This window comes from Phocoena phocoena, chromosome 3 (genome assembly GCF_963924675.1).
Source record: "Phocoena phocoena chromosome 3, mPhoPho1.1, whole genome shotgun sequence".
Classification (NCBI taxonomy): Eukaryota; Metazoa; Chordata; class Mammalia; order Artiodactyla; family Phocoenidae; genus Phocoena; species Phocoena phocoena.
In genome coordinates this window covers 79,031,631-79,103,719 of record NC_089221.1, presented here as the reverse complement: position 1 = coordinate 79,103,719, position 72,089 = coordinate 79,031,631, and the positions used below count along the sequence as shown (strand labels likewise).

At 39.1% G+C, this 72,089-nt stretch overlaps 2 protein-coding genes across 2 annotated transcripts in view; both read left to right on the top strand.

Annotated features, from left to right (window-relative positions):
- RIOK2 (RIO kinase 2) overlaps positions 1-3,662 on the top strand; it is a 20,581-nt gene extending 16,919 nt beyond the window's left edge. Inside the window, exon 10 of the mRNA XM_065874561.1 lies at positions 3,377-3,662. Coding sequence (XP_065730633.1) covers positions 3,377-3,541 — 165 coding nt within the window. The 3' untranslated portion in view covers positions 3,542-3,662. The remainder of the gene's footprint in view (positions 1-3,376) is intronic.
- Positions 3,663-13,972: 10,310 nt separating this feature from the next.
- Positions 13,973-61,862, top strand: LIX1 (limb and CNS expressed 1). Its single transcript, XM_065875091.1, has 6 exons — positions 13,973-14,168; positions 33,139-33,302; positions 47,732-47,872; positions 51,414-51,509; positions 59,133-59,210; positions 60,954-61,862. The coding sequence occupies exons 1-6, from the start codon at positions 14,057-14,059 to the stop codon at positions 61,239-61,241; spliced, it is 879 nt and encodes a 292-aa protein (XP_065731163.1). The 5' UTR covers positions 13,973-14,056; the 3' UTR covers positions 61,242-61,862.
- Positions 61,863-72,089: the final 10,227 nt, after the last annotated feature.

Here is a 72,089-nt window from a genome sequence, read left to right as displayed (position 1 = left end):
TGGAGGGTAATACGGGACATTTACAAAATTAAATCAGTTATCAAAAAATAAGCTAAAAATAACAGTACTCTGTTTTATTAATATGGTGCACTTTTAGTAGTACTGGTATCTTTACTCAATAATAGAAACATTTGGAACTTGTGAGACCAAAATAAAAGAATAAAATTCTGTAAGTGCACTGATTTTATATACTCTTCTGATGGCCTCATAATTTACCTGATTTTCTGAAAAAATTTAAGTCAGTGAAATCTTTGAAACATCTTTTAATTATGATGGAAGATAATATCTCCCTTTAAGTATTATCACCTGTCTTGGTTAAGAATTTCTCTCACTTTATGGTTGCCTGTCCATTCTTGGCTTTGATATTTTTCTGTACTTATTGAGATGTATTCACCCTCCTTTCTTTGATTTTATCAGATTCAAAACATAAGTGCATTTATATCTAATTGTTGGATTGGCCAAAAAGTTCATTAGGGTTTTCCTGTAAGATGTTACAGAAAAACCCGAATGAACTTTTTGGCCAGCCCAATACAGTGTTGTAAAATTGGCAATTGCATATAAAGAAAAGTTAGATTACTCCTGCTACTTTCTTAAATTCTAAGTTATGCTCTTTCCTGTATATAAAGATGATGACACTAACATTGTCTTTTGGTCTTGTCTTTATGCCATTTAACTTACAGCTAACAGAAGGAACTTATATTTCAAATGGGGTCGAGCCTATAATAAACTGCATTATAAAATACAGATTTGCCTTTAGTCTAAGGGGGGAAAAGATCTCTCTGGCCAGCTTAATCAAAAAGGTTTCCCTCTAATCATTGGAAATAAATTGACTGTGTTAACTTCTAATTCTTTTGGGAATTTGGTCATACTATTTTCCTTGAGGTTGTATTCCATTTTTTTTAAAGGGTCAGGAGAAAACACACTTTTATTACCTTCGTTAATTTGATGATTGTTGTTTTCGTGTCTGCAAAACTAAAAGATTTGCTCTGTGTTCTTTGAAATTGTAAAATCTGTTTTCCTCTTTAAAATACTTTTATAGTTCCCTATTTATTGGCAAAGTTGCTATTTATGAATGCTGTTCTTTCTCATACGTAACAGAATTAAATTCCAGCTAAACATTAAGGTATATTGATTTAAAAAAAATACATACATGGCCACCATCAGTAGCAACAAACAACAAAACAATAACAAAGTACATGATTTTCATTCATTTTTTTCATGTACTCCTCGAAATAATACAGAAGTACAGTTGACCCTTGAACAACACTGGTTTGAATATGTGGGGTTTTTTAATAGTAAATGCTACAGTACTATATGATCTGTGGTTGGTTGAATCCGCAGGTGCAGAGCAACCTCTGATACAGATGGCTGACTCTAAGTTATACTCAGATTTTTGACTGCTCAGTGGGTCAATGCCCCAACACCCTCATTGTTCAAGGATCAACTGTATTTTATTTCGCATTTCATCATCTTTTTTAAAAAATATACTAGTGTGGATTTTTCTCCCACTTTTTTTTAACATGAAAATTAACCTTGTAGGATTTGTAAATTGTTCTGAATTAGGAGGTATATGCATAGTAATTCATTACCTCCTTATTTTCTTTAGCTGCTTGATATGATTATCTTATGGTTTCATTGAAGTAAAGAACGAAGGGGAAGTTCAAGCAGAATATTTAGAAAATAAATTGATTTTTTTTTTCTTGGAACTATCCCAGAGGCCTCTGTCTGAACTCCTCTAGTTTAAATGTGGTGCATGTTCTACTGTTGTCTCAGTCTCCTGTTGGGTACCTTCTTTCCTAGTTTTATCTCTTTTCCTTACTGAGTTTATTACTTCTTTATGTGGCAGAACGGATTTTAGTAGTTTTTTGAGTGAGTTTGGGTGGGAGAGAGGACTTTTTATTACTAAAAATGTCTTTTTATCGTGTCCTCACACCTGATTGAGAATTTAAGTATTAGAGTTGTGGTTTGGAAATAATTGACCTTCAGAATTCTGAAGGTATTGCTTTGTTTTCTTGGTGATAGTTAAGACGATGCTGATCTGATTCAGGTTTCTGGTCTCCTGCCGGGGTGAGGAGGCTATGATAGTTGCCTGGCTTCCTAGGGTAGAGAAAAGTCCTAGAGGCCAGTCACTCATGTGTTAAACTTTCAGCCAGTCTTAATGCTTTCAGTAATGAAATTTCTGGGATAGCAACCAGGTGCTTCTAAGACTCTGGCCTTCCTGGAACTGCATCTCCTGGGATATCAGCCTCTGCAGGAACTGGCATTTTTATTCTTCTGTTTCGCTTTATCTTCTTTTACTTTTTCTCCCACTGAGAATCATTAGACTAAAATAAAGAGGGATAACTTGTTAAAGCCTGTCTGCCTAACTATGTAAAATATCTGAAGTCTGCATTTAACTTATCTGATCCAGAGTTTTATATTATACATATACAGTCCAAGAAACAGTGCGTTAGGCAGACTGGTTTTTCTAGCTCCTTTTTACCTCTCAAATCCATTAATCTTTAATTTTTTAACTTGACAGATTTTTAATAAATGCTTCTTTGTACCTAGCATGGGGTGGGGCATATTAAGAAGAGACCCTTGCTTCAACCCTTTCAGCGTTCACTCTTTTTTTAGGAGAGGTTGGATGATGCAAGATTATACACAATTAAACAGGCTGCTTCAGAGGAAAAAAAAATTATGTGAACGGAATATTCAGATTTTTTTCTTCATCTTGTAAGTCATTTGACATTGGCAGCCTGTGTCTTAAGTGATAAGAAATAATTTGAATTTATGACCATTCACCATGTGAAAACATACTGTTTCTCCCAGAAACTGTATGAGGACTTTTCCATGAGTAACTGCTGCCATCAGGTCATCTCTACACCTGAAGTTATGAAGGCACTCTTGCGTATATTTGACCAGTAGTAAATGCTTTCAAACATAATTTTCCACTACAAAACCATGCCTCCTTCTACCTAGAAAGCAAAGGAATAAGCAGGTTGTTTTGGTTTTGTTCGTTTGTTTTTGTTTTCTTTCCATCTTGTTGGGTTTGGGTTTGGGGGTTATGGTTGGTTGGTTTTTCCCAGTTTTCCTGATGACCACTAGGTGGCACTATGATGATTTGTTATTTAAAGAAATGTGACGGTTCACTACTATGTGCTACTTTTTGCTGTAATCTGTATTTCTGTTAGGAATTTAATTCCTCCTGTTTTATAACAGTTTGGTGTTTTCTCTTATTGCTGTTTAATATAGTACTGTCAGTGGAATTTTTAAAACTCATGCTTTTAACAGAAATTTGAAAAATATTAGCAGTGTAAATCTTTGTTTTATTGAATGTTTACTCCTTATCAGAATGTTCCATTATCAGTGATACTAATTCATGAAATCTTTCCAGGAATTGGTGAAACAGAAGGTGAAGCGTCAGTTGACAAAACAGCAAAAATCAGCTGTGAGACGACGATTACAGAAAGGAGAAGCAAATATATTTACAAAGCAACGGAGAGAAAACATGCAAAATATTAAATCAAGTTTGGAAGCAGCTAGCTTTTGGGGAGAGTAATATATTTAAGAACTTGAATATTTTTCAAAAAGTTACTATGATCCCTTTTTAAGCCACCTTTAGTATTTTTTGGACCAAGGCAGATATATATATATATAAATAGATAAGTAAACCCTCTTTCATCAATAAATTTGACTCATTCGGTACATGTCTTCTAAAGAATAACTATAGTAATTCTGCTAAAGCAACCCAGTTTTCCAAGTAATTTTTTGTTAGGAATATTTGAGTTTTTTGTTTTTTGTTTTTTTTTTTCAGTACGCGGGCCTCTCACTGTTGTGGCCTCTCCCGTTGTGGAGCACAGGCTCCGGACGCGCAGGCCCAGCGGCCTTGGCTCACGGGCCCAGCCGCTCTGCGGCATGTGGGATCTTCCCGGACCGGGGAACGAACCCGTGTCCCCTGCATCGGCAGGCGGACTCAACCACTGCGCCACCAGGGAAGCCCTTGAGTATTTTTTAAAATCGAAATATCACTGTTTTTGCCTGGTTTTGTTCTCTACCACAAACAGGTAGATTGCTTGGTTTCATATTCTAGCTTTTCCACTTATTAGTGGAAACAACCTTAGGCAAGTCTTATTTCTCTCTCCCTCTTTCTCCTTCTCTGCCTCAGTTTTCTTAGTGTTAAAATTGGATTTATAACTACTTTGTAGCCTTGTTGTGCGGATTATATGAGACAGTGCACAGAAAGCACTTAGAACAATGTCTAGCACTTTAAAGTATAGCTATTGGAATGGTAATTACAATGATGTTTATCTTTCAGAAAATCTGCTAACGACTTGGTTGCATTTTGTTTAGCCACAGGAAGGATTCACTGCCATATATTTTTTTAGTCTCTTGTATTAAGGGTAAACCGGCAATGTCTCCTTTTATTTTCTGCTACTTAAATTGGTAATGTGGTCATGGGAACAGAAATTTGAGATAGTCACACCATGATTTTTACAGTTTCCAGTTTTTATGCAGCCTAAACAGAAGTAGAAGACTTAAGGGTGGGGGGAAGTAGAAGGGATGAGAAGTGAACAGTTCTTTCTGATATTCTTAACTGGGTGGGTCAAGAACATATTTCACGTCAAAGATAACAAATATAGTTGACCCTTGAACAACGTGGGTTTGAACTGCGAGGGTCCACTATACACAGATTTTTTTTCAATAAATACCTACTACAGTACTGCGTGATCTGAGGTTGGCGGAATCTGTGGATGTGCAAGGGCTGATTGTAAAGTTATAGGTGGATTTTCAACTGGATTGGGGGTCATCGTCCCTAATTAGGCCCCACATTCAGCTGTACTCCCTTCACTGGGTGCAGGAAAAAAGAAAATACATAAGGCATGGTTTCTCCCTCAAAGACTTTATAATCCAGTGAGATGTGAAAGTGGGTTCTTAGGTACTGTACCTGATGATAATCCGGTCTCTTCAGCAACAGCATGGCCCGTAAGAGGGATGTCCCTTGCAGTGGAAAATGGCCACTAGATGGCAGTGTCACCCCACAGTCACCAGCCAGGATGTCTTTGAATTACTTGCATCTGTAGTTAGCATTGGCCAGGAGATACGATAGCAGATTCTTTTCCAAGATTGACAAAGACAGCAGATTCCCTTTAACCTTTGCAAAATTAATTCTACTGTTCCTTCACAAGACCTATCTAATAAAATCACTGTAATAATACAGATGCAAGAAAATGTCACATCTAATTCCCTTGAAAATTATATTAATTTTGAAAGTATTTACATAGCTTTGAATTTTAGGTATATCTTTAAATTCAGGTATTCCTTTTTTTTTTTTTTCTGCTGTACGTGGGCCTCTCACTGTTGTGGCCTCTCCTGTTGCGGAGCACAGGCTCCAGACACACAGGCTCAGCAGCCATGGCTCACGGGCCGAGCCGCTCTGCGGCATGTGGTGTCCTCCTGGACCCGGGCATGAACCCGTGTCCCCTGCATTGGCAGGCGGACTCTCAACCACTGTGCCACCAGGGAAGCCCTATTCATTTTTTATAATCTATCTACTTTAAAGCATTTTGATAACATAATGTTGAAGACAGCATAATAGAACCACAGAATATTTATTTTGGAATACATTTTCTTATATTAAAAGTTTCAAAAGCAATTTGGGAAACTATGACTTCACCCTACTCAGCTTTATTCAGTTGACTCAGTCCACCTTTTGGGTACCTATTACATAAAAAGCTTAACTTCTATTTGAGGAACTTAGAAGGCAAATAAACATAGTGCTTACCCTTAATAGCCTAAGATTTCCTGTGAGTTACAGAACAAATTAGTCAAATGTACAAACCTAAACAAATTATTCTGGGTCCAATCACAATGATTTTTAAAAGATGTTTTTGAGTAGCCATCATGTAGAAATTAGAGACTTTGCCTTAATCAGACAAGATTTAACACTCAGATTTTAAAACATCCATAGTGAACAATAAAAATTTTTATGTCTACTACTAATATAGTAAAACTGTATTATCACGCAAAACACTTGTTGAATCTGGGAGTTTCAAATTTAAATCCTGGTTTTACCACTTCCCAGGTACCTTCTGTAGCCTCTGTAACCTCGCTTTTTTGACTTGTAAATGAAGACATTTAATGGTCCCTGTCTTGAGGTTGTTCTGAAGATTAAATGAAATAACACCTTACAGCAGCTTAGCACAGTGCTTGATGCTGGTCCCTCAGTATCCCTGGGGATTGGTTCCAGGACCACCTGTGGGTATCAAAATCCTCTCATGCTCAAGTCCCTTAAATAAAAGCGCAGACGGTGGGTCCTCCATCTCAGTGGGTTCTGAATCTAAGGATACAGAGGGCTGCCTGTATGTTTAGTGTATGTATTGTTCAAATGACTTAAGGTTACCAAAAGGGAGATTCCAGAGGAATCTTTCCATTTTTCAAGGTATTTCAACTATGATTTTATCAAGACGTACAGATACTTTGCTTGCAGCTTTCCATTGTCTACTTGATGTTCCCTTGAAATAAGCTTTTCCTGCAAGGTATGCAGTTTGTATTTGTGCCAAGCTTGCAGTGTTGGTAACCATCAGTCTGTTCTTTGGTGTACAGATGGCTTCTGAGCTTTCTCCAGAATCATAAAGATCTTTAAAGGGTACTAACTGGAAGGTTAGTGCAGTTCAAGATAATCCTTCTTTTAGTTAAGTGCACTGTAAATTTTCTGACAAAACACATAGTTGCCTAATTAAAAAACTTAGGTAAACCTGCTGCCTCGTAGTTTTATCAGCCATTTCCACAGGATAGGGGGTTGAGTTCAGAGCACTTCCCTGAGGTGTAGGTTTGTTTCGTTTGACATTCAGTGCTCTGAGTAGGCCAAGGCTCACCATCTTCATTGTTCTTCATCCTTCCTTAGAACAATTTCCTAGAGAGCATCAGGCCATTATCTTAGTTTGCCCTTGCTGTGCTTTATGAAGTGCTCTGCAGCTGTAATGGCTGGGGATGAGGTAAAGTTCAGAATAATCATGAGCTGCACAGTTGCATAATAACTGGGAGTGTGGGAGTAACCCCAAAGCCCACAGCACTCAAAAAGACTAATATTGATATATTTTAAAGATCTTAGATTTTTCTTTTGCCTTAGTATTATAAATAATGATGACATTAAAATTAACTTTATGTAACATTTAGAATCAAATTATTGTAGGTTTAATCCCATAAATAGGAGCATGCTCATCGATGTGTTATTTAGGACATTTGTCACAGTATTATGTGCTTCCATTTAGAAAAAAAATAACCACTTGAAATAAATGAATCAAAAAAATACCCTGCTTACTATAACTCTGCTGTTGGTAGAAGAGGTTTGGCCTGCATTAGGAACCAAGAAACATGTCCACATCAGTTTTCCAAGTGGTTTGGTGTTGTGTAAAGTGGTATCTGGGGAAGGAGTACACAGGTTTTTAAATTTTTGTTAACTGAAGGTCTTTTGGAGAGACAGGAACAAACACACAACAGTTACATGACAATACAAAGACTATACTAAAGAGCCTGATACCACTGATCTAGTGCTGAGGAAATTCCAAGGATAGTAGATAAGTGAAAGGCCAGAGTGCTTTGGTGAGTTGTTTTGGGCAAGGGGGAGGGATTTGGTTGAATAGGTAGACTGAAAGAGCTTGCTAAGAGGAAATCATGCAGAAAATTCACAAGTCAGAAATCAATGTAATATGCTTATTATACTGTACATGGGGGAAAGTGTTGTGTGGCAAAGGTCCAAATTAAAGATGACTTTGAAAAAATATTGAAGTATAGTTGATTTACAGTGTTGTGTTAATTTCTGCTGTACAACAAAGTGGCTCAGTTATATATTTTTTTATATTCTTTTCCATTCTTATTTATCACAGGATATTGAATATAGTACCCTGTGCTATACAGTAGGACTTGTTTATCCATCCTATATATGAAAAATTTTAAGTTTAACTTGATGTATTAGGAAAAAAAGTAATTGTAGATTTTAAGCAGTGCAATTATTTGGTTTTAAAGGGAGGAGGGAATAGAACTAAGGGAACTTTGTCAATGTTAGACAATGAATTGGAGGAAAACTAGAATCTAAAGTGTTATCATGTTGTCTTGTCAGCTTAAGTATTTATTCCAATTAAGACAACCTGGAATAGAATCCTATTCTGTCATACTAGAGTTATAGTCTTTATTGCCTTGTTCTTATTTTAGAGATGGGAAAATGTCTTTAGATGTAAAATTACTTTTCCAAAGTCACATCGACAGAACAGGGTTGGGAGTGAGAGAAAAGATGGAATTCATGCTACCGGCAAGGTGAATGGTAGGAAAACCACTGTATTCGAGTGGTTTAGACCTTTGTTTCCGGCCTGGGGTCTAAATTCTACAAGTCACTAAGATACACAGACTGTGACTTGTCTTCCTGGTGCCGTGGAGATACGAGAAAAAGTCCTCACAACCAGGTCCAGGTTTTGAGTCCTATCTTTCACAAAGTTCCTCCATTTTTAGAAAGTGGGTGGGTTTTTTCACTTGTTTTTCCATAACAGGCCTTTTCATCTTCTCACGGGCCCAAGAAACCCATCTCAGTAGACTGAAGCCCTGAGTGGAATATTTCTGGTTTAGAGGAGGTGGAAAAACGTTTATAGCCAAAAACATTTTCCCTAGGAAGCAGGGTGGTGCTGGTGGAGTAGTTCTTTTTCCTTGAGCTCAAGGCTAATGAGGTACCTTGAGAGGATCATAAGAATATATTTTTGTCTCACTTGGTCTTTCTCCAGTTTTCAATTTGTGGAAAAATAAGCCCCCTTTCTATACAGTTTCCTATCCCTCCTTCTTTAAACAAATTTGAAAAGAAATAATGTTTCTTCTGTGTCAGCAGGATGCATGCTAAGTGCATTGCTCTGGTGGTGACTGCATAGGAAGTGAAATGGAAATTATAGTTTATAGTGTGAAATGGATGGGCACAAGGCTTTTATCTTAATGTAAGCATATCCATAAGTGTGGCCTGAATTGAATTAAGAGTATACTAATGATGCAGTCTTTACAGGAAGCTTCATCTAAAATATATAGAGCAGTGAAGTTACTGGCTTGCTTGAACCTAACATTGCCATCAACTAATCTCAGTTTTGTCATTTGTTTATAGCCAAAAACGTTTTCCCTAGGTTTGTTTTAATCAAGTATAATTTTTTTTCATAGTCTAGATTTTCATTTTAACTTGCTTGCTGTTGCAAAGATTTAAACATTTCATACAACTCATACCCCAGAAACATGACATCATCTAAAGAAGGAAGAAGGTAGCTCTAGTTAGTCCATGTAAACTGGGTGTGTGTCTCACCCCCCCCAGCATGCCCCTTATAGAAGACCACATCTTTATTTTTATTTTTAGATAAAAACATAAAACTGGAGTTCTTATTTTAGGGATGGGAAAACATCTTTAGACGTAAAATTACTTTTCCAAAGTCACATAGACTGAATAAGGTTTGGAGTGAGAGAAAAGATGGAATTCACGCTACCGGCAAGGCGAATGATAGGAAAACCAGTATACTCGGGTGGTTTTGACTTTTGTTTAACTGGAGTTCAGATAACTCTTTTAAGATGAATCTGATCATTTTATAGCCGCAGCTTATATGTTTTTTCCCCAACAACCAATAAATTCCTATCCTGGAAAGCGGGAAGCAGGGGGAGTAGGGGTGGTGGTCCTGTGAGAAAATGCAAGGAGAGGGAGAGGAACCAATAATCAGATAAACATTAATTAAAGATAAAGCATTGTTGTAAAGGCCACTGGCATAGTCCACTCTAAAAGCAAGCTAAAAATTTTTTTTAACTCTTCTTTTCAAAATACATTATTATGCTGGAAGTCAGCCAGCCACAGTTAAGTAATCAATTCAGTTTTCATAGAACACATATCTTATGACCCAAGGGCTTGGCATCATTTTCTCCAATCTAGTAAATTTGAACATCCAAATTCCTGCACCTTTAAATACCTCTGTTTATCTTGGAAGTGTTAACCCATGAACTAGCAAAGCCTCCTCCAATGATATCTTTGGCCTCTAAAGTATTTCTTGAAGAATCAATTTTACTTCTCTTTGGAGACAAAATACCAAGATTGGACTGGGTAATTGGTTACACAAAACAGTCAAGATGACGTGGGCTCATTCAGGATCCCCAAATTATATGAAACAGAAGGTGCAGATAAATGAAGGGTTTACTTTCATTGTGCTTTTTGGTTCTCTGACTGCCCCGGCAAAGACAAAGGGCAGTTCCCTAGTGTTTTTATCTGGTGGGGAGGGAAATTATTTCAGGAAGGCATTTTTCATAATTTTCTATAAAAATGAGAGAATGTACATTCCTTTAATCTGTAGATGGGAGATTTATCAATTTTCTAATTATCATGTAGTTCAGATTAGTACTTAATAATGATTTCCTGAATATAGCAAAATATCAATGAACGAATATCTGAGATAAAGTTCTTTTACGTTGCCTGTGTTTTTAAACTTTTGTCTGATAATCTGAAGTTGCCTTTCCAACTGACCCTCTCATTATAATACCTTCCTTGATTCAAACATTTCATTGGTCTCTTCCCAGTTGAGAGTAAACAAATTAACACTAAGAAGCCATTTCATTCCTTTTACTTGTTCCTTCCCAGTTGAGAGTAAACAAAGTTGATGCTAACCAGCCTTTCATTCCTCCTACTGGCCTCTTCCTAGTTGAGGCTAAACAAAGCTGACACTGAACAGTCATTAGTCATTACCCCTGCAAAGTCAGTTTCTTCCTAGCCTTGCCCTTCTTCCCCCTCCCTCAAGCCCCCAACAACATTGCACAGGGCTCTGACCCTCCTCCGGCCAATCTGGTATATTTAGGACCTACCAGTTCCCCCACCCATCTCCACTGGAATTTGGAAGGAGCTGCTGTCAATTGCTCCCCATTGTTTCTGTTTTGAATAGTTCTAAATAAGCTCAGACTCAGTTACTTAACGCCTACTCTTTGGAGTTTGCATACCTTGTGCTAAAACCTTTCAGGACCTGTACTCTCAAGGTCACTGTAGCCTTATCAACAGGCCAACTCTCCTATTTCACCTACCCCAGATTCCTCCTCCAGGGCCAAGCATTGTATGAGGTGACACAGCAAGGAGGATAGTGGAGGTACTTCCTGTTTTCAACCGAAGATGATTCTTAGCTGCATTATGTTTTCTAACATTCTGGATGTTATTTCAGTTGGTGGCCCCTGCCTCCTTATCAGTTTTTACCTGTAATGAACTAATTAACAACAAGAATATTACTCATCTGTATTATTATCGGTACTCTCTGGGAGCTTTGTGTGTGCTGTTGCACTCAGCCTTCCACTTTTATCATTGGGTGATCAGTTTTGAACACTGAATATGTCAGTTCGATTCCGTTTCTCATATTTCTGAGTGGTACCCTTAACAGGATTTCTAAAAATATCATTTTGGTTTTCACTGTAGTCATCTACCCTGTTTCAATACTTTGATTTTGCTTTTGCCATATGACTAGAGACGGTTGCAGTTGACAGTGAAATCTAATGTGTGAACTGTAGAATATGTACTAAAACAGGTACACTGCACAGGGGTTTCTCAGGCTCTTCCATCTTCATCAGGTGTTTTCTATATCAGACAGAATGGTGAGAAACCACTGAGTTTTTCTAGATAGTCTCACAATAGCACTTTAAGGTAAGAAGTCTTTAAGGGCAGACAAGGAAGAAATGAATATGCCAAGGCTTTGGAAAACATCTGCTGAAGAACTGGGCCTAATGAGAAAGAAGAAAATATACTATCCAATTGGAATGTTGTATATCCACCTTTCTAGAATTCTTTTTTTATTATTCTTTCTTAAAATATAACCCAATAAAGATAATGTTATCTTTATGAAATTATATTTGCAAAGCTGTTTTGGGGTTCTCTATGCAGATGTTCACAGTTTGCCTTTAAAAAAAATCTTACAGAGGTTGAAGATAAGTTTTATTAGTAAATGTTTACCCTTCGTTTTAGTTAGCTTTAGTGGTGAGTATCTTTTAATTCACTCTATGAATATGTGTCCCTTACTATTGATGAATGGGTATGAAGTTGACTATGAGAATAGCAGTGATTTGTTTGAAGACGGTCTAGCTTTTAGGAAATAAATATATGACTTTCCAGAAGGCTAGAAAATGTATGATAATATTTGTGTTCATTTGTAATATACCCATAGTATCATAGATGTTTGATCTGAAAGAGAGCATCTGGCTCAAACCCCTAATTTTCTAGATGAGGACTCTGAGTCCAGAGAAGATAAGTGACTTCTTCAAAGTTATGCAGATAACTAAAATCAAGTCCTAGATCTTACTAATCCCAAATTCAGTGTTCCTTCCACCACACTACACAAGCAAAATATGTACTACTGGAATTAAATTTAAGCCCATAAAAAGTCCATTATTGATTGAAATCCCAGAATTATTTCTAATTTTTCTACTTTTATATTATTAGTCTTACTCCCCTGAGAAGTCCATATTATTTTTTCTGTTCCTCTAATGGGAACCTAAAAGATCTTGGTTTCTATCCCAGTATCAACACTGAAAATATTTGCATTCATTTATGCTTCATCTCCAATCAATATATAATAATTTTTTGTCTACAAACCATCTATTTTCTCTTTTAAATTATGAACTGGATGGCAAGGACATTGATGATTTCCTATTTGTTACAGCCCATGTAAAGTACACTTCGGGACCCTATGAAAGAAGTGCGACTTCTTTCAATTTCTTTTTTTATAATATCTTTGCATTCTGGGGCAACCCTATATGTCTGTTGTGTGTGGCATATGCATACTATCTGTGGGCATTTTACTAGGTGATGGTCATTATAATAGGAATTACTATTACAGCCTCATTCCTTCTGTTTCCTTTTATTAATTAAGCCCACCGCTTCTACCAACTAGCCGAAGCTGATCACATGGAAAACATTTTATATAGTCTTTAAAGAACCGGTTTCAGTTAATCATATAGTACAACATAATTATGGAATCTGAGTATTAGAAAGAACATTGGAAAGCGATCTCCTGTGCCTACCCTGGAAAAATATTTTAAATAAAAGTGAGGAAGTCCTCAACGAGCCATCAACAACTAACATAGGTTACAGCCACTAAAATCAGTTCTTTTATATCTGGTTTAAATCCTTATTACTGCAGTAGAATTCTATGACATGTCTCCTGTGGAAGGACTATTTAACATTGTTGTGAGTGGTGTAGGACATCGGTAGAAAAAGCAGCTTTGTTTTCTTCAGATATTTTCATAACCACCTATATTCTTTGAAAAATATATTTTTACTTCTCCTGAAATTTTTAATATAAAAAGTTATCCTGAAAGGAAATGAATGATATCAGAATTCATTAAAGTCAATCTTGGGAACGATTTGCCTCGAAGGATAAAGAAGGAAACAAATGTTCCCAAGCAAGTCAAAACACGGACTATGAGATTTTATTTGCCACTGCCCATCAAAAGTGACTATAATTTGGGTGGGTGAAAAAATTAAACACTTGGCTCCCAAAGAGATGTTCCTGAATTCAGGTACAATACATGATCTGGTGCCTGGCTACATCCACAATCTTTAACAGCACTTCTTTACCGAGAAGAATTTAGATTATACTGATTCTGAGCTGGAAGTCCTGAGCTGGAAACTCCTTTGCTACTAAGGAAACTTTCTTGAGAAATAACCTTCTTGCTTCTATATACCTGAAGACAGCACCTTAGAAGAAGATGAGTGACCAGAAGAAATATGGAAGTCAGAAAGCTGTACACCATTCAGGCAATGCTGCACACCACGATTAGTGAGCTTCCCCAGCGAGCCTGTAGGTGGGTGTGTTTAACAGAAGGAAGCAATGGGAACCCGCCTGTCAGCCAGCCTTTTGAGTTAATTAGCTCAGCATACAACAAAGATAAGTGAGCCTGGGAGGAGGGCCCCCTGAGGGGTCTTTAGATTCTGGGAAATGTCTGATTGGCAGATGTTAAAAGAGATTCTTTGGTAATCCTGTGCATCAATGAGCTGCACAAATTCAGCCCAGGACTGCAAGAATTCAGGCATGAGGACACTATGCAGCAGGCTCGCACAGGCAGACCCAAGATGGACAGAACCTTGGAATCCTTGAGACACATCATTGCCCAAGTCTTGCCTCACAGAGACCCGGCTCTAGTCTTCAAAGACTGTAAGTACTGAAGGGAAAAACGTTTTTTGACCTTTTTAGAAAACAGTCCTAAATGTCTAGTCACATCCTATTTAAGTATGTTTTCTCCTAAATCTCTGTAGTCGTGTGCTGTGGTCTAAGTGGTATTTAACTTGTTCCTGACTTCAGACAGAATAATTTCATTTCACCTACGGGTATCAGTCGCTGGGATATTTTGTCAGTGATACATCTTGTTTAACCGTTTAGAAGTCTGTCTTAAAATCTAAAATTCGCCTAAGACTTAATGAACTTTTCCAGATGATTTTTAAATAAATAAGACTGATTGGTACTAGGATTAAATCTAAAAATAACTTGAACATGATAATAAAGTATATCTCTTTTTTAACCTGTTTAATCCTCCATACCATATATGAGTTATGTTTAAAAAGTATTGTGTTTGAAATTTTTTGTTGCAAACAAATTAATAAATCACCACTGAGCTCTTAAATTTTGATAACAAATTATAACACTTTAGTTTAAAAGGCCAGTAAAATGAGATGTCTTCCCACTTCTGCAACAACGCCCTCCCCCTCCCCCAAAAAAAAATCTAAACAGCTATGGCAAAGTTATTTCAAAATCTTTTTTTAATGGTTATGAAAAATAATTCAATCAAGATTTCCAATTCTAGCAATACTATTAGACCATTTATCATGTAACTTTGTTTCTGGAACCAATTTGATTTCCTGCTGCTGCAAAACAGACTATCTTCACCTTGTATCTTATCTACAGTGGGTTTCATATTACAAAGGGCTTCTGAAACAGAACTTTGCTATGGAACTGCCCAAAAGGTAAAATGCATATGGATTTTTTTTTTTTTTTACTTCAATAAGTTACAGCTTTCTTCTTTGTGAATCTCGTATGTTTGTCTCCATCAAAACATCAATGGTTTGTATTTTTGCTTTCTGATTGCTGAATAATGTTCGTTTCCAGATGTCCTTTTATTTTATATTTCTCATATGTGTGATGAAGAGAAAGAAATGTTAGGCAATTTTATTCTATAAAATGTTCTTCTTAGAAATTAAATTGTAACCCATTTGCCCACTAAGGCATAAAGTGAAAGCCTGCTCTTTCTTTCTTTTTTCTTTCTTCCTTTTTTCTCTTCCTTTCTTTATTTTGCTTTCTTACTCCTCCTACTCTTTCTCTTGCTTTCTTAGTTTCTTGCTTTCTTTTAAATATTGTCTTCAAGCATGTGTCAATAGCTATGTTAGAACTAATAAAAATCACTCCCTCCCCCAGTCTAGCCTGGAGTCTATTCAGGTTTGGCATGTTTTTTTAAGTGAAAAGGGGAGGAAAGAATGCCTCTCTCCTACAATAGCACTGCATTCACTAGTGAAGGGTAAAAAGGATCTTGACCTGCCTAAGACTTTGGATGAACTGTAGAGGACCAGGGATCATGTGGTGAGGGTTTGGATAGTAGAAACAGTAAAAGGAAATAGAGGTGAAATTTTTCACTGAGCTCATTGTGAATTTAAGAAATTTAATTTGAAATTATATGGCCCACTTTTTGAGCTGAAATAAATCCCAGCAATTGTTTACAGTTCACCAGAGAGAATAAAACAGAAAAGGATTAAAATAAAACATACGTTAGGTTCCATCATCCAGGCCTTTGTGGGAACTCTTTTATATGGAAAAGCAAAGAAGTGTCCTGTTTTATATACTTCATTCCTTAACATAGAACTTAAATTTCATCAGATAGCATTGCCTGCTTACCCTAGAATGGGCTGCCACTCGGCAACTGCTTGCATGGCTTAATAGGTGTGAATTTTAACTTCTGAGCCTCTCCCTTCAGGTGTTTCTAATCTGAAAAATGACTAAATGAAAGTAAGCCAAAATGGCAGATTTCTGTGCCAGGGGTTTTTATGATATCCAAACATCCAACCACTCACCATCCTCATGGAATAAATGGGAACAGTTTCACTTTCTGGGGCAGACATCACAAGTCTGCCTAGGGCCTGCGCCATGCCTCAGCAACCTACCATGCATGTGCCAGGGTTTAGCACATGGACTCATTTTCTTTGGCACACCCATAATCCACCACAATCCTGCTTTACACAGCCTGTAAAAAGCTGCTATCAACCTTGAATAGCAGGTTCTAAGCAGCCTTCCCTCCTCCTAGTCACTCTTGGCTGCTTTTCCCCCACCCCAGGCCAGTCTCTTTTTGCCAGAAGAGCTAAGCACTTGAACACATCACTGCCAATTCCTTAAGAAAAATTGCTACCTTGCTTTCCTACAAGATGAAAAGCCAATTCAACAAAGCTTAAAACCGTGCACAGTTGAACAAAGGAGCATAAAAAAATAATAACATTCTAAAAGTGTTTTTCTAAATTTCTCTTCAATGATGCAAAGGCAGTTTTTTTCTCTTTATTCTTCAGAAACATATAATACAAGGAATGTAAACGATCATTTGATTAATTTGTTGCCCTCCCTTGGCTTTTGATTTGTTTAAAAGCAAGCAATAGTAAATTGAATTTTCTCTTCAAGTTGGTCAGGAAAAGTACCCAGAGAGTTTTCTGGTCTGAGACCGATGCACATGGGGATAGTTACATTCATTTAAGGAAATAAAATATGAATGTTTTTCTCAGCCAAGGAGGCCCTCCAAGTGGCATTTTGTAATGTATTAAACCTCTCATTTGTTTTAGACAGGTGTTCATCTGGCAAAAGTTGTAATTTTTTTTATTTTCTTTCCTGAAAGGAAATAAATTTCATGACATTTTTTCCCTTTTTCTCTATTTTGCATTTCAAATGAAAAATAACGGAAAGAAATTTTAAATGAGGTGGGCTCTCATTTTGTAATTTGCTCATCTAAGCTGACACTGGACTGTTCTTCACTACCTAAATGTCTCCATTTTGTAACAGGTATCTCTGGGAGTCTCTACCACCAGACAGAATCTCTTTGCAGAGAAATTAAGGCATATATCCATGTTGCCCTTCATTCTTGGCTTTGTGCAACATCCAATTTCTTTTCATGTGTCACAATCAAAGATGAGCTATCCTGAAAGCAGCCCTTGTCAGCTCTTTTGAGAGTTTGTGTGTGAGCTTACTATCTGTTTGCCGCTGTTTAACAATTTCTCACATGCTTTCCCAAAGGAAATCACCGCCCCATGATTTCAAGATGTCTGCACTTTCAGATCCTACTCTGAGCATTAACCCTTCAAATTACAAGAGCATAATATGCTTATCTGCCATCTTGGGATCCTTCTTCATGCATTAATAGTAATGCTAAGATGTCAGTCCTCATCATGTGATTAAGGCAGTATGCTAAGAAGGTTTACTCTTCACAGCAAGCCAATAACATAGGTACTATTGATTTATAGGTGAGAGAACTGAGGCTTGTGGAGGTTAAGGTGACTTGCCCAAGGCCACACCTAATGAAATGACAGAGCCAGGATTCAAATTCTATCTTCCAACCTCTCACCTTTAGCCACTGCAAGACATTGCCTCTCAGAGGTGTTACATTACCATGTCATTTGTGCTGTCATGGCAGTATCTGTTAGGAAAACAGAGGTGGAACTGAAATGGACTCTTCTGGGTGTATGGAGAGAGCCCATTAAATAGGCATATCTGAACAGGAGTGTAACAGAAGAGTAATAAGGGAAGGGCATTTTTGAGGAGAGAGAACAGTTTGTCCAAAGGCAGATCAGGCAATACAGGAACAATGCATCAGGGGAGGTGGAGACAAGGCTGAGAAGGGAGGTGGAGACAAGGCTGAGAAGGCAGGTGGAGTCACGCTCAAGTGTAAGCAACAGGGGTCCATTAAAGTTAGCAGTGATCGTAGATTAGTTCTGGAAGTGTATGGCCTCATGTTGTATTGGGGAAAAGATTATATTGACATCTGCTGCAGGTATACTTCCTGATACTAAGCTGGAGAGAATTGCAGATTTTTCACAGCAGGAATCCTTTTGCCCATTCAGGCAAGATGCAATACATGCCTATAGGGAGAAACCACTTTCACTAAATAAAGGCCAAAATCAAGGCAAACTTTTCAGATAGTTAAAAACTACCTTAGCTGTCATTAAAGCCATGAGAACATGTTGGTTTCTAGCACTGATTTATAAAGTGAAGTGTTAGATTTCACTGTTTCCCAAAATTTTATAATGAAAAAATACGGTGGAACATTTAACTAAACATTGCACAATTAGAAGAAAAATTTCTCACATATTTGAAGTGCATTAACTCTTCCATTTGAGGAGACATTTTCTGCATGAAAGGTTGTATTTATACCAGTTAGGTGAATACTTCAAAAAGTACATTTTTACCCTTTGGAAAAATTGGACCATACTATAGAGCTATTAAAAACATCTCAGTAATCATGAATCTGGCTGTATGGAATGCAAGAGAGGAAAAATTCTCAGGAGTCAAGTATTTTCCCCATCCCATGCTTTTTAGAGTAGTTATCTAAAATCTATAAATTTGATGATACATTTACGGTTTTTGCATTTCACATAAAGGAATGGAGTAGGATGTGAGGGATGAAGGCACTTGTGCAATAAAATTCCTACACGTATTGCATTGCATTCCACCACAGAAAGTGTGCTGGAAAGAGCATGGTTAAAAAACAAAAAACAGGGACTTCCCTGATGGCGCAGTGATTAAGAATCCACCTGCCAATGGTGGGGACATGGATTCGATCCCTGGTCTGGGAAGATCCCACATGCCACGGAGCAACTAAGCCCATGTGCCACAACTACTGAGCCCATGTGCCACAACTACTGAAGCCCACGCGCCTAGAGTCCATGCTCCACAACAAGAGAAGCCACAGCAATGATGAAGCCCACGCACCACAAGGAAGAGTAGCCCCCGCTCTCCGCAACTAGAGAAAGCCCGTGTGCAGCAATGAAAGACCCAACGCAGCCATAAGTAAATAAATAAATAAATAAATTTATTTTTTAAAGTGAAGTATTGTTATAAAAAAACCCAAAAAACAAAAAACTCCACTGCTTGCTAGCTCATTTTGGATTAATGGTGGCATCTTAATTACAATAATTTGAACTCTGATAATTTTAGCATCTAAACTGTGGATGTCCATTCTACTGAAAAAGCCTACTCAAAAGCTAGTTTTACTTTATCTATTACAGGACACAACTATTTTTATTTGAATTTATACTAAAAGAAAAATGCAGATTTCATTTCAGCTATCTGTGGCATAAGCACTGTTCTCCTTTTTTCAGTAAAGATACATTTGGCAGAGTTTAAATACTGAAAGTCTTAGTGTCAGAGGAAAATTTTTCAAAATGGAAAAAAAGAAGTGGCTTCTTGATCACTTAATGGCCATATCTGTCTTAATACATTTATTTCTTAATATATAAATAAGATTTAACAAATCAAAATAAAATATGAGTGACACCCATCCTGTGATCAAATCTGGTGCCTCTTCATGGTCTGCTGTCTCATCTCACCATAGGCTTTTTTTTTTAACAGTTAAGATTTGTTAGCGTGAACTCAACTTTAACAACTTCTGAAACTCATGTGTTAAGTTACAGCCCATAATAGGATACAGCTGCACAAGGGTGAGTTTCTAAGTTATGATTTTTCTGTTTAAATGATACGGTTTTACTGATTATGTGCTACAGATTGATTTAAGAAATGTAAGACAACTTTAGAAGCCTTTCATAAAAGAATCTTCTTTATTTAATACATTTCATATTGGTGTTTTAACCCCAAAGGCTCTTATTTCTTTTCTTCCATGTTCAAATGCTCATATAAGTTTAGTCTGTCAAGGCAGTTTTAAAAATCCTATTTTAAAAGAAAAAGGAAAAAAAAAAGAATCCTACTGAAAGTTTAATAATGACAAAATAGGCAATTATTACACTCCCTGTAGTTTTCTACATTCTCTCTCTGCTGTCCTTAGAATACTGTTTGAATTATGGTGTTGCTTTTTTTTTTTTTTTTTCTATTGGGATGATAATCAGTTGATCCCTATTTTGATCTCATCCCATTAATGCAGCTGTGGGAACCCATCATCTAGTCACCACCCCTTTCACACTTACGGGCTGTATAGTGTAGTTTACATTTTTCTCATGTGCCTCTGTACTATGAGTTATAGTTTTGCTGGCATGTTTTTGTCCACACCTAAGTTGGAAGTCCCAGGAGGGCAAAGCCATACCTTGCACTTCTATGTAACCCCCAAGGTGTCTCCCACAAGGCCAGGCACCTAGCAGGTGCACAACAGACTTTTCTGGTGGCTGATTTGTTTATTTTCTCCCTCACAAAAAGGGGGGAGATTTTTCCCATTGTCAAGTGAAATATGATGAAATAAATGGTACTGGGACTTTCTAAACCATCATCCATTGACACCTTAATCACAGCCTAATTGCATGCAGGGTTAAGCTGACAGCCCCATGAAACAGGAGGCAGCATGGAAGAAGGATGGGCTGTGAAAATAAACACAGCCACCTCAGGCAACTTCCCCAGAACACTGCCTCAGGTTGGCCTTGGTAGAGCAGCCCAAATTATCCCATATGCCACACTGGCAGTGACTCAGATTGCCAGTCCTTATATTCATCCTCAGGGTCTACCCTCAACTCTGGGTCACACAACTCTGTGTGCATCAAGCTCTTTAGGGCCAAACTCTGTCCGTGCCTTGTACATAAACCCTAGTTGGATAGCTGTGGCAGGGTCATGGAGAGCTTTCTTATAATGACTCTACCTGGGGAAGGTATGTTACATGCCTAAAGCCACATTTGCACAGATTTGACCATTCTAACTAAACAGAACTGGTCAGCAAAGTAACAGTGTTTGATTTTTTTGTTTGTTTTTTGTTATCTTGGATCCTTGGTTATCTAAAGTCAACAGTCCTACAAAGTCTCTGAAATATAGTGCAGTGTCAGTGCCCAGTGGCACATGGGAAAGATATCAATATATACTTCCTAATTGGTTAAGTGGATTACATGAGGTTTTTAGTCTGTGTAGCTTTTGTGATTGGATGACATCATTTGAACCATGGTGCACAGATACAGCACATTTGGGAGCCCAGGCCTGCTGTTGCTGCTGCCATTCAATTGTGATATATTTAATGACCTTTTATTTTAATGTCTTTGTGATTCCCTCTTGTTCCTTGATATTCTCTCCCCTCTGCCTTCTTAAAAAATTACCTTGTACATTCAAAGATATTTTTTTAAGTGTTATTTAAATTTCTCCCCAAATGACTTATAGTTTAGCAATTTAAAATTCTAAAGGTGAAAATTAAACCAAAACGAACAATGTACTTTTTTGCATATTATAGAGAATCTCCCAAGAGGTTAATTTTGTAAAAAAAAAAAACAACCCAAAGAATCTTAATTCCCTCAGAGAAAGTGTTCAGGGTAGAGAATGGGGACCAGACCAGAAGAAAAGAAAAAGCAAACAAAAGAAACACAACCAGCTTCCCAGCTGCTGAAGGAGCTAGGCACTGACTCTGGACCGTTACTAAAAGAAAATAATGCTGGGAACAAAGCAAGACTCTTAGCTGTCTCAGCTCTGTTGTGTGGCTGTGGCTACCTTTGAAAGAGTATCTACAGAAAAGAAGAAGGGGCCCAGGATTCCTACATATTGTACATGACACACAAGCTGTGTCAGCAAGATTCCATTAGCCTGGTCAAAACTTGTCAAAGCCTGAGGATGGTTATAAATGTTTAGACAGCTGGCTCTGTTGGTCAGTGTCCTGGAGTTAGCCAAGCCAAGCACAAGACCCACAGGTACCCCATTTTGCGTGAATGGCAAATTGGCATCATGCCTTGAGCTGGCTCCTTAAATTATCTGGGGGTCCTTTTCCTATTTCTCCTCAACAAATCTAGGGAATCACATTGACAAAAACAAGTTGTACATGATTGAATTGCTAGAATAGAAAATACTAATTAACTTTATTTTAAAGTATCACCTGCTAAGGGTAGTTAAAAGATTATATTAAAATATTGCATAACAAAAAAATCCATCTGGAGGCAGAGAATCGATTTGAAAATATGTTTAGCATCTTGAAAGCCTCTTAATGGTTTATCCTTAAATGGTAGCCTTCCAATTTGTCTTTAATTGTTTTTGGCAAGGGAAATTTTGCCCAGCTAGAATTTTTTTCTCATGTAGGGCATAAAGAAATTGCTTCTTTTTTTCTGATAGATTCATAACATAACATTCATAACATACTTTTAAGACCCCTTATTACTGACAAATGACTGTCTTCCCTGCAGGACTTACCTGGTATTAGGTAATTGAACTGGGCAATGAACTATAATGTTTCTACTTTCCTGAAACACAATCAGTCATTAACATTGATTTCAAATAAGAGTTAGCCCCTCTCTGTAGTTTTTGCTAAGAGCAGTTCTATTGCCATTAGCATTTATTAGAAAGTGAAAAATTGGGACAGACATCCATGTCTCCAGATTTTGAGACATGTAGCATTTCATCTATTTATTTTCTGTCCATTATGAAGCTTTGACTTTAAGAGTGAATGATATTAAAAGAGCTTTCTTTTTTCCATCTCTGAACTCTTCACATATTTTGGAAATAAATTAAAAAGCACAATGTGTCCAATTAGGAATTTTCAGATTTGAGAATATTTTTAGAATGTTTAATGACATGGTTTCCAATACAAGAACAGTCATTCTCAGAGATGCAACATGCAAGCATATAATCATGCCTTTTCCTTTCTTCCTTCACCTTCTCTAACCACAAATAATAGCGAACACTCTAGTGCTTACTATGTGTGAAGCTCTATTCTGAGCATTTTCCATTTTAAGCTTTACAGCAACCCTGTAATGTAAGTACTATATTTTACAGATAGAACAGGAACACTAGGTAGGTTTCTTACAGCGGTAAAGACAGGATTCAAACCCAGGCATTCTGGCTTCAGAGCCCATGCTTTTAACTATGTAAGGAAACTGCCTACCTGTTAATAAAATGTGGAGATAGAAGATGCAGTACACGTTTTATCGTGTTCAAACTAAAGCCCCTATAATCCATGGGGCATTTACATCCTCTCCATCTCAGAGTTCCCATATGAAAACATATATCAGGTGTCCCTATTAGCATCTTCATCGTGTCCAATCTATGAAAAGGACAAGCTCTGAGTTTTTAGGATAAAGGCCCTCTGAGTGGCTTCATGCTCCTTCCAGACTACAAAAGGAGCATCCTCTTGCTTGCTGCATCTCCTACTCACTCCTCATAGAGATTTTCTGCCCAAGCTCCTCCCAGAGAGACATTCTTCCTGGGCTCACCCAGATGCATAAGAGCAGCTGCACATTCTCTCCAAGTATTTGTGCCCTTGTTCTTCATGAATGGAGCCACTACAGGCAGCACACCACCTCAGGCAAAGAAAGGACAAGGAACTCTGTGTTCCTGCCTTTCTCTCCCACTTGGGTAAAGCTGAGGCACCAGAACAATAGGATCAATTTCCAATTATTGAAAGAAACAAACTCCCCTTACCCTGTCTCTTATCAAATTGTACCCCCTTCCTAATGGCATCCTTCCCTATCGCTCCCACACATAATTCCACAGCCGAGGCATTACTGTTTTTCTTACTCTTTTTGTCAAATGCCACTCTCACTCCTTTGAGAGCACAGTTTCTATCCCTTCCCCAATCCCGGTGTAAATCTCATTTTTCTGAGGTGGCTCAGATTAGGCCCTCCTCCTATGCATATTTTTATTCTTTAATTAATTTATTTATGTGTTTTTGGCTGCGTTGGGTCTTCGTTGCTGCACACGGGCTTTCTCTAGTTGCGGTGAGTGGGGGCTACTCTTCCTTGTGGTGCATGAGCTCCTCATTGCGGTGGCTTCTCTTGTTGCGGAGCACAAATTCTAGGCACGCGGGCTTCAGTAGTTGTGGCTCGTGGGCTCAGTAGTTGCAGTGTGCCGGCTCTAGGGTGCACAGGCTTCAGTAGTTGTGGCACAGGTTCAGTAGTTGTGGCTTGCAGGCTCTGGAGTGCAGGCTCAGTAGTTGTGACGCACGGGCTTAGTTCCTCTGCGGCATGTGGGATCTTCTTGGACCAGGGATCGAACCCATGTCCCCTGCATTGGCAGGCGGATTATTAACCACTGCACCACCAGGGAAGTCCCCCTGCGCTTGTTTTTATTCTGACCTTTTCAGTTCACATTTATCTACTTTTCCCCTTGAATCTGTTTAATTATTGTGCCATAAATTTTAAAGTTTTAAATATTACCTTAAAATCATTTCTGTTCTACAATATAGCAGTCTAGTATTTTGTTAACAAATTATATTATGAATTCATTATTTCTGCAATCATATTGTAAGCCTTTATGAACAGAGGCCTATTTTGACTGCTTTGTTGTTTTTTTTTTTTTACTCTATACCATCAAAGACAGGGTTACCAGATACACCAGTGCCTCATTGCTGGTTAATTGTGTTCTGTTACACAATTCCTGATCTCAGAGACTACTTTCAAATCCTTTTCAACACAGTGCTCCAGGCAGTCAACATAAATGGATTAGAATTGACACTCTGAGACAAAAGTACTTACCATTCCTGTTCAGGATTTCCCTAAGTCCTAGTTATCATGAAGATAAAGCCCCAGCTGGCAAGCAACTAGCAATCACATGTTTACTCTGCCCAGGCTTCATCTTTCTGCACCTCCTCAGCCATCTCCATCTGAGCCATGGCTGCCACCACCACATCCATGCTGTGTGGGTACCATAGTGGTTCATATAAGAAACCTCCTATCTAGAAGGAAGTCTTGATCTCTCCATGAATCGTAGTACCTTCACCTATCTTCTGTATGTTCATTCAGTTGCACAGTACAGATATGTAGTTTTCTTAGATTTCAAATGAATTCAACAACTGCTTCTAGATGAATAGCCCTGTGCTAGATACCAAGGAGGCTACAGAGGAGAATGAACCAGAGTCCCTGCCCTCTAGAATCAGTCAGCTGTGAGGCAAATAACATAATACTGTACTCTATAAGATGAATTCTTATCACAAGGCATTTCATTCCTCTGGCCAGAAGTCAGTCCAGCCAAGTCTGACTTGATAAATTTAGCCTGGAGCACCACATCTATTTTATTACATGGCTTATAGGAGATTAAGTGCTAAGACATAGGGCCACTAATGGAATAAGAGCACAGAAAAGTACATTCATATGGGCTAGAACCAGTGGGCAAGGCGTGATGGAGGACGTGGCATTTCCTCTGAACTATGAGAATAAATTGGATGGATAGAAGGGAGGGGCAGAAACAATACTCAGGATAGGAAGGAGAACTTGAACCAAAACACGGGGAAAAAATATGCAGTATATGTTCAAGGACAAGTAAAGACACTGCATTTGCTGAAGCTGATTGAGGATTTCTGCTAGAAAGGGTCAAAGGTTGGATGGTCAAAGTGTTCCACATTGTTGGATGTCTTCGTTGGTCACTGCCTTCTGTGAAGTTTGATGCTGAACTTTATAATCAAAGAGAAAGCTTGAGGAAGGAGAAAATGAAAACCTCATTTATGAAAGACTTGCTTGGGGATCTAGTTACCACTCTGAAAACTGTCCTATTCAGATTTTAAAACACAGTGAAGAAAAAAGTATCCACACTAATGTCTATAAACTGCATAGCAAATTGTCGTCTTGTTGATGTGAAAATTTTCAAAATTGCTGAAGAGGTTTGTCTTAGTCAGCTTGGGCTGCTGTAACAAAATTCCATAGGCTGGGTAGCCTAAACAACAGAAATTTATTTCTCACATGTCTGGTGGCTGGAAACTCCAAGATCAAATTGCTGGCACACTCAGTACTTTGGAGAGAGCCCTCTTCCTGGTTTGCAAATGGCTGCCTTCTTGCTGCGTCCTCACAAGGCGGAGAGAGGAAGCTGTGGTATCTCTGTTCTTATAAGGACACCAATCCCATCATGGGGCTCTACCTCATAATCTCATCTAAACCTGACTATCTCCCTAAGTCCCCACTTTCTAATACCATCATATTAGGGGTTAGGGCTTCAACATATGAATTTGTGGGAGACACAGATGTTTAGTTCATAACAGGGTCTATTACATGTGTCTGAGAAAACAATTTGGAGCAATGGAATTCGTTAAGAAGTTTGATGTGCAAAGTCAATTCAGAGGTTAAATTGCTTTCTTTACTCTCAGATGTTATGAACTGATAGAAATCACAAAAAGGAACTGGATTTCATGCTGTTGTTCCTAGGATCTCCCCAACAGTTCTCTCTCCTTCCACTTCCTCCCATACCCCCAGCCTCAGCCATTTGACAGTCTATTTCTTTCTTTTTTTTTTTTTTAACATCTTTATTGGAGTGTAACTGCTTTACAGTGGTGTGTTAGTTTCTGCTTTATAACAAAGTGAATCATCTATACATATACCCCCATATCTCCTCCCTCTTGCGTCTCCCTCCCACCCTCCGAATCCCACCCCTCTAGGTGGTCACAAAGCACTGAGCTGATCTCCCTGTGCTATGCAGCTGCTTCCCACTAGCTAATTATTTTACATTTGGTAGTATATATAAGTCCATGCCACTCTCTCACTTCGTCCCAGCCTACCCTTCCCCCACCCATGTCCTCAAGTCCATTCTCTACGTCTGCATCTTTATTCCTGTCCAGCCCCTAGGTTCTTCAGAACCTTTTTTTTTTTTTTAGATTCCATATATATGTGTTAGCATACGGTATTTGTTTTTCTCTTTCTGACTTACTTCACTCTGTATGACAGACTCTAAGTCCGTCCACCTCACTACAAATAACTCAATTTCGTTTCTTTTTATGGCCGAGTAATATTCCATTGTATATATGTACCACATCTTCTTTATCCATTCATCTGTCGATGGACACTTAGGTTGCTTCCATGTCCTGGCGATTGTAAATAGAGCTGCAATGAACATTGGGGTGCATGTGTCTTTTTGAATTATGGTTTTCTCAGGGTATATGCCCAGTAGTGGAATTGCTGGGTAGTATGGTAGTTCTATTTTTAGTTTATTAAGGAACCTCCATACTGTTCTCCATAGTGGCTATACCAATTTACATTCCCACCAACAGTGCAAGAGGGTTCCCTTTTCTCCACACCCTCTCCAGCATTTATTGTTTGTAGATTTTTTGATGATGGCCATTCTGACTGGTGTGAGGTGATACCTCATTGTAGTTTTGAGTTGCATTTCTCTAATGATTAGTGATGTTGAGCATTCTTTCATGTGTTTGTTGGACATTCTATTTCTTTATAGTAATTTTACCAGTTAAACATCAGTTACCTTGACAAAGGCAAGACCAATAGATGACCTGTAGTATTAAACCCTGAAGTCGGAGAGTTGCTCAGCTTGGCTCCAGCATCAGCCAAGTTGTTATTCATCTGCATTCTCTGGGTCTCCCGCTGAGGATTCACTACCTCTCTCCTGTCTGGTGTCCAGATTCACTATGGGTGACCAATTTATCTTGTCATGGCTGTGGATAAAGCCCTTTTCCTTTAGTGTCCATTCAGACAAAGTAGAAACTCTTTAGAAAGAATTTCACTAAACTTTGGGAGAAATAATGCATAGCCACAAACGATGTATTCCAGACGATAGCTTCCTGATCCTGAGGTGGAAGGCACAATCAGACAGAGAAACTTGACCTTGACTTTTGTTCATGCCCCTCTTCAAAGGAAGCCTGTTCCAAAGCCCTCCTCGGTCTTTTGTCATTTCCTCTTGTTTCTCTTGTGGTCTCTCCTTTAGCCATTATTCCTTGAAAGAAGGGACTGGAACGGGAGGCCTAATCACAACCCCCCTCTGAAGCCCACAGCTGGTGGGTATTTACAACATTGTTTTAAACCAGAGCAAAGTGTTAGCTGAAGATTAATCAGGATACCTGTTCACATGACACAGACTGCTCATTCACTGTGACAGTTCCAAGCTAGAAAGTGTCATATCACTTGTATGAAAAAAATACAGATATTAACCCTTTGCTTCGTTTGACTGCCAAGAACAAGTATCAGAAAAATGGCCCATAGAAAATGGTAGGTGAAGTAATTCTTGTGCAGAGCCTCCTACACCTTTCCTACCAACAGCCTCACAAAGGCAACACATCTTCCATACCTTTGATGACATTCAAATATTCAATTAACCTTTATTCTTCTAAAATGCTTCTAATAGATGTAGACATGCATGAAAACAACTTAAATTCCATTATAATTAGGAGTGGCTCAGGATGAGCAAAGAGCTAGACTATACACCCAGACCAAACTAGGTTAAAAATCCCAAGGCTAAGACTTAGTAGCTGTGTGATTGTATCCTGAGCATCTTTTATTTCTTATCTCTATGTTGTGGATGATAATACCTGTTGTAAGAATTAAATGAGAAAATGCCTAGTGCCTGGCATATAATAGGCACATGATAAGAGAGATGAGAATAGCAACTTCGTCCTATCCTACTCAGGACTTCTCAAGCTTTAGTGTGCATCAGATTGCCTGAGAATCTTGTTTAAAATGTAGATTCTGGTTCAGTAGGCCTGGGAGCATGAGAGCCTAAGGGACCTGGAAGGTGACTTGAGGAAGTTTGGAATGAGAAAGAGTATCAAGACATAGGGTCTTCTATGACTTGCCAAGAAGTTATTTGTTCTGTAGGTAATGAAGGACCCACAGAAAGATTTTAAGATGTGAGTGATTTAATTAACCATAAGATTCAGAAAGATTACCTGGAAACAGTTGAGGATGGGTTGGATGGGAGGGTGATTGGAGTCAAGTGGGTACTGTGGTATATCTGGTTAGATATGAACCAATGCAGCAGTGGCAATATTAACTGAGAGGAAGTGATGACTATCAGAGACATCAGGATATGGAACTGACAAAATCTGGGCATTTATTAGATCTGGAGAGAGGAAATTAAGTTTAAAGTTCCTGTCAGGTTTCTGATTTACGTGACTGGGTATATGATTATATCACTTTCTAAATAATTTGGGAAAAGAGTTTATGGAAAAGAAAATGGGTTGAGTCTGGGAATATGTTGAATTTCTGTGACATCCAAATGGAAGTATCTGTTAACAAAGTTGGAGTTACAAGAGAATGTTTTGGGAACTATTGGCATATATTATGGTAGATGGATTCATGGAAATAGGTTCTGTCATTCAAAAACAGTAGAGAGAGAAGCAAGAAAAGACAAGGATAAGGCTCTCGTGCAAATCAACATGAGGGGTGAGCAGAGGAAGAGAAACCCACAAAAGAGAATGAGAAGAAATGATAGAAATACAGAAGAAGAATCAGGGAGAATACTTCAGAAAAGCTTAGGGAGATGAGAGTTTTTAGAAGAAATTGATCAGCTGTGTCAAATGCAGTTAGAGGTCAAGTAAATAAGGACTGAAAGTTAGAATTAGTGATATTTGCCAAGTAGTTTCAGTAGCGTAATGTAGAGGAAAGCCAGATTGTTGGTGGGTTAAAAATGAATGGCAGGGGGACTTCCCTGGGCGTCCTGTGGTTAAGACTCTGCGCTTCCAACTCAGGGGGCATGGGTTCCATCCCTGGTCAGGGAACTAAGATCCTGCATGCCACGTGGCATGGCCAAAAAAAAAGAATATTCCCGAGGTTGAGTGTTTCTTTTAATTGATTCATTCACTCATTCATTTATTCATTCATTTGTTGTCTTGAGCATACTTATGGCCGCTGAGGAGTGAGTAAAGAGAAAACATTTAAAAATAGGAAGCCAAGAGAATTACTAATAGAACAATGCCCAGAAGAAGCAACACAACTTCATTTGAGACTGAAGGAAATAAGGTAGAGCTGGGCACTTGTGCAGCTGGGTCACTAGATGTAGGGAGGGATATCACACGCTTGGTGGCTTAAGTTTGTAACGTGAAAGGCAGGATCATTGGCTGGGCTCTGAAGGTGCAGCTGCAGCTGGCGACTAAACTGTGTTGTGAGGCCTTTCCTCAAATTTGGGTGGTTTTCTTCAGCAGTACTTGACCCTTTGCTTGCCTTTTCTTTGACATTGTCCATGAACCTTGTTGTTGCTACTTCAAAAAAATAAAGGAGCATGTGTTTCATAAATAGAGCATCTTCAGATATACTGATCTTTGAAATTCCAAACAGCATGCTGGCCTTCTTCCCTCTGCACTCCATTCATCTGGTTTTTCAGTCGACACGAGGAGATAGAGATAGAAAGATGGATTGTGTGTGTGCATGTACATATGTTGCACTCTTTAGAGGTGATGACATACGTAAGACCATCAAAGAAATCTTCCAAGGTTGCAGAATAAAAAATTTGAAAACTGCTACATTTATTCATGCAGAAATTTTACTTAGTAGCCACCTCTGAACTCTTTAATCCACACAGTTTTACGTGCCAAAATTCTCGTGTTCGTTTTACCTAGAAAAGCATGAGTCTTCAGCTTCTTACTCCAGTTTTCAGCTGAACAACATTCAACAATGAACCAACTTAAAATAGCCGGTTAATGGCCCTTGTTGACTATCAGGGCAACAGACCACTGACTTCGGTTTTAGGCTTCAATCTTCAAGACATCTCTGCTGAATTCTGTAGGTCACAGGCAAATTGAAACACAAATCAGCCCGCTCACAAAATACTTGTTTTCCTGGACATGAGAGAGAGAGGAAGTTGGGGAGCAGAAATACAGTTTAGGAAATAAAAGTTCTAATTCTATTTTGGGCTACATCAACTGGTGGAAAATATTACTTCAAATATTTTTGAATGAATGAAAAATATCTGTAATTACCAAGCTCACCTTGACCACTTAGCACGTATTTTATTGGTTAATTCAATTATCCCCTCCGATAGTCTTATATTTCCCAGTTTCTTTCCCAAAACACATCTTAAATACTAAAAACTACAGTTTATAAATATACACAGGCATCCAATTCCCTGGGCGTCTTGCAAATTTTCCTGAACTACACCTTATAAAGCTGGAAGCTGATGGGTGACCTAGGAATGAAGTGAAAGAGCCAGGTGGTCTGGTCAACAGCTTAGAAGGTGGTTGTGCAATGTTTTTGCCTCCAGGTCAAACTCTGTGACTCTCCTGATTCCCTGCAAAATAACAAAACCCAGCATTTTGAAGCACATGTATTCAGAAATATATCAGGAGAATGTCAAAGGGCATAGACACCATATTACACAAAGAAAGTTTGAAAGAAGAAAAGCTATTCAATCTAGAACCTGAGGAAACCTGAGAGTTGTCTATTTTAGTACACTTTTATACTCAAGTGTGAGATGCCAATTCAAAACGGTTTAAGGTAAAAGCAGATGTGTTGGTTCAGGAGCTTAAGCTATGACATCAGAACTTAGTCTTTCTTTTCTCTATCTCTTGGTTCTACCCTTCTCTATGTTGGCTTTCTTTTCAGCCATGAGTCTCCCTTGCCTGGGCAGCACCATACTTCTCTCCTATAACCCCAGTAACTCTAGTGAAAAAGGAGAATCCAGTCTTCTGACATTTCCAACAAAAGTCCTGGACTCATTGACTCTAAATGACTTGACTTTGGTCTAATCCCCACTCCTCAACCCTGGAGAAGACTTGGTTGAAGGAACGGTGGTTCTTTAAGGAAAACTTTCGTGCTATTCCTACAAAGAGGGACAACAAATGCCAGGGAGGCAAAAACAACAGATGTCCTATACCACCTTCAATTATGTCATGGGTTCTCTTATGAATACAGAGATTAACCTCTATGAGGTCCCAGAAATGAGAAATAGCCCACTTGCATGAACCTTATAGGAAAGCAGATTTCCACTCACTCCCCAAAATGACCTTCTTATAGTTAAAACCATTAGCATTTGAAATGGGCTACATCAAGATGTGCCAATTACCCGGTCCTTCCATGTGTCCAGAATCAGGCCAAATGGGCAGCTGTCAGTGGTATTGTGCAAGGAATTCCTGCATCAAGCAGAGCTTTGCCTGCGTGACCTGAAAGGTCTCTTTTGCCTCTACAATTCTATTATCCTTGTTAATTTCCACAATTCAATTTGCAGTACAGGATAAACAAACCAACCTAATTTGATCTGGAACTTCTACAGGCTATCATAGGTCATTTAATCTAAAACACATGGCTGTAGCCATTACTACGTTTTCTGAAGTCATCTAACAGACGTGGTCCTTAACAAGGTTTCCATGTTATTAGTTTCACTTGTTTTTTTTTTCCCCAGCCTCCTGCTTATTACACAATTGCATTCATTCTCCTTTGGATTAGGGTGGAAAGGAGCATGAAAGAGTTTTCTTCTTTCTGCCTTTCTCCTCTTAAATCTTATAATAGGTGAGTTCCAATTAAAATTACATGCTTGGGGCTTCCCTGGTGGCGTAGTAGTTAAGAATCCGTCTGCTAATGCAGGGGACACGGGTTCCAGCCCTGATGCGGGAAGATCCCACATGCCGCGGAGCAACTAAGCCCGTGCGCCACAACTGCTGAGCCTGCGCTCTAGAGCCCGTGAGCCACAACTACTGAGCCCACGTGCCACAACTACTGAAGCCTGCACACGTAGAGCCCGCGCTCTGCAGCAAGAGTAGTCACCGCAATGAGAAGCCCCTGCACTGCAACAAAGAGTAGCCCCTGCTCGCTGCAACTAGAGAAAGCCCATGTGCAGCAATGAAGACCCAGTGCAGCCAAAAATAAAACAAATAAAATAAATAAATTTAAAAAAAATTACACTGCTCATATTTTTACCTTTGAATTTAGCTTTCACTTTGCAGGTCCAAGAATCTATGAGAAACAGGAGTGGGAGTCATGGATAACCATAGATCTGGACAAAGTTTATTAAGGAAAATTTTCAAAGAAGGAAGAGTGAGATTTTTAAATTTGTTATCAAAAACTAATTTGTAAATTTAATATACTGCGATGCTGTTAGAATTAGGGTGCCAAACCACTTGAGCCATACTCATGAAAAAATAAACACATTTGTTTTAAATGGTATTTGTTTCTTTCACAACTGAAAGCACCCCACACCCCCACCCCACCCAAACATACACATACTCCCTTCTGCTTAAACTGGAAGTGCCTTGTTACACAATCCAACCCGCAAATAAAATGTTGTTTTTGCTAGGGTATGTCCATCCTTAATAACTGATTATATTTCTTGTCTTTTTCAGTGAATGTTGTGTCAATGTTACAGGAATTTTGGGAAAGCAAGCAGCAACAGAGGGCTGCGTTCCCAAGTGAAGGTGTGGTGGTCTACGAGTCGCTGCCGTCTCCTGGACCACCCTTTGTGAGTTATGTGACCCTCCCAGGGGGAAGCTGTTTTGGCAACTTTCAGGTAAGAAGCAACCATAAATTGATCAGTGAAAGCTGATTGAGTTAAAACAGAGTAAGCCCTTTCATAAAATGGTACATTGTAAGTTTTCTTGGGTCTAATGAAAAAAGTTGTGCCACATTCCATTATATAACAGAAAAATTGGTCAGATGTTCCCATTTTTTTAAATGGGAAGTATTTTTTTATTAGGGTGTTGTCCCCTGATATTTCTTTATGGAAAATGAATTTTATAGTATTTTATTTGCCTGACTGCTGCTGCCTTTTCCCTCAAATATTTTAGAATAAATCTTAAAGAACAAAGGAACTTGGGCAAAGTCCTTGCATCAGGGCCCTTGCATCAGTAGAAAGTCTTCACGTTTATGAAATTTGTAATCAAATACTAATCAATCTACTACACACGAAAGCATGAACCTATAGCAAAGGTTGAGGGTCACAGGGCTGGGTTCAGGCACCTATGCCAATCCCAAGTTCTGCCTCTGAATAATTGTAGACCCTTGGGAAATTTATTTAACTTACTGATTTCCCTGATTTTGAGATGGGGAATAATACCCACAGGGTAGGTTGAGAGTCATATGAAATATACATGCAATGTGTTTATCTGATATATAGCAGTTATTCCAAGTATTATTTTGATAATCAGTATAAAGACTCTTCCAGTTGGTTAATTCTTTGTTATGTTTGTGATGGGTGTAAAAGATGATACATTTCTAGTTGTACACCTGTTCACACAAAAACATTTGTCTGCATTAACAATCAGTATCTGATTGTGTGCGTAACAAATACTTATTGAGTGACTAGGAAATATCAAGCACTGGATCAAGTAATGAGGATATGGTCCATACCTTAAGGAAAGAAATGTACAAAAATTATAGTAATTACATAGTAATATTAGAGGGTCAATGAAAGCACAAAAGTTGGAGCTTCTCAATTTACCAGTCACCTTTATAAGTACCCCTTTAGTGCAGTAAACTCTCTCTTAATTTTCAATAACTGGCAAAAATCCTTCATTTATAGTTTATGGACAATGTGAAACTCAGAAGCGCTCAACTTTCCCTCTTAGCTTTGACAACTAGGAAGCCCAGAGGCAAAATTTCAGTGTATCTCTTTGTAGTATATCTATAAAACTTACTGTCCTGTAGTTTTTAGGACTAACCTCATACTGGATATTATTTATATTTCTAACTTTACTCTCCCTTTGAACTTAGTGTGCCTCACTCATTTATTTCGTCCTGTTACCATGTATCTGTTTTATATTATTTCAAATCCTTTGTGTGCCTCACTCATTTATTTCGTCCTGTTACCATGTATCTGTTTTATATTATTTCAAATCCTTTGTGCAGTAAGGGGAAGATATAGTTTAATAAATAGACCCACAAACCTATGTCTGCCTAGGGAAGTCAGAAAAGAATTCATGGGAAGCAATCACACACTGAGATGTACAATTGAGGGTGTCTTTGCCAATCAGTAAAGAAGAGATAACATTCTCAGCATAGGGAACAGTGTGTACAGAGGCATGGAACAAGAGAAAACCACAAGAACTTTCAGAATTTGGGGATCCTAAGTGTGTCTGTGACAGGGAAACAGTAGGAGATGATGGTAGGCACTCATATCAAACTATAAGGGGTGTTCATGCTTTGCAAAGAAGAACAGGTTTTATTCTTTATAAAATCAAAATCCCTGAAAGATTCTGAGCAGGAGCATGATATATTCAAATGTGTTTCAGAAAGCTTACTCTGATAGTAGCCTGGGGTAATTTTAAAGAACTGCTTTCAAAACTTCTGACACAGCCAGCCAGTGAGGTCTTGCCTTCTACCCTGAGCAGTGGTCAACAGTGGATTTTTACCTCTGACTAATGAAAGTGAACTGCCTGATGAGGATGATTTGAAAATGGCTCTAGAAGCCTTAGAACAGAACTTGATGGAACCCTAGACACTAAGACATGGATGGGGAGCAAGGGAGGGGGAGGAAAGGCAGCAAATGAGGAAAGGATTCCCTAATCCACATGAGTCTGCAGGTCCATCATCAAGCGTTCAAGGTGAAGTCTGCCTACTCATAGAGAGCTCCCATCAGACTTCCCATTCAGGGGAGGCCTCCTAGGAAAACAGAGCTGCTCAGCCACAGAGCAAGGTTTTGCCAGCCACCTAAATGAATCTGTTTTGTTTTTTTTTTCTGTCCATGAATGTCAATGGACTAAAGATCACCAAACATGTGAAGAAATCCAAAAGAAAAAAAATTTTAAAAGACCAAGGCAAGCAAACAAAAGAACAGAAATAATTTAAGCAGCAGAGTATGTAAAAGAGTATTACAATAATTATCTTCAGAAAATTGTGGAAAGATAAGTATCCCTAAAACAGCTAAGAAAAAAGAAGCAAGCAAGGAACAGGAAATTTAAAGTGTGATTGCCAAATTAGAACAATAATTAGAACAAATAAAAAATGAGTAAACAGATGAATAGACATAGATCACAGCCAAATTAGTAAAGGATAACAAAGTAAAAAATGAATAGTAAATTTTCTAGAACTTAGAGCAAAAAGACAAAGAGATGGAAAAAGAGGACAGGAGACATGGGGATAAATCCTGGAGGTAAACATTAATCTAATAAGAGTTCTAGAAAGAGACAAAGGAAATAAGGGGAAGAAATAAGTAACAGAAGCAATTTTCTTTGAGTTAAAGGAAAGCACAAATTTTCATATTGAAATGGCCCACCGTATTCCAAGCAGGATCATGACAAAAAGTCACACAGCTCTGTGGCTGTATGAGACTTAGGGACAGCATTCTGTTTAAAAGGTGGATCAAGGGACTTCTGTGCATTGATCTCACTGTTTTTTTGGGTTTTGTTTTGTTTTGTTTTAAGGTAGATTTGATTTATATGTAGGATAGCTATGGGGGAGCTGATACGAAATTGGGCAAAAACTGGCAAACCTGGTCAAAAAAATGAAAAACTATATATTTGAAAAGATAAACAAGAAAGACATTTGTGAGTAAGAAAAAAGAATAAAAAACATACACTACTCTCAGCATGAGAAAGGGGATGTAATCATAGGAGTGTGATATAAAAATACTACATGAACTATTAAAAAAGCATAAAAACTTACATAATATTGACTTTTTTCTGGGAACTCTGTTATCTTTGCAATTCTTCTATAAGTCTAAAGTTATTTCAAAATAAAAAGTAAAAAAGAAAAAAAAATGGCTCCAATGGCTCCCTACTATTTTACCTTCTTATTAAAGTTTGAATTCCTTATTCTGGCAATAAGGACTTTACAACTAGCCCCAACTTTCCCAGCTTTATCTCCTGAATTCTTTTCTGACACTCAGTGCTTCAGCCTGACTGTCCCTCATCCAGGCCTTGACCTCTTCCAGCCACTCCACACTCATACTATGACTTACTCATGAAGTGCTGTTGCCACCTTCTCTTCATGTCTAAACCCTGACTATCTTCCAGGACTTCACTTAGATATCACATTTTCCATGAATTTTCCCTGAAGCTCCCCACTAAAAATCTTTACCTCTTCTGATTTTCCAGTGCAGTTAGTTATCTCTGCTTCTCTTCTAGTATTTAATGTTTTTTACCTTATGCTACAGCTACTTATGAGCATGTTCTGTCCCTATAATAAAATGTAAGGGCCTCAGGGACAGAGTCTGTATCCTTATATCCCTAAGATGCCAAGTACTGGGCTTTGCATATAGTAAGTGCCTAATAAATGTTGTTGAATGAATAGCTAAATGATGAATAACAAATCCGAAGAATCAATGAAGTTTATATATGTCCTTTTTAAAAAAAATATAATCACTATTGACAGATATACAAAACAATATATACTATTACATACAACATAATATATCAACTAAGGTATTTCACCTCACTCTGCAAGATGGTGGGCTAGGAAGGAAAAATCAGTAACATTAAAATCAGCTGATATTATTATGTTCATATCTGTAATTAAAGTTTTGAAAGTGGATTAATTTGAAACTATTGATTTAAAAAAAACCTTCTAATTCTCTCTGAATTTCATTCATGCAAAATAACTTTCCCTCCACCCTATACCCATGATCTCGAATAACCAACATTTGGCCATACACACCCATGCAGTATGTTTGTTCATATGTAATAACTACATGCATTATAATCTACTTAGAATATAATGCTTTTGACAGATCAGTAAATAGATCTAGAGGATATGAGTCTAAGAAATTCTAATGTTCTTGTTTTTGTTTTTGCTTCCTTGAGAATTATGAATTTCCCTATTGTCTCATAAATTTCTACTCCAAATTATAAGACTTCCCGTATGTAGTAAATTTACCATCCTCCTTATAGTCTCTAAAAAATAGAAAACAAAATTTAAAAAGCTGAACTCTTCAGCAGGTAAGCCTCTTGGTGATTTCTCTGATCATTTCAGGGTTTCCTTTTCCTTATGTTTAAATCATCATATTTTAAGGTTCTCAGGAGGATTGTTCACATCCTTGCTTTAAAAGATCCAGAATTTCCTGAATCAAATATGTTTTGAAAATGTGTTTGGGTGATTGGCTGCCAAGTCTTAACCTATTTGGCTCCCCAAAATGTGATTTGAGAAAGGAAAACCAGGAAGGAAAAAAAAAGAAAGAAAATTTCTCCTAAAGCAATGTCCTTACACTTTTCATGGTCAGTTCAAAAACTGTCTTCAGTGGTTTCAACTAAACCGTCTAAATGTTATTTTTACCATATAACATTTTATCATATTTTTGCCAGCAGTTGGCCTTAAGAACCTACATGCTCATTCCTGCAATGCCTTTCACGTAATCAAATGTCACCCTTGTGCATTGCAAATCATTTCATGATGGATTATTAATGCCAAGACCATGTGCTGGGACACGGAGAAACCATTATGCCAGCAGTAGCCTTCTTACTGAGCCGTGGACGTCACCTCCAACGGTGCCAAGTAATTGAAAATACTTGAAGTGGAGTATGGGACTGGACTGCCAGATTAATCCTTTTGGTTCATGAAAGCTGTAAGAGATTATGCTCATTCATTCTTTAGAAAAGTGGTACTCAGACTGAGCTTTAGTTTTCTGATTAATCAAAGGAAAGCAGTCAAAAGGCTCTGGTGGACACAAACCACCGGTTTTATGCAAAGAAACCTCCCACTGAAGTAAATGGGAGGCTTGTGTCCAAGAAGACTAATTAAAGAATTTTCAGTTAGTTTTGACGCCACAACCCAAAAAAAACAGAGAGCCAGAGGGAAAGAAAGCAGCCATAACCCTGCCTTTTAACTGTATAGAAAAAGAGAAGTGAAAATATGATTCATTTTTGAATTTCTAAACAATAAATAAAATGATCTACTGTTATAAAATTATTTGTCTTTTAGAAAGTTATACTGAAACACATTAGTGCTTATTGTGTCTTTTGTAAAAGAAACTATCTTCTAAGGCATTAAGTGGAAATTCATGCAGCTTGGGTGTATTTTCTCTATGCCATTTTTGTCTCGGCAGTTAATCCTTCCCTAGCCCCATATCATGACCATGAAAACTTGCAGTAATTTCCATTTTTTACAATAAGGGCAACACAAGGGCCATCAGATCAACGTTTGGCTCCCCTCTTGATGAACTCAGAAGGAAAGCCACTCATTGTTTCAGCAGCTGTTTTTGTTTCCAAATCCAAAAGGGGGAACTTAATTGAGTATTTTCTCTTATTTTATATTTTGATTAAAAGATCTGTGATTCAAGTTTTGTTTTCAAGCCAGTGATGTGGTCTTCTATATAGTCTGCTAGAATGATTTGGATTAATGTATTTTACTCTTATTTGGAATAAAAAGTAAAACTTCTTTGAGTGTAGTACTACACCATGTGATTATTTATGTGCAGAAGTTATGATTGAATAAAAAATGTATCACCTGGCTAAAACATTGATGTGATAGCTCGATTTATTTGAAGTGTAGAACACTCATTCAATGAGATGTCATACTTTTTTTCACGTATTTTGTTATTGTTAAAATTGCTTTACAGAAAAACAGGTGGTAAACACTGGGGTCAGGTACTTAGGCTGTTTGTATCATGCCAGGTGCTGTGTGAAATTGAGATGTTTAATATTTCCAGAGGCAAGCTGTTGATTGATTTTTTTTTTTTTTTTTCATTTCCAACCAGTATTTGGCATTGTGTAACAGGGTCACACAGTTGGGAGGTATGAGAGGGAACACTCAGAGCAGATGAGTTTCTTCCAAAGCTCTGTCTCTGAAAGGCCTTCCATATTTATGCCACTTGGTTTTCAAACCAAAGCCTTTGCCTGTGAAGACACCTGGAAAAACTACTTTTCCAAGGTACATACTACCTAAAAGGATAGGGTTTTGTTTTAGTCACTTTTAAGGCAGTAAGCACACTTCACCTTTATTATCAGATATAAAACACATGTTTTATACTTTCATGCGTTGCATGATTCTTCTTCTCAAAGTCCAGGGAATTAAAAGTATATTTAAATCACAATAGAGTAAGTTTATAAAATTAAGTTTTTCCCGAGAGAGAAGGACTAAGAGAAAATTTGATTAATTCATAGACTTGGCTAAATGGAATTGTAATGCTCTCTTTTTTACCGATTATTAAATAAGGTCTAGTCTTAACATTCCATGCACCAAAGAGAAATTTAGTTCCTGCCATAAAATTGAGACTACTGCCTTGCACTAATGCTGTTTTAATGCCAACTATTACTGTTTGAAATCAACCATGACCTCTTCTCTGTCTCTAGAGTTGTATACCTTGATGCAGATGTACAACATGCTCTGCGATGTAACTTAACTTCTAAAGGAGGTATTTCCTGGTAGAAGTCTCCACAGGAAAGCATCCTGTTTTGCAACTAATGAGACTCAAAGATAGGAAGGTTAGTTATAACCCCTTCCCATTTGAAAGTCATATGTCAGCTAATGAATGATCAGGCTTTCATGGCTTGCCCATGGAACTGGAAGTGCATATTGTTTTAATGAGACCTAGTTATTCTCCAGAACCCTTTGCTAACTTTACTTTTTTTAATCAAGCAAAGTGAATAGAGATATTCACATATTGTTGTTTCAAATAGAACAGCAGCATATAGTGAAAGGAATGCTTAGGAAAAGTCTCCCTGGTAAATAGACTTGGGACAATCTCCAGGGGAGTCCCCCAGCCTCAGTTGATAAACTTTAGGAGGATGCTCACTGTCTCACAAGCTGCTGAATGAGGAAGAAAGTTTCCCCACCCTACCCCCCCATCCCTCTCCGTGCCAGAGCCAAGTCCTTTTACATCAAAGCAACTATAAAAATAAACCAAAACTTTGAGCCCTGATCAATTCATCTTGTCTTCACCTTAAGTTGAAAAAAGAATAAGAAGAAAAGAAAAAAGGGAAAAGAAAAAAACCTCAAGGAGCAAAACAACATGGTTTTGTAATAGTTACCAGGGACCTTGGTCTAGGTATGTGTGTAGAATAGCATTTGTGGCAGAGGTAAACGAGGAGGAGGCCAGGTGGTTTGTATTATAAAAATAACATTCTGACCCACCATGTGCATGAAACGTTTCTTTCAGTTGACAGGAACTGGTGAGTTTTCTCCCAGACCAGTCCCCTCCCCCATACCTAGCAAAGACCCCCATTCCCAGCACACACAGAGCTCCAAATTGTTCCCAATGTATTTGCAGCCAGCCTGACCTACAGAGAAAGAGACACGATATTAACTTGGGTGACTGAGTCTCAACGGTTGCCCTTTTTCACATCACCGTCTGGAAGGGGAAAAAATGCTAATATATCTACGAATAGATAAATTGGAACACATGCAAATGTTCATGCTTAGACCAGGGCAGTCAAGGTCTTAAAGAATTGAAAAGGGGACAATTAGTATCAGGGCCTGGTTTGTGGCATTCTTTGTGCTGATGGCTTGCTGTCAGGATGAAACTGAGGTGTTGGTGACACTGACCAGAGCTGGCAGGTCTTACACACAAACTCTGCAAGTCAATTGCTGAGACTTGCACTCTGAGTCACAAAATCAAAACACTCCCAACCACCTGAATGACAGACTTGACAGCCTAAAGGATCTGGGCAAGAATTCTCACCTCTCACAGAGTCAGTTTATTTGGTTTTGCCACCTGCAAAGTCCCAGCTTGGGAGAGCCCCTTGGGTCCCATGGGCGATTGATCAAATGCCACCTAAATAACACTGACCTGCCCTTGGCCCCAGGGAGGATGGCATCTTCAGCTTTGAGTTTGCATGTGGATAAAATCTGTCAAATGTATAATACATGACGGGTCTTATTCCAAAAACCTTGCTCCTTACAGAGCACTTTTCAACTCCTCGGCTACCATTGGTAGACACAGAATAAAGTGTACCTAACTCAGTTTTATACATTTAGGATCTGCAGACCTTTATTTTTCTTGATGTCTTTAAAATGCAAGTATAAAAAATTCTAAGAAGTCTGTTGTTTGTTTAAGATGGAGAAAGGTCACTTATATTGATTTCTTTCCACATGCTTTCGTAAAGAAAACACTGTAGTTGGGATGTATGGACAGAAAAATCTTAGTGTCCAGAAACAGTCACTCAACACATGTTCTAATACAAAGCAAGGGAAAAACTATCAATAAAATGAGGACTACCAGGACAGTTACTGTTCAGAGTATAAATTGTGTCATCCTGGCTAGAAAATGTTTCTGTGAACAGTAACACACTTATAATAATTTCAATTTTTATTGTTATCAATAATTAACAATAAAACTAGTATCTTACTAGGCATTTCTATGTTTACAACATGTACGTGGCTACCAAAATGTTATTTCAATTAATTTAAGAATTTCCGTACATCCTAAAAAATGGATTAGCCACTATTTTATTTCAGGACAGCCTACTGACCCACACATCATTCTTGGTTTAACCTTTCTGTTGCATAGTGTGACACATAGAAAATTATCATGGAAGAAATAAAAACTGCTGATCAAAAAGGCACATTGAGACCTCAGTTAAGTTAGGAGTACTTACGTACTTCCTAAGGGCCTACTTTTAGAAGAACAGTTGTAAAGGATTTTTTTTTTCAACCTGAATGCTGCTGTCCTTGACTTTTGTGTAGAAGTAATTTCTCTAGTGAGAAATTAGCATGTTTGATGTTAGCAGAGGTAGATATACCGTTGTGATATTGTGATTTATAATAACATACATGCGGTCTGATTCCCTGCCAACAGCCCCTGAAACCCCTGGGACTTCCTAAGTGATAGGAGTGATAAAGGTATCTTTTGTTATTTATAACAAATAAAGGGCTATACCACACCTGAGTTTATGTGAATGAGGTGACTTTGGGGGAAGCTCCTAGAAATGGGGCCTGGTTTCTTATGACAATGCACTGCTTCTTCCTTGGCCTTTTCTTCTAAAAGAAGTTGAGGTCATCGTGTGGGAATGGGAGGAGATACTCTTGGTGTCTTATGTCAAAATGACCCATGGAATATCAAAGTTGGAGCTTGGGCTAAAGTACTATCTGTACTGATCTGGGGGATGCTGGGAGACTTCAGCCCAATTATATATCTTCTCTATCCCAAGGTGGGTGACCATTTCTGTGACAAGCAGATTAGTATCGTGGTTAAAAATCTGGGCTTTCAAGTCAGACAGACATGGGGTTTAATCTTGTTTTGGTAACTTTTTAAGTTGTATGACCTTAGGATATGTAACTTCTGTTTGTCTTGTGGGTGGAATAAGGGTAACAACAAAAGCAACTTTATAGGATTGTGGTAATAACTAAATGTGACAATTGACATAAGCTGCTTTAGCTCAGCACCCAGCATATAGAGTCAGCGATGAGGATGACTTAGTGAGCTCTCCCTCAAGGGGGGGCTGAGGGAGTTCCCAGTTGCCTGATTGAGCAAAGCCTTTGTATTAGCTATCTATGTCTGGGTAACAAATTACTGCAAAACTTATCATTGTCTCACACAGTTTCTGAGGATCAGGAATCTAGAAGCAGCTTAGTTGGGTAGTTCTGGCTCAGGGTGTCCCAGAGGTTTCAGTCAAGCCATCAGCTGGCGCTAGAGTCATCTGAAGGCTTGATCAGATCTGGAGGATCAGCTTCCAATCACACTCAGAAGGCTGTCGGCAGAAGGTGTTAGTTAGTTCCTTACCACGTGTGCCTTTCAGTGGGACTGCTCAGAACATGCCAGCTGACTCTTCCCAGAGAGAAAGCAACTGTGACCAAGATGGAAGCCACAAGGTCTTTTATAACCTAATTTAAAAAGTGACATACCTTAGCTTCTGCCATATTCTATTGGTTGCACACACCAAACCTGTACAGTATGGGAGGGGACTGCACAAGTGTGTGAATACCAGGAGGCAGAGATCACTGGGGGTTATCTCAGAGGCTGGATACCACCACCTTTAAATGGTTTTCCTAAGCAATGCCACAGATGCTCTTTTTTTTTTTTTTTTTGGCTTTAATTTTAGAGTTGAGAGGCTTTGAAATGATTACAGTGTTTTATAATCTACCAGCAAATGAAAGGCATCCAAGCCTCAAGATAAATGTCTGAGTGGGGTCTGCTAGCCGCTTGAAAAGCATGTGGCTCCACATACCAAAGAAATCCACAGCTGACTTTAGTAAAATCCTGACCGTTAAATATTCCAGCTCTGTACGTTCACAAAGTGCAAAGGACAGAAGTTGTCTCTCTATATTAACAAGTGAGAATGATTAGCGGATAAGGCATGGTTTACAAATCTGTATTTATGATTGGGGTCTGGCTGAAAAACAGCAAGAATAAACCATACAACCTGGGAAGTCTAATTCCAGCAGGAAGTTGCTTTGAAATAACATCATACTTCATTCACTCCCCAACTGATGTCTTTGATGACCAGTTTGGACACATCAATAAAACGTCCTGTCACTTACCATATTTTATTTTCTTGCAGCATTTCCCACTGTTGGATGGTAACTCTAATAGTGCCTGTTCTTACAGCAGAATCCATGCTCTGATTTAGATTTGCCAAGTAGATTGCTTTTAGCTAAATTTCTTGTCCAAGCACAGGTCCTTATGGTTTGAGAGTTCCCATTAAAAGATCCCTAAAGAAAAATATACAGCTTTACTGGCTTGGATTTGTAGCTCCAAAATTTAAAAGAAAGCGGCTGGTTAACATTATAGACATTTTGAAGTACTTGTCTTTCAGAAATGCAAAAAACAATAGCAAGAAAAGCCTTTGATGGCTCAGAATTTATTTTATTTTATGTACTTATTAATTGGTACACTTTCTCCCCCATTTTAACCAAAGATCCTGTACATTGAAACAATAAAATAAGTAAAGACATGTGTCTGCTTTAAAATCTCAAATTGGTTAAGTCTCATAGTCCTCTTCCATGCTTTCTGGGTAGAGGCTCTTTCTGTTCTCTCAGCCCTGCAGCACTTTGATCTCAGAAGCAGTGCCATTTGGTTGTAAATGTATGTGGCGCCTTTGATCTAGTACTTAGCTGGTCTTATTTAAAATAGATAGCTTCTTTTATCTAAGTAGTGTTTACTAGGTCTCTCTCTATGAAAGATGGTTTAAATTGCTATTATTTAGATAGAAAGTTATATAAAGTTTCTTAAGAGTGCCCAGATCTGAATCTAATTCTCTAAATTCTAAAACCCCAATGGCATTATTATAGATTACATACAGCAAATTCCTGTTAAAATGAGCTGCTTTTACAGATGTCAGGTAATATTTGCAAAAACTTTGTTTGCTTTTTAACAGGGAACTGATTTTCCAAAGAATAATAAACATATCCTACACACAGGCAAAAATAGTACTCTCAGAGTATCTGAACTTAATGGCCAATTTGCCCTCTGAAATTCACATATTAGTATATTTTTATGTTACTGGGTTATGAATACTATAAAGTATATATTGAAATGGGACTTTTTAAAGTAATAAGTATATATCTTGAATTCTCTTCTTTAAGAGGATTTCTTGAATATTTTGTCAGGCGCATTAGTGACCTATGTTTGAATTTCCTAGGCTGCATTCAATTATTCATTCAACAAACTATGTTGCAGGTGCAAAGATGCAGAGATGATTAAGTCACAAACTCTGCCCTTAAGTTGCTCACAGTCTGGGGTCAATGGGCAGAGCACTAGTAGACAATTACACAATAGTGTGGTGTGTGCCTCTTATGGATGCTGGTCCTTCCAGCCTGCAGTTGGGACTGGTCAGGGAAGGCTTCCTGGAAGAGGTGGCACCCAAGCTTCAGTTAGACTGCTGACTCAGAACTCAATGTCCTGTAAATTCCCAGCCAAGTCCATAATGCAAAGACAATCTATCTGCCTAACGCCTCTGATCCCCCCAACCCTGGTTTAATGCAGGTGGCCTAAACCTTGAGAAAGGTCTTGAAAGGCGCTGCTGCCTGAAGCTACCCCAAAGCCTTCTAGCTTGTCATTCAACACTAAGGAGAAAAAGCCCAAACCACCTTTCACATACATATTTATAAATTTAGCTCCATTCTTCATTTAAAGGAAATATTGGAAATCTCTTTGTGTTGTTTAAGTTAAAATAGCTGCCTTTAATTGTTCTGTTAGGCTCCTGACACATGTTTTTTCCTTCCTCCTTGGTGTCGTGTTCCTACCATTTCAGAAGTCTTGTCATTACTTTGCCCACATACTAACCATACGTGAGCATTCCAAGAACTGACCCTGGGAGTAAGCACTCTGGAGGATGCTCAAGAAGTATATAAGGGGCACTTCCCAGGCCTGGAGGTTGGGGGAAGGGCAAGAAGAGGTAATCCATAGTCACATACAGGATCATTGCACTAATAGTCACAACTGTTCTAGGGAGGTCACAGGGGGCATATCAGAGGGGGCCAGGGCCTGACCTCAGGGGACTCATACTGGGTCTGTGGAGATGGAGAAGAGAGGCGGCCTCTGGAGGACATGAGCGCGTGAGTTTGGAGTGTTCTTGGATCAGTGCAGGGATGGTCAGCATGGGGCAGGTGAGGTAGAGGCAGGAATGTGCTAAAAGCAAACTGGAAGGGTTTGGCTTTTTCCCAGTGGTGCTATGAAGCCCTTGAGGCACAAAACTGCAAAATGAAGTGGGATCTTTGGTACTTTCCCACTTCTTTGATGTAACCAAGCACTACTGATTCTGAGAATCTTGCGTTCTAGGCAGTGGCCACCTTGGAGACCAGAGAGCCTAGCCTTCCCATTTGCCCAGTGAGGAAATAAGCTCCAAAGAACAAGCAGCCCAGGTCTCACAGTCACTGAATGGCAGAGGCAAGGGTGTCTGGCCATCCTGTTGACCAGGACCCAGGCCTGGGCTTCTCTTCCTGGGGCTTGTTTCCCACTAGGAGTCCTGGAGTAAGATCTAGGTCATTAGACGGTTCCTAGGAGCCTGTAGGAGAGAGCCATCACACCCTGGGGTCCTCCAACATGTGTGATCTCCAGGGGCAGTGCAGTTCTCATAGGGCTTCATCCTCTATCTGGACCCAGGGTCCACACCAAACCAGAACTTGAATAAGAGGAGTTGGTAAGAAAAGAGACAGAGAGGACAGAAAAGAATCGGGTTAAATTGAGCAGACCCATGTGAGCCACAGGAAGGCCAGGCTAAGACGATGGAGAGCAGTATTAAATTGGGGGAAAAATGAATTTTTTTGTGTGAGTTACTAATCATAGGCTGCCTATGGCCCCTAACTTCAGGAAAGCCAAACTTCCTGTCCCACCCAAACTGTGTGGATTGAGAGCAAGGTAGAAAAGGTGGTCCTCAAGAAAATCAGGGGACTATTATTAGAAGGAGGGTGAGGAATAAATGCTGGAAAAGCAAAAACAGTAGATTTTGACAGCGGCTCCTTGTCCTAACCTGAAGCTTAAAAAGTATAAGCCTGAGATGTTCTCATAGAGTGTGGCCGTGTGCTGGGTATTCTCACTTCTTTCTCTATATTAACTAATTGAGCCTATCTTCAACCCTGTAACACAGGGACTACTATTATTCCCATTTACAGAGGAGGCAATTGAGGCACAGAAAGACTAATTTGTCCACAGTCTTTCAGCTAGTAAGTCCCAGAGTTGGGATCTGAACCCAAGGAGTCTGACTCCAGAACCTGTGTTTTTAATTATTATGTTAAAAGTGTCTCCCATTTTCCTTCCTTCCTTACTTTTTTTCTCTCTGAAATAAGGATTTGAGGAAGGCCCTGATAATGAATGTAATCACCTAGCACAGAATAGTAGCCATTATTTTTTTTGTTATTATTTATTAACAGAGTATGAAAGCATCTGGTGCATAGTAGACATTCAACGACTGTGAAATAAGACAAAAACATTTGAAGACTAAACAAGACATTTGCCTGGGCTCTAGGGCTGAAAGAAAATCTGCATCATCTTCAGGGGATTAGCCATGGGTATGGAGGAATAGCTGCAGACAGTAATCATATAAATAGAAATGTCCAGAGACCCATTGAGATGGGGCGAAATGGTGAGATGCTGAATTCTTTAATGACTCCTTTTCTCCTTCCCTTCTTAAGTGCTGCTTAAGTAGAGCTGAGGCCAGACGCGATGCAGCTAAAGTGGCCCTAATCAACTCCCTCTTCAATGAGCTGCCCTCGCGCAGGATCACCAAGGAATTCATTATGGAGAGTGTGCAGGAAGCAGTTGCCTCCACTAGTGTGAGTACCCACCAGGGAAGGGAAAAGCTGGCTATACTTAAGAGTACGGAGCTATTTGAATCTTGGGAGATGCTAATCTGAACGAGTTCTTTAAGAATTGTGCAGGTACTGCTGGTGGGAATGTGAATTGGTACAGCCACTATGGAGAACAGTATGGAGTTTCCTTAAAAAACTACAAATAGAACTACCATACGACCCAACAATCCCACTACTGGGCATATACCCTGAGAAAACCATAATTCAAAAAGAGTCATGTACCAAAATGTTCATTGCAGCTCTATTTACAATAGCCCGGAGATGGAAACAACCTAAGTGTCCATCATCGGATGACTGGATAAAGAAGATGTGGCACATATATATATACAATGGAATATTACTCAGCCATAAAAAGAAACGAAATTGAGCTATTTGTAATGAGGTGGATGGACCTAGAGTCTGTCATACAGAGTGAAGTAAGTCACAAAGAGAAACACATATATATGGAATTTAAGAAATTCTAACACATATATATGGAATTTAAGAAAAAAAAATGTCATGAAGAACCTAGGGGTAAGACAGGAATAAAGACACAGACCTACTAGAGAATGGACCTGAGGATATGGGGAGGGGGAAGGGTAAGCTGTGACAAAGCGAGAGAGTAGCATGGACATATATACACTACCAAACGTAAAATAGATAGCTAGTGGGAAACAGCTGCATAGCACAGGGAGATCAGCTCGGTGCTTTGTGACCACCTAGAGGGGTGGGATAGGGAGGGTGGGAGGAGGGAGATGCAAGAGGGAAGAGATATGGGAACATATGTATATGTATAACTGATTCACTTTGTTATAAAGCAGAAACTAACACACCATTGCAAAGCAATACTCCAATAAAGATGTAAAAAAAAAAAAGAATTGTGCAGGTTTTGGGCTTCCCTGGTGGCGCAGTGGTTAAGAATCCACCTGCCAATGCTGGGGACACGGGCTCAATCCCTGGCCCGGGAAAATCCCACATGCCGCAGAGCAACTAAGCCCGTGCGCCACAACTACTGAGCCCGTGCACCACAACTACTGAGCCCACGTGCCACAACTACTGAAGCCCCCGTGCCTAGAGCCCATGCTCTGCAACAAGAGAAGCCACCGCAATGAGAAGGCTGCGCACTGCAACGAAGAGTAGCCCTCCGCTCCCCGCAACTAGAGAAAGCCCACGTGCAGCAACGAAGACCCAACGCAGCCAAAAATAAATTAATTAAGAAAAAAAAGAATTGTGCAGGTTTTATTTTTTAACCCATTAAATCATTAATTTTCAGCAGAAAGAACACTTGGACTGGAAATCATGATATTGGAGCTGGTTCCCTATCCATGTCTCAGTAATATTCTTTAGCCTCCCTGGATTAATCACAATTAATCAAGATTTAAATCAAGGTGGATCAAATTATCCACCTTGATTTGTTTATTTGAATGTTTGCTGTTTGAGGAGCACAGATTCTTTTAGGGCCTGAGAACGCATGCCATTGAATACTGCTTTAACCTAGAGATAAAGAAGCTCAATTTTTCCCAAACTTGACGAATCATAACAATTATCTGAAGTGCTTATTAAAAGTGCCAATTCCCCAGCCAGTGTGAGGCCCTTCAATCTATGTTTTTAAGGAAACAGACTGCTTCGATATGGGAAAAGCCGTATGCCCAATATTTGTTAGCTGTTAGAATTATCATGCTTAATATCAACTACTTTTTTCAGAGAGCTTTGGAAATCTCTGTAATGGATGTAATTAAATACAAAGTGCTTTGAGAGCCAAAAACTCTGTCTTAGAAATTTAGATAGGACATTTTCTCGGCAGTCTAGGAGTACAGTAGATGATTTGCCCCATGAATTTTTGGTGCTTTTGATCCTCGTACCTCCAAATTATAAACCATTTTAACCATGGAGGAAACCTTGGGTCTCAACTGGGGCAGGTGTCGCCCTGTGTGTCCTTCAAGTGCAGAAAGTTGGCATTACCAAAGGGATTAGCCACCTCCTAGCTTCGCCTTTAGCATGGATCAACGCCATCTGAGATTTTCATTCTCTGATTCCCTTAATCTGACTACAAACGTTCTGTCATTCTGGAGAAGCTACTGATAATGAAGGTGACATTATCACACTAGCTGTGACCTTTTTGCTGCTTTCCCCCCTCATAAATGCTCTTATCATGCAGAAGAGAGATAAGGGGAGAGGCGGGGACTGAGAGTGGTTGTCCTGGCAGAGAGACCTCAGGGAGCTCTGGTCTATATCTGCTCTGAGGATGAAAGGAAGCCTTTATTTTCCTGCCCGGTAAATTTCAAGTGCCTTTGAGGAAGAGAAGTTAGGAAAATGATGCCTGATTTATATGTGTGGAATTTACTCAGAAGCAGGGAGGTGCCCTCAGTGTAAATGTAATTTATCATTTTTTCATGGAAATTTCTAAGGAAGGAGAATATATATGGTTTGCAGGCTTCTGGATGGATTTCCTCTGGGATATTTAAAAAGCCAACATAAATATTTCAGCAGTAGTGTGTTAATGTTATTGCATTCAAAAGCTATAAATTTGCTGCTATCTGATGCGGGCAGTTGTTTGTTCAGTCTCACAAAGCCGTTGCCCACCTTCCCAGGAATCCAAGGCCATGGGATATCGAAGCGCAGGCGCCAATGCCATTCCTGAGTTCATGTCAGCTTTTTTAATGCCACTCCCCCTAACCAAATTGAAGGGGAATTTCATTTCTTCCCATCACCCACCCACCTTGTTTCCTAAAGACTAAGTGGTCCAAAAGTGAAAACTATAAACCAAAATCCATGTCTCCAGACCGAACACCAGCATATTATGAAAAGCTCCCATTAAAAATCAAGGGGGTGGGCTTCCCTGGTGGCGCAGTGGTTGGGAGTCTGCCTGCTGATGCAGGGGACGCGGGTTTGCGCCGCGGTCCAGGAGGATCCCACATGCCACGGAACGGCTGGGCCCGTGGGCTATGGCCGCTGGGCCTGCGCGTCCGAGGCCTGTGCTCCGCAAGGGGAGGGGCCATGGCAGTGAGAGGCCCGCATACCACAAAAAAAAAAAAAAAAAAGAATCATGGTGGTAAAATATGAATGGTCCATACAACTGGAGATTTTTTCCCCTGTTAGTTACATAATTTGCTTGGTGATCACTGGAATCTTACAGAGCAAGTCAGCATTTCAAGATTTCGATAATGGATGAAAGCAGCCTTGGAGAGCAACTGCTCACACATTAATGCCACCACAAACAAAAACTCTGTGGAGAGATACAGGAATTTCTGCTTTGGGATAATTCTTCTTTTTGAGTATATAATCAGTTAACATTCTAATCAAAAGCTAGATTCAAGTTGATTACAAAGTCCTCTCAACTACGAGTGATGGTGAGAGTAAGGATTTTATGCCAAATCAACTGGAGACGGTTGTAGTGTTGTAGGATGCACCCCTGAAGGGTTGGGACAATAGAAGGCTCACTGTGAGGCCACAGAATTAATTCATGACCACCCAAAGAAGAGGAGGAAAAAACCATGATATTTTCCTTTTCTGCTTACTTCCCAAGGGCACTTTGGATGACGCGGACGACCCCAGCACCAGCATTGGAGCCTACCACTACATGCTGGAGTCAAACATGGGGAAGACCATGCTAGAATTTCAGGTACCTGCTTCCTTCCACATATTTGTCTTGCTACACAACCCCCAGAAGCCTGGGGGAATGCCACTCATCACTAACAGCCCCCATCCCAATAATCTACTCTTTTTCTGTTTTGGTCATTTTAATTTAACCCTGCTAGAATCCAGCACTGTGCTCCCTTTTAGCCGCACCTCAGGAGGCTAAAACAAAAAAGCAAAGAGGCACAATCTTTGCTTTCTTAAATAAGTAAAAGACAAGCTAAGAAACAGGCGGGGAACATTACAGTCTTATGACCCTATTAACATTTTACCAGCTTTTCAGTATAAAGCTCCCCCTTAAACCAAATCAAACAGTTTGAAGTGTTGGTTGTGACCATTTGGTTCTTAATTTTCAGAAGTCATGGATGAAGGTGCCTGCAATGTATATTAAACAATTTTCCCCTCAGTTATGGTATTTCTGTTAAACAAGACTGCCATCTCCTATTGTTAACTAAATCAAAACATTTAGCAACCTGTAACCCTTTTCATTCCACTGCTGACAAGCAATAATAGAGCTGAGGAACTATATTACCTGTTATTTGCAAATTAAATAATGATATTAATAGCAATAAGAATAAGAATAGCTAACGCTCATTGGATGCTTACTTGGGCACTGTGCTAAGCATTTAACAGATCTTACCATAATTTAACCCTCACAATAAACATGTGAGTATTTCTTATCGCCATGTCTTCATTGAAGGAAGTGTGTCATACAGCTCAGCAAATGGCACAGCCAGGGTTCAGACCCAGGCAGTCTGATTTCTGAATCCACACTCCTATTATCCTATATTGGGCTGGGCAGACAAAACTTCAGAAGTTATTGAGAATGAAAATTGCACTCTCTAAAAAATTAAACACGAATACAGTTGACCATCCATATATACATCTATGCCAGTAGGAATCAATATGCAATGTTATAATGAGGAGACTTTACCCGCCAAGATTTCTATTTTTTTAGGTTAGATTCCAAGAAGCAGTCAGAATATAAAGTTTTATGGACACAAATGTTCATCATGGTATCATTTACAGTGGTGTTACAGCTGAAGCCACCACCTTCCAAATACCATCTTTGGTACCTTTTAAACTCTTTTCCTGACTACAATGGCATAGCCACTTCTCAGGTGGATATGTCCCACCTGCCCATTTTTAAAAACCAGTAATTTTCCTCATCACTCTCTCATTTGATTGACGCAAAATACACTTTCTTCACCCTGCCCTAGGAAGATCTCAGTCATCCAGGTTTCTCCTTAAACGGTTGTGGTCTCCCTGACCTTTGATGTTGTTTGTCTTTGTTTGGAAGAGACCCTGAAGCTCACCTTCTGGTGTAGACAGGGGTATGCAGCAGCTCAGTGGTTCTGAGCCCAGGCTTGGGAGTGGGCTCATCTGCTCATCTCTAAATCTGTTTCCTCGTTTGTACGTAAATCAGGAAGAATAATAGTAGCAATAATAGTAGTGGTGCTACCTCACTGTGCTATTGTGAAGACTAGATGGAACCACATAGAAAGTCCAGAACAGTTCCTGGCATATGGTTAATGCTCAGTGAAAGCTGACAACTGTTATTATGTATATTTCTGAAGAAGGACTGCTTCATTTGAAATGCCAGAGGCTACCAGATGGATTCCCTTGACAACTTTATTTAACCTAAAGGCTTTACATGAGGACAAGGTAGCTCCCCTGCATTAAATGTTTCAGGGCCCTCGCTATAGAATAAAAGAGTGGAACTGTCAAGGGTTTTTTTTTTTTTTTAATCTTCCATAACAATCTAAAGTCAAACAGAGAAAAAAAATAAAAGGAAAGAGCATGACACAAGAGAAGGGACACAAACTTTAAAAAACCATACAGACCTACATGTAAAGCCTGTGCTACCACTTGCCACCTGTGAGCTTAACCGTTTTGAGACTCAGTTTTCCTGTCTACAAAATAAGCATCGTGATACCCATTGTGTAGCCTTTTTGTGGGGCGTATATAATAGGACATTTATAAAACATTTAGCATGGTGATTCCCCAAGGAAGAATCTCATTTATGTTCATTCCTCCCCCCTCGACCCTGACAGAAGAATATTGTACTTCTTTTATTATACAATGAATCTTGCCTGGCCCAGTACATAATAGCTTGTATAGGATTTACTAGCTATTTTCAGAAAAATCAAGAATGATTTTTTAACACAGTGGGTTAGTCTGCCAAATATAGGGAAGGCAAGATTTTTTTTTTTTTAATTCTTAAAATTCTGTCCAAGTACTATGAAAGGCTGTACTCAACCATCTTTTAGTAATACTTTAATTGCCGTGCTACGGGCTGCATGTTTTCTGTGTGGTCTGTGTAGTAAGGTATTTAAATACATGAAATAATAATTTGAATCATACTGTGGAAATGCTTCATAAATTCTCAAAATGGAGGCTGGGTGCTGGATGAGGGACAAAGGAAGCGGAAGATGTGAGGGCAGGAAAAATCCAAACTCCCTCCTCCCAGTAGGGATTCTGGCAACCCAGGAGGAGGGCCATGAAGCACATCCCTCTTCCTTCCGCCAGCTCCAGGTTGCCTGCTGGGTTCCTACACATTCCTTGGTGACCTGGGTTAAATGCATCAGCTTGTTTCTGCACATAATGGGAATTGACCACAGACCTGGGCTGTTTGCAGTCAACACAGCAATTCAGTACCCCTGGTGGGTAATAGATGTGTGTTTGTATCTAGCTATGGATGACTATACCGTATAAAAACAAGACTGGTGTCTCCTGCCTGCCTGCAGGCTTTAAGGGGGGCCATCAAGGAGGCAGTGCTGAGAGGAAACATGATATATGCTTCTGCTTACCTTCACTTCGTGGGAGGGAGGCTGGGATGCCTGTTTAAGGTAGCCTTGCCCCTCACCATAGAGAAAACTGCCTGATGTTTGGGGGCTGGGATGGCCACTGGGTCTTGTCAAGGTCAGATTCAAGGCAGACTTTGACTGAAGCTGGTTAATATATTTATTCTGAAGCCTAATGCAGTCCAAAGACCAGTTGTTTATTTACATCTTTGCTAAATTCTCCAGGTCGCCTTTTAAAACCTCATCCCATAAACAAATTTCCTCTTAAATCTATTCACTTGGGTGGGGAGATTGTGCCCACCTGTTTTTCAAGCTCTCCATTTACACTGTTTGTTTTTCTTATTTCTGATGAATCACAGAACCAAGCCAGTCTCCCAGACAGAGTTCCAGAGAGAAGCAGTGTACATTTTCTCCCCGGGGAGTAGCTGGGAGGCCAAACATTGTTTCTCATAGGAGGCAACACTAGGAAGCACTGTGAGGGCAGAGCCCAGTTGTTGTTGGTTTAAATTTAATGAATGACAAAATGAACCAGAAAAGCTGTAGAATGAAAGCTACAACTGCAATTTCCTTGGAGAGAAAGAAAACGCAGGGCTTGATTCACCACTCGATTTTAAATTTACTTTGCTGAAGGGGACTGGCTACATAATTTTTGGGGCCAGTGCAGAATGAAAGTTCAGGGCCTTTTATTCAAAAATTACTAAGAATTTCAAGACTACAGAGCACTAAACCAAGCTCAGAGCCTCTGTGACTGCACAGATCACAAGCTCGTGAAGCCAGCCTTGTCCCTGAGACAAATCCCCAGAAGGGCCCAGACTAGGGTAAGAAGAGTTAGGCATTGAACTCGGGTACAAAATTTAAAGGAGCGTCAAAAAATTCAGTAATCAAGGCAACTAATATTATAATGCAGTATTTTAAAAACTCAAAATAAATGTGCAAAACTTCATAACAAACAAAACATCCAAATTTTAAATAAAGACAGAATTTTAAATAAAAGACCCTGAACTTGTACAACGTACCTTAAATCTTGCTTGACTCACCTCACCCTATTCCCAGCCCTACCTCTAGGCCAGCTTCCTGTTTATCTGTCAGCCCACCCAGTTGACCCAGGCTTCTAGGTCAGCCCACGTAACAAACACAGTACAAACTTCAGTGAGGAAGGAGCAGGACATGTAGATCACCAAACAGACTTCCTTCAAAGTGATAGGGCTTCGACAGGTAGAAAATGAGGCTGTGAAGACCAGACAGTGAAGAGTCATGGTGAAACGATGAAACAAATCTTCACAGAAGTCCCTGGCTACCCTCTCCTTGCCGCTCTGCCGTAATGCAAGGATTTCCAATGGAATCAATGTGAGGCATACAAGGATTTCCTGGGGTTGAGCCCAGGACTCATACAGCTTCAGGAAGATCTGAAGATAGTGAACTTGGTCATATGAGGGGAAATAAAGAGGTAGGACAGGAAGAATGTGGAAATATTTCAATATACTTTATATGACGACGGTGAGAGTCATATCTCCAGAGAGGAGAGCAAGAACTAGATCAGGACATAAGGTAAGAAGGCAGACAGAAGGTTATCTTTCCTGGGGGATTTTAGGAACAAGAGCAACAATGAAGAAGAGGCAGTTGTATTACTGCAGAGGGAAAAACTGCTTGGTGATAGAATAGAAATTTGGGGAATAAGGAGGAGGATGATTCTCTTCTTGCAGGCAGAAACAGTTCAGGTCTCTGTGGGGAAGTTTTTGAGAGATGTAGGTTGCCAAGGCACATGGGAAAGATTTCTGGTTCTGTTCACAGAATTGTGGGTTGTGAAGTCTCAGGAGAACTGCTGAGTGGCATGAAAGAAATTTATCTGGATGGGGGGCTTAGTGCACAGATAAGAATAAGAGCTGAGAGGACATTGGAAGAAAAATATATTACTAAGGCAACAATCGTCAGAGGATGGAATTAAGAGCTCTGTTGGCAATAGGTTGTTTCTCAAACTGGGCCACAAGGATGCAAGGACAACGCCAAGAGGGCTATTGGAAGCCACAGAATAAACTCAGTATATCTTTCTGGGTTGTCAGCTTTACATGAAGATTGCAGGGTGGGGAAAGGAGTGGAGTCGTGTTTATTTTCTTCTTTTAAAAAAATGTGCAAACAATAGAATACAAAATTTAAGTGGAGTCTTAAGATAAAACATAAGACAAAATGTCTTATTTGTAAATATTGTCCCTGCTGTAACACGGTAGAGACTATTCCATATCAGAACAAAAAGCACATTCCTATTCATTTTTATGGCTACAAAGCATTCACTGAGTAGGCTTGAGGGTACGATAAGAAGGGCAGCACAAATTTATCTTCCTCAGTTACTGGGGTTACTTTTTTTTTTTTTTTTTTTTTTTGCGGTACACGGGCCTCTCACTGCTGCGGCCTCTCCCGTTGCAGAGCACAGGCTCCGGACGCGCAGGCTCAGCGGCCATGGCTCATGGGCCCAGCCGCTCCGCGGCACGTGGGATCCTCCCGGACCGGGGCACGATCCCGTGTACCCTGCATCGGCAGGCAGACTCTCAACCACTGCGCCACCAGGGAAGCCCCAGTGGGGTTACTTTGATAAGAAGCATAGTGGTGAGATCCAGATTAGGCAAGATTTGGTTATGGAACAAACCACTCTCACTTTTCCAAATTAGCATAAGAGGGGTGGGTTACCCAGACACTGGACCTAGGACCCTGGGCAGACGGTGGGGTCAGTGTTTGGGGCAGGAGGCGTAGCTCAGCTGGTGTCCATGTCATATTTTAATTAATGGAAACACATGGTTTTGCTTTTACTAAGGTCTCTGTGGGTTCTTGGGGTGCTTACTGTGCAGTAGTACATACACAAAATCCCAAACTCTGTCCCAAACTGAAAAGAAGAAAAGCATTACATTCTAATGGCAGTTTTAGACGTGAGAATAGTGCTATTTTTTCTGATGATCTTATCACTTTAAATGTTACCTGATAATTTTAAGATAACCGGAATCTCAGAGTGACTTTGTGTCTCCTGATTTTCACAGTGAAAGCGTTTTCCAGAGCAAGCAGACGTAAAGACAATAGAAGTCCACTTTTTTTGAATGGGCAGAAGACATCTGTCTAAATGTTGAGTTTCCATAACTAGCTTCATGACCAGGAAGTTCCTTAATTGTATTGTTATTTTCTAACAATTATGTAGTTGTGGTTTGTACTACTAATCCACAGTAGTTGTTTCTCTGGTCAAAAAAGAAAAAAAAAATGCAGGTAACTTCAATGGAAGACTGCAAATCCTAATACGATTAGGAAAATAAAATCTTCAGTATGTTGAATACACATTAGCTTGCCCTGGGTATCATGCAGGGAAAGGATGATGCTGATAGAAAGGCTTAATGCTGTGCTCAGCCCTAGCCATTGAATGTGAAAACTATGGGTGAGTTTTAATGTCAGTTCAACCTTATTGTCCATATTTTAAGGCATTTTCTTGACTGAATTTATAAACTTAGGGGTTTTTTACAATTTCTGTAGTTTGTCCATTATATGTTTGTCCAATATATTTAAATTGTTTTCCTTAATACGTAATATTGTCGCATGATTCAAAAGGTGCAAAGAATGTCAGAGAAAGGTCTCCCTCCTTTTTTCTCCCCAGAGGCAACTCATGTTACCAGATTCTTTTGTATCTTGCCAGAACTCTTCTAGGCGTTTATAAGCAAATGTTTATAGGCATCTCCTATTCTTTTTAATCAAATAGTAGCACACAGTGTACATGTTGGACACTTTGCTTTTAACGTAACAACACCTCATAGAGACTCTTTATATTAGAACTAGAGAGCCTTCTCATGCTTTCTGATTGCAGCATATCTGGTAGGATGAATGTGTTGTAGGGAGGAAGAATCAGTTTCCTTCTGCCCTTCTGAGTTCTTAGCTGAGGCCCCTGTAATAAAAGACAGATGAAGAAGAGAAAAACAGAAGTACACTTCATGTATATGTGAGAGGTACCCAGGGAAAAATGAGTACCTCCACAAGGTGGCTTAGAATTCAGGATTGAATACCATCTTAATTGGGAAAGGAGAGAGGGGATATAGGCCTCTCAGGCCTTAAATAATCTTTAAGAAAGATGAATGGGCCCTCAGAAGAATAGATGGGAGCTATGATAGTTTGTGACAAAGTTTGTCTGGGTGTGGAATGGACTTTAGTTTCTACTTCTGTGACAAGAGTCAATCTTCCCTGGTTGATGCAACTCCTGGGGAGGGGATTTATGACAATTGTGTTCCTTTTGGAGGATCTATCTTTAGGCAGAGAAGGGGAGTTCAGAGAAAGCCTCTTTGCAGTTTTTAAAGTATTTACAGCTCAAAATAATCAATATACCCAAGTGGTGTATTTGGGGGTGCCGTATGCTGCTACACTTTAGGATGATATTTTATTTAACCATTCCTTTAAAAATGAACATTTAAAATATTCCCAGTCTTGGGCAATTTTAAAAAGTGATGCAATGAATAGCCTTGCCTGTACATTATTATAAGATGTGCTGGTATATTTACATAATTTCTTTGGTGTATAATTGTTAGAGCATATGTATTTTTAATGTTGAAAGGTATTTGTCAATTATTTAATAATTTGTGCCAAATAGCAAGGGAGGGAAGGAAAAATGCTCCGAAAGCCTAGGACTGTGGTATTTGAAAAGTCTCAAAGTGTTCTAACAGTACTGTATATTCTATTTCCCAAATATAGTTGGGGATCAGAGTTATGCCCTGCTCAGCAATCACTGAGGCACTTTCCTTCACATTTCTGCTTTGAGACTAATGACAGGTATTTGGGTTTTATAGGAGCTTATGACCATTTTCCAACTATTGCACTGGAATGGAAGCCTAAAAGCCCTTCGTGAAACAAAGTGTTCCCGACAGGTGAGATATTCCAGTAAAAACAGGTTTGCGTTGTATGGACTGAGCAGATGGCTTGTCATCTTCCAGGATATGTATCAGTCCAGTTGCATCAGGGACTGACCAAAAATGCACACTAAGAAGAATGTTGGCTGGGCATAGGCCTGATTTAGATACCTGTACTGAATGCCAGAATGAAGGGATCATTAAGACAGACTTAGTTTATAAGTCAAATACTGAATCTACTCTATGCACCTGTCCTGCCTGCTGAATGTGTGCCCTCTCCCACTCTTCAAGGCAGAAAGAAATGTGAGTCTGCACTGCTTCTGAACCTCCTCAGTGAGAACAGGTAGAGTCGGTTGTGTAGCAGGAGGACTTTTCTCATCCCCACCAAATGTCCTTAAGGGACAACAGAAATGATTGCGAAGGTGGACAACCTGGTATTTCAGTCGCTCCCATTTTTTGGTTTGGAAGTTTCTTCTTTATTTTTCAGAGACAGGGTCTCGCTATTTCTTTGCTACCTATAAAAAGCACCCTTCTCCCTTTTTTTAGTAGCAAAAACAACCCCCTCTCCCATGCACTTAATGGTTCTCACCTACTGTCCCTCAAGATTTATTCTTCCTTTACCCCATTAGACTTCGAAGATGGTAGTTTGTTTTGAGAGTTTGCTAACAGGAATTTGTATGAGAAACAGAGCCTTTACTAGTCAGCAATATGAGGGTGGATGTAAGAGTTTTCCATGCACTGCAAGCCCCAGGAGTTTTTAGTTGTTCTTTGCTTAGAAAGCCTGGCTTTCAAAATGTCAAAGATGGAAAAGAAATGAGTAGCTGACAATGGCTTTGGCTGTTTTTTTCTTTTCCTTTGATTTAATAAAAAGCCTTTGAAATATGCCGGGTTGGTTATAAACACTTTTCCATGATTGTTTTTAATTTGTTAAGGTCATAAATAAATACCATATGTTCTTGAAAATAAAAGTAAACAATGCATCCACTCCACAAGATCTTGTTAAAGTGCATCCATCAAACTTATACATGATGTTACAATGTATTGGGAAATTTTAAACATGAGAATTGACAGATAGTGACAAATTTTTAATTATTTGGAGAAAGTGAGAGACAACGTACATGAAGGTACCATTATGATATCAATGATGATAATACCTATATTCCATAATACATTTTTAAAGTTCTTCCCATAGTTTCTGTGAGCCATTCAGTCTGTCATCTTCCTTATGCTAACAACATAGCAGTTAGGAAGTTGATTCTCTTGGTGTCTAAGTCTTGTCTGATTCAAAGCTCCCTGCTTTCTGCAATGGGTGTGACCAAACCCAGTTCTGTCCGAATCCTTCCATATAATTGTTTCCCTTTTTATCTTGCCAAAGGAGATAATGCTGAGCAGAAGAGTTCAGTGAATGAGATAATGTTCATACCAATTGTTATAGGAATGCATTTTCAAAGGAAGACATTTTCTAGCAAGGTCAGAGCTCTGTTCTGTGAACATTATTGGGTCATTCCTGGTGGTAGTGTTTTGATTCAACCTGGAGTGACCCTACTATGTGTACCAGCTTAGCCCTGTATTTCCTTTAAGAGGTATGTCCTGAGATTTGGCTTCGGTTTGTGAACATCAGAGAGGTTTGGTTATTGGTAGAACCCCTGGGGGTGTGTTGGGAGTAGTGGAGGCACAGGAAAGGAGGCATCAGAAGGCCATGAGCCCAGGTACCTTTGTTGCTCTTTACTGACACTCTGGACTTTGTTTCTTGGCTCCCAGGAAGTCATCTCCTACTATTCCCAGTATTCCCTAGATGAAAAGATGCGCAGCCACATGGCCCTGGACTGGATCATGAAGGAGCGGGAGTCACCAGGAATTCTCTCCCAAGAGCTACGAATGGCCCTGAGGGAGTTGGAGGAAGCCAGGAAAGCAGGACAAGAACTACGTTTTTACAAAGAAAAGAAAGAAATCCTGAGTTTAGCCCTGACTCAGATCTACAGTGATCCTGACACTTCGTCACCCAGTGATGATCAGTTGAGCCTCACAGCCCTTTGCAGCTATCACTAACAAGGCCAGGTCCCGGCTGCCCCCAAGGCGGGCAGAGGCCGGACTGTAACATTAGGAAGCTCATAGAAGGAGGTCATCAGAGGCTTTAGCAGCTATAGATGCTGCCTGAAGGCTGTACTAATTCTCCCCACCCATTCCATTCATAGAATCTCAGAGCAGGAGGACCCTTATAGGACCCAACATGTCACTCAGTGCAATTTTCCCATCACACTCTCGATAGTTCCACCTCAGACTGAAAGGATGGAGACAGGATTGCTTGAAAAATATTTTCCAGGCCTGGCTTTAACCTGAAGCCTTGTTGACATGTGCCTTGCTAGATTATATATGTTGTTTAAAAGAAGGGGTCAATGTAGCATCCCCGAAAAGAACACCAGCCAGGACTGGGGAAAACAGCATGATAGCAATTAAAAAATACTTGGGATTAAATAAACAATATGGATTCTTTTAAAAAATATACAGGGGTCAGAGTTTCTTCCTAAGCTTTGTAAGCTACAAGATCACTTACACTCTACTAGGTGTAATCCAGAACTTCAGTGAGGATTTTATCTGGACATCCCACTATCAAAGATTTGGAACTGGTAATAGTATGAAAATACTATATAAAGGTAATGTGGCTTAAAATGTCATAGTAATAAAATTTTTTTTCAATCCACTCTTCCATATGGGGATAAATATCACCCAGGATAGTACCCTCACTTGTATTCCTCAAGAAGAATTAATATCCAATTTTTATGAGTCCTGCAATCAGTCATATTCATTTTTAATCTGCAAATAAGATTAATTGATTCATTTTTATTTCTGCCACTTCTGTCATATATCTATAATGGAGAAAGTTACTGTCATTTCAAAGGTTAAAACATTTTGAAAAATCATTAGCATTTAACAATGCTTATATTCACATTTGATTTGTTTCTCATGCATTAGAGCAAAGGAATTATTAGCTGTCTTTGTTATTGTTCAAGAACTTAAGCCACCAGTAGCTCAAACATAGTGTCATTTTTCAGTTTAAGTTACTGGAATCTTCTTTAAAGAAGGGATAAAACATTGCCATCTCTTTTTCAAAATGGCTCGGATCAATCAACAGATTAAAAAACCAAAAGCAAATACAAACCAATTTTTAGATGGTTCCTGGTCACTCAGATTTAAGAATGGCAGCAGTGTCAATTTTAAACACTTACAAGTATTTCCCTATTTTTAACATGGAAAGGATTATCTTGCATTTACTCCAATAATTCAAATTTAAGAAAACAGTTTTCTCAATTTTAAATAAGGTTTCTTTTTCTTCTTGTTTACGCAAATGCACATTAAGTTTCATGAAAGCTAAAACCATTATAATTACATTAAAGTTTACAAAAATGTGAGTTTAGCTTCATATCTAAATATCTACAGTGCTAATTGTCACTCCTTGAATCCCCATAAAACTGTATACTGAGTACTATATACTGAGCATATATTTTGGAATTAACCTTGTTAATAAAAAATTAACTTCATACATCATATTTTTCACATCAGGGGAGAATTTAGCTATATATCTGCCCTACTCAAATGTCTTGAAAAAGTAATGCTATATAATGATACATTTTATTTAAAATATTGTTTTAACAAAAAAATCACATTTCTCCCCATAATGAGGCTAAACGTCACCTAGAAGAAATTTCCAAATAGGAATTAGAATTAATATTTACAATTTGAATAAATTTTAAAATTAAATTACTTCCTAAAGTAATTTTTTCATAAAGTCATTACTCGTTATCATTTCAGAAAAGCCACAACTTCCCCTGTTGGGTGTGATTAAAGGTGGGTACATCTGTACTGCATTTGCAGCCTTTAACAATGACCAACTCAAGCTGACACCATCTAATTACATGCAGGAACAGGAATCAGCTGGGAAAATATTAAATGTATTCTCTGCCCTGCAATTAGAAAACTGTACCCATTCTGTACACTGAAAGCAGAGGTTCTGTCTTGGCCACTATCAGCTTTTCCTGGCTGGTCAAAACTGCCTACTCTTCCTGCAATGGGAGGGAAGTTTCAGCAAAAGAAGCAAAAGTCAGAATCTTTGCCACTGCTGCTCCCTTTGATGCTCATTTATCGCAAATCAGTTTCAGCTAAGACCTAATGGCTGTCAGTACATCACATAAATGTCTATAATCCTGGCCCTGAGAAGAGCAGGGCTGAAGAGCAAAGTAGGTTATTATTATTTTTCAATTTCTATATCTTGTTCTCAATAGCACACTTTGTTGGAGGGGCCTAGAGTGGAGGATTCTCTATTTAAATATATGGAACTATGTGTCTTAACCTTTTGTGGTTATAAGCCCTTTGAGAATCTGATAGAAGCTATGGACCTTCTCCTAGGAAAATAGAACGAAGCATATACACACAAAATTACACAAACTGTTTCAGAGCGTATGTGGACCTCCCCAAAATCCATAGATTGCTCTGTCCAAAGACCCCCAGTTTAGAACTCTTAATTTTGAGCACATACTTACAGCTTCTTAAGCTTTTCAGCAGGGATCCAATTAACTCAGGCATCGTCCCATTAACCTATCTCTAAGATAAATGTCATCATCCTTAAATACAGAATTGCACTATATTTTGACAAGAGATAGTTTAATTCTCACAAAACCCCAATACACCAGATTGTTATGAAAAAAACAGCTTAAAGCAAACTAGTCACTAAATTTGTGTGAACATGTTAGAATATTACAGATTTAATAAAGTCATTGTTCCTCTCCTGATCAGAATTTGGCTGTCTATTTGTTCAAAAGATACAGTCCATTGATATGTTTGCTGTTAAATTCATTCACCTATTTCTAGAAAATGAAAAGAATCAAGCCATAGATATTCCTGAAATGCTGTGCCTACACCAACGATGAATCTGGTCAGCTGGGTCTCAGGGCAAAGAGAAAACAAAGGTTTAACACCTTTCGGTTTCTTTAGGGAAAGCTTTTGAAGTCAGGAGTGTTGTTGTAGTTGACTTTATCTCTGAAATGCTTCAGAGAGTTCTCAGTTATATCATGCCATGCCTTTCTTTCTTGCCAAAGGACAAAAGAAGCCAGACTAAGAATATTTTTATTATCCTTGACTATGTTTACAGGTCAACACTATTCAAGACATTATCTATTATCTATTGTTGGTGTTTTGTTTTGTTTTACCTTGCAGAAATGCAAATATCAATCTTTCTTCTATGGTGTCCACCATGTTAAAGAGCGAATATTGAGATTGTTTTTAGCCAGGGTTCCAGGAAAATGAAAATTATTTTCCCTACTACAGCGGTTTTCTTTGGCTGCCCATTAGAAATATCCAAAGAGCTTTAAAAGATCCTAACTGTCCAGACTGCATCCAGACCAATGAAATCAGACTTTCTGGAAGTGGGACCCAGGCATCAGTATTTTTTAAAGCTCCCCAGGTAGTTCGAATGTACAACAAGGTTGAGAACCACTGCTCTACCCAGGAAGTTCTGGCTCAGAGGTCTATGGCCTAACTAGTGGGAGCTGTTACTTAACTTGGCATTGGCTCCAAATTCAAAATGTTGAGCTCTTCTGATTTAGGTAGGAGCAAAACCTTTTGCTTGAGCAAGAGGCTTTCCTGGAGCCCAGAACTAAAGCAGAGCAAGCATGCATGTGCGCGCACAAACACACACACCTTAGCAGGAGGGCCAGATTCTGCTCCAGGGTCCAGGCTTTCTTTCACAAATATGATACACAAACTAACTGCCCCAGAATCATCCTTTAAAAGTACAAGTTCCTGGGCCACACCCAGACCTGCTGGCCAAATTCCAGGAGAGAGTCTGGATGATTTACCACTCCACCAGGTGTTTCTCATCACACTTAAATTTGAGTTCTTTTGGCCTAGAGCTACCTAGCACATTCTTTAGTAGGCAGCACAGCCCTGGCCTTCTGATATAACTAGCCTCTTGGCAGAGAGAGCACAGAAAGGAATAAAGGGGAGAGGGAAAGGTTGCCTCTTTACCCCTCCTGGAAGCTAGAGAAAAGCAGAAAGGGCAGATATATAGCTGCCTTTTCTCTCCCAAAAGAGCTCCCACTCTTTTTATCACTTTGGCTCCAACAATTGGAATTACTTTTAATCCCTTTACTAGAAACCGTGAAAATCTCTATTAGCTCATGGTAAAAGTCACTTCTTTAAACCTGACTAAACCCTGGTAGCACTTTCTTCCTTGGAGCAAAGTAGGTTGTGGGAAAGGGAAGCAGAAGCTTCTTCCTGCCAGCTGTTGATTCTCTAGTGATTGTTGGTTTTCAGGTGAAAGTCCCAAATTGCTATCTATTTTTAGGCAGTTCCCAATTTTAGCAGCAATTACCTGTCACAAGTCCATTTGTAAGTCAGTTAGTTGTTCAATCCTGAGGATGCATTCTTCTATAGGAGCAAGGTCATAAATGGTGGCCAGTTTCCTAGACTAGCTTGTATAAACAATAGGGTACCTTAAATATTGATTTATATGGGACCTAATATGCTCTAGGTTGTGGGCAGGGGAGAATAGAATAAGGGGCAGCTGTGGGTCTAGGGCATATTATTGTGGACCTACCTCCTGGGGGCATATTCCTTAGTCTCAAACTGGTTCTCCAAATAGTCCCCTTATTTTCTCTTTGCCCCCCACCCCAAGATTTAGCTTGATAATACCCCACCCCCTGCCATCACTTGTTGCTTCTTCTGATCATGGTTTCTTCTACTTGCTGACTTACTGAAGAAGTGCTTTTCTCCTGCCTTTCCTACGAACACTTTGAAAATTTCTAAGAATTGGTATCACTAGAAACAGGAACATTGGATGACCTAAAAATGGCAGCTACTAAGCCACTTTGCAGGTCCTGTGGGGAACACAAGCACATGAAACAGGACTGCATTATTGTACTCATCCAGGCCCCTAAAGTTTCCTGCTTCTTTGGTGTTCTCATTTGGCTCCACAGGCATTGCCCCATCCTGATCATGGATGTCCCATAGCTAGCCAGTGATTCTGGGTAATCTGGCTCAAAACTACAAACTGGACTGATCAGTCTGTCCCCCTCAGGAATGTGAGCTAAGAAACATGGAAGGAATTTGGCAGTTCAAGTTGGGAGCTGAAGTTGGAAGGGTCATGTTCATGAGTGCTGTGCAGGCTGAAGTGATGAGGAAGAAGGAGTGATGAGTCAGCAGGAGTGATGAGTCAGCAGAAGAAGCTGGTCAGTAGAAAGAGGAGAGGTGGTTGGTGTGGAGAGCAGATGCAAGGAGAGGCGGAAACACAAGTCAAAGGTGAGAGCATGAGGTCCACGAGGAAACCATGAGAGCTGCTGGCCCAAGCACCCTTCAGTAAATTCACTTACTCTTTACCTGAGTGGATCACACGCTTTGCAACCAAAGAAATCTCACTTTACTAATTTCAGAGCAAAATTGCTCTAGATTATCCTGGACTTTTCATACTAAGAATAGACCAAGAAAGCTGACATGAGGAAAAACCTATTCAAGCAATAGAAACGCTGCTAAGAAAACTAGACTTAGGACTGGTGACAGAGTTAAACTTTTCCCCACTCACTGCTCCTTCCACTCCAATGTAAGCTCTCAAACCAGTCAGGAGTCCTTCCCAAATCTGAAATAAACTTATGTATTATGTGCTAACCATCATGTTGTTCCTCCCCCTACATAGAAATTCCTGTGTTCTCATGTTCCACAGGAGATATATAGACACAGAGGGACATAGAATTCTATTTTTATGAAGATAGAATTCATAACCTCAAATAATTGTTGTCTTCTTTAAAAATTAGTCACCTTGGGAACCTAATAACATGCTCTGACAATGCTCAAGAATGCTGTCTTTCCCAAAGACATTTCTGTCACGAACTTCTCCTTGGGAATGGAGTCTTTTGTCAGAGAAAAAAGAGTCAGTCTCTTTTGTCAGCAGAAAGCACCTTGCCATCCTGAACTGACTAGTTTATTTCAGTATCTCGACTATTAGGCCTAATACTTAGCAGGTACTCAGTGAATGTTTCTTGAGTAGAAATGTGTCATCAGTGTCTTGGTGCCTTCCTTACCCCTTGCTTGAGGAGTTAATTCATTCATCAGACCAGGCTCTGTTCTAGCAGATTAGTCAGGAATCACTAATCAGTCAGGATTAGTAAGGCAGAAACTCAGATCAAACCTACTAGGCAAAAGGGAAGTTTATTGGCTCAAAAAGGGGAGTTTATTGACATAAACAAACCCCAGGACACTTTTTGCCTTTTTGCTCCAAGTACATCTGGATCCAGGAGCTCAAACCAGGACTTGATCTCTCTCATTATATAGATGTGTACATATGTGCACATTCATGTGTATCATTGCTCATTTCTCACATCTCCTTTCTTTTGTGTTGGCTCCATTTTTAAGCAGGCTCTCTCCCCACAGAGCAGCAAGATGGTGGCCAGCAGTTTCAGTCTTACATCGTAGCAGAATGAGAAATTCTCTTCCCACCAGTGTAAATCCAAATTCCAGAGCCGAGTGCCACAGTGGTGTTTCAGTTGACTCAATCACCCAAGTCACATGTCTGCCCCCTGGAACTACTGGTGAAGCCATCCCACCTACATGACTTGGACCTAGTAGGGGAGCAGTAGTCATCTCAGGTAAATATGGGTTCAGTTACCAATATAGGGAAAATGTGGCCATTTCCCAAGGCATTTTTTAAAAGATGTTTTTATTATTATTATTTTATTTTTTAACATCTTTATTGGAGTATAATTGCTTTACAATGGTGTGTTAGTTTCTGCTTCATAACAAAGTGAATCAGTTATACATATACACATGTTCCCATATCTCTTCCCTCTTGCGTCTGCCTCCCTTCCCACCCTCTCTATCCCACCCCTCTAGGTGGTCACAAAGCACCGAGCTGATCTCCCTGTGCTATGCGGCTGTTTCCCACTAGCTATCTATTCTACGTTTGGTAGTGTATATATATATCCATGCCACTCTCTCACTTTGTCACAGCCTACCCCAAGGCATTTTTGAAACTATTTCTCCTCAAGAGCCTTCAGAGATGGAGTGAACAATAGAAGAAACGCAGTCTCTCCAACCATTCATTGGGGAAAAGGATTCCGGGTAGACCAAAAACAACAGATGTTCACTATGAATACATTGTACCATTTCCAAGAATAAAATTCACCCTCAAAGGACAAATTTTGTCATCACTAAGGATGTTCAAAAGAACATTTTCCCCTGGAGGGGAAATCCAAAAGTGTTTCCAGACCAATCACATCGCTGGAATAAGCATACAGGTTCTCTGAGGACTGCCCTGAAGGGGACGGCACTCATTTATATGTAAGAGTTCTGTTGTGTGGAGAGGCCTAATCACTGGCATTACTCTGCAGCCACATTTCATATACCTTCAGTGCTGATGAATTGCTGCTATGCAAGAGAATCAGGAAATTTCCTCTGGTCTATTTCTGGTGGGCCCTGGCTTTCATTACCAGTGGCTGCTATTGCTTTTAATAGAAAAGAAAACAGTGGGTCCCAACAATTAAAAACAATTGTGGCAAAACTGGATAGTGCAATGACCTGGGTAGTTTGTTTATCCCTGCTCATGACTGAGCAACTTGCAAACCTGAAGTATGGCTCCACTCTGACCCATGGGTTATGATGCAGATAGCTATAAAATGATTTGGAAACAAGTTATTCTGAGGCAATCCGTTGTGTATCTCCCGGATATTTCCCTATGTCCATGTACTAATCTGTTAGATGATGTCTGGAAGTAAATAGGCGGTACTTAATACAAGCAGGTTTTCATAGGGAAATTGTGAAAACGCAGGTGACCCAGGGAAATACCAGATTGCCGGAAGAGTTGAAAAGTCAACCTGAAACTTTAATGAACTAAAAAATGGGAGCTATTTTACCCTTTCAGTTAATCTTCTCTCAATGGATCTGAGGATTTTGTTTTATTTATTTGTTTATTGTGGCCACTTGGATTTTTAAAAAAATGTTTTTTGGTCACAAGGCCACCAAAGCAAATTCTCTTAAAGGCTGAGACAGATCCTTTTAAGTGATGTTTGTTAAAGATTGGGTTCACTAAAGTAGTGAATTAAATTAAGACAAGTTTCCTTCATCCAGAATGTTCTTGGCAACATGTTTTGCATCCTTTTTTATTTTCTTCATAGAAATGCAAGGACAGTAGCTCCTTGCCCAGTTTACCAGTCATTCGTGAAAAGCCAGGGGGGCTCAGTTCTCACTCCCCTGAAAAGAGGCTTCCGTAAGCTGAGTCTCGCCACATGGGCAACTTCATCCCAGGCATTGCAGGTGTCACACACGTTTACAGTAGGATTTACAGGGTCTAAAATAAATGGCCTAAAACAAAGCAAAACAAGCCTCATACTCTCCATTTCTAAACCCAGTTTCAATTTGCTGTATAGTTAGAAGAGAGGAATGTCTGAGTTAAATATGGAACTCTGTTAAGAAAAGGACTCTCTGGAAACTGTGGTAGTGAGTCCATGGAGGCCTAACCACACCTATTAGAAAACAGCCACTTGTTCCTGCCCCACCAACTCTGACTTGATCTCATTTTCCCTTTTCACCTGAGGAAGCGTGTCCTCCCTGGATTCAGCCTTCAGTTTCCTCCTCATTTGTTGTCTATATCCACATTCTATTCATTTTACTCAAATTACTCTTAATTCACACTTTAGAATTAAAGTTCTGTGAGAAGTTATTGAAGGGAATTGACTTTGTAGTAATCAGGGCCTTCTCATTTACATGGAATCCCGATAAAGCTACTCTTTGCTCCAGACTTTCTTCCTTGATGGTAAACCTGCTTCTTACATCTTAAGGGTGTAGAAAAGATAAATAGTTACCTTGTGTGCTTCTGGTTAACCTTTACAAAAATGGGGAACTTGGGATGATAGTGTCTGTGCCAAACAACGTCGATTTCTGCATATCGAACAAGAAGTTTGAGGACTGCCCTCATTCCCTGTACCAGGCTGAAGAACAGGGGCTTCTCCGCCCGTTCCCACATGTATATGGTGAGGAGCTCCACTGTGTAAGAGGAGGGAAGTCTCCGGAATCTAGACACACAGAATGAAGGGTTGTACGTACTTGCATTAACCCAGAAAGTGAAGACAGGTTTATTCAGTTATGAGAAAAATCCAAGCTCAAAAGGCAATTTACAGAAGAAGAAATTCTATTTTCAATCTCACTACTTACCAAACAAAACCAATATTTCCACCAATCAGACTGGCAAAAAAAGGAATTATAATGTCCAACATTGGTAAGTCTGTGAGGAAAGGGACACTCACACGCCATTGGTGAGACTCTAAATAGCCTTTTTTGGAGTCAACTCAATTAAAATTTGAGATGTTCCATCCTTTTGACCCAGCATTTTTCACTTCTATGAATTCATTCTGTAAAAAACATCTACAAGTGCTCAAAGATATATACAAAAGTATATTTTTTATTTTATTGTTTGAAATAGTAAATATTGGAAGTTCATCAATAGGGGACTAGTTAGATAGCTTCATGGTACATCTCTTACTGTGCTATCCAATATGGCAGCCACTAGCCGCATGTGGCTATTGAGCACTTGACGTGTGGCTAGTCTGACTTGAGTATGTACTGTATTTTGAAGAGTTATATAAAGTAAAATATCTCATTAATAATTTTCTTTTGACTGCATGTTGAAATGATAACATTTTGGATCTATTGGGTAAATATATTATTAAAATTAATTTCCCCTATTTTTACCTTTTTAATGTGGCTACTAGAATATATAATACTGCATATGTGGCTCGTATTTGAACCTCACATTCTATTTTTTTAGACAGCGTTGTCCTGTACTATGCAGTCATTAAAAGAAGTAAGGTAGATCACAATGTACAGATATAAAGATACAATATAGATTAACTGAAAAAATTTTAAAGCAATAAACAGCAAATACATTTTAAAAAATTAAGCATACATAAAAAACAAATTTGGCAAATATGCTCTAAACATATTTTTGGGAGGTGGGGATTTAGGGTGAAGAAAGAAACTTGGTTTTTTTTTTACATTAAGTCTTAAACTGCAGTGTATATACCAGGAAAACAATTTAAAGCTGATAAACAAACTTGGGAGAAAAAACCCAACACGACAGTTTTGGGATTTCATGGCGGTTGATATTCAAATATGTATTTTTACTGCCTTGGCCATTCATTAGCCATAGACATCTCTTTTGATGATATATTGCAAAATCATGCAATTTATTTCCTCTAGTAGAATTTAGGGGAAACAGAGTAGCATTTTCTTACTATTATATTAATCATTTGTTCTTACCTCAACAAAGGAAATTAAAAAAACTAAAAATAGATGAAACCTCTTGTCCTGGTAATGAACAGCAAACCAGATTTCAGCTAATCAGTAACTCAGTTCCTGTGATTTTCCCTCAGGGGTTGAGGACAATAGACACAAGACTTAAAGTCCACCTCTACTTTAACCATCTGATGCTTCCAAGTGCCCAAAGTAAGCCATGGTTGAAAACTGCTCAAGCAGGATATGCTCTTCACATTTTATGAAAGAAAATTTGGGGGTGGGGGGAGACCTAATAAGCAATGAACTTCACATTTTTATAGCATGATTACATATATATTTATATAGCTCTGATATGTGTTCATATTATTTTGTGTCATATTTTAGTCATTTAAAATTGGTTCATGTAAATCTTTCTATATATTTCCATGTTTCCCAAACTTGTCTTGAACAGTATTTCATCATGACAATTTACTTCATTCCCAAATTTCATTATCTTTAGTAGCACTATTCTGAATATACAAATTACTTTTTTTATGTGATTTATTTTCTCTAAGGGTAGTTCGTCTAAGTATTTCTGACATCTCTTTTAAAATTTTTGAGTACTCTTTTTTAATGAAATACTTA

Excerpts from the sequence above, each read along its gene's own strand:
- LIX1 (XM_065875091.1), top strand. The coding sequence starts at position 14,057 with ATGCAGCAGGCTCGCACAGGCAGACCCAAGATGGACAGAACCTTGGAA. Across the intron at positions 33,303-47,731 it reads GCTGTTTTGGCAACTTTCAG|TGCTGCTTAAGTAGAGCTGA; the intron begins GTAAGAAGCAAC and ends TCCCTTCTTAAG. Across the intron at positions 47,873-51,413 it reads AAGCAGTTGCCTCCACTAGT|GGCACTTTGGATGACGCGGA; the intron begins GTGAGTACCCAC and ends TTACTTCCCAAG.